Consider the following 71,699-nt stretch of genomic DNA (forward strand, 5'->3'; position numbering starts at 1 on the left):
GCAACTCCATTTCCTATCCCAGTGACACAACTCCCACCAGTGGGTGTGAGAGGAAGTCTGCTAAGACTCTTTTGGAAGAAGGGACATTCTCTCGTCAAGCCTTTGGACTTGTGTTAGAATGTGACACTTGGAACCAGTGAAGTCCTCTTGTGAACACCAGGAGGCAACACAGAGGACCAACAGCAGCGTGCTGAGAATGGCAGAGCAGAAAGGTGGGAGGGACCTGGGTCTTCGATGCCATCAATGAGCAGTGAATTAACCAGCCCCCAAAATGTCCTGCCCCTGGCCTTCTGGGTCACAGGAGATGATAATCTCCCTCTTGTCTCTGCCATTTTGAGTGAGCTTTTTGTAATTAGAACTGAATTGAATATAGCTGCAAACATTCTGCTCCATTGTATTGTAACCAACTCAAACTCAAACTCCCTCCAGAAACATGCCCATTCCAATAGATGGTAATGGCCCTGCTCTAGATATTGTATGTGGTTGTCCAACTTCAGACTCTCCCTAGACTCCAGTAGCCTTTGCTTTGTTGGGAAAGAACCAAAGGCTTCCCTGTGAACCACTTTCCCGACTGCCATCTTGCTATCACTGGTGGAAACCACCCTCCCCACCAAAAAATCAGGAAACTTTAGGTCAGGGTTTGCAAAGACAATACACACACACACACACACTCATCTCATACGTGGATGTCTTTGATGTGGATTGGCTTGTGTCCCTCCCAAAATTCATATATTGATGTCCTAATCCCCAGTACCTCATAATGAGACTGCATTTGGAAACAGAGTCATTGTAAATGTAATTAGTTAAGATGAGGTCATACTGGAGTGGGGTGGACCCTAATCCAATATGACTGGTGTCCCAGTAAAAAGGGGAAATTTGGACACAGACAAGTACACAGGGAAAATGCCATGTGAAGATTGGAATTATGCTGCCACAAGCCAAGGAACTACCAGAACCTGAGAGAGACCTGAAACAGATCCTTCCCTAGCACCTTCAGAGGGGATGTGGCCTTGCCGACACCTTGATCTCGGACTTCTAGCCTCCAGAGCTGTGAGACGATACATTTCTGTTGTTTAAGCCACCCAGTTTGTCGTGATCTGTTACAATAGCCTGAGGAAATTAGACCAGTCTCTTAGATGAATATCAGGGTTGGGGTGGTATCCAGAGGCAGAGTTCACCTACTGAGGACCATGAGGCCAAGGCCATACCTTTCAGACAGAGCCCAGGTCTTCTCTAAATTGCTAAGTGCCTCCTAGTGTCCTCAGACACCAAGCCAGCTGGGCAGCCGTCCAGAACACCAGTCTGTTAGAGGGTCCAAAATATCCCTGGAATAAATAGAAATACCTAGGCCTGTTGACGTAAGTTTCCACAAGTTCCTACCAAAGTAAACAGCAGCCTTATATGGAAAATTTTAAAACACCCCTAGCCGGCGCTGACCCCTCTCTTTGGGTATTTTTGTAATACACACATATAGCTGCGATCACTGAAATTCTGAAACCAAATAAAGCATGGCATAACTTTCTTACTTACCACAAACGATAATTCATTTTATCATGTAATTTGTAAACCCTTCAATATGCTTCCGCCACCAAATTGTCTGCCTTGAGAAATTGCCAAAGAAAACTGATGTGAGTCAAAGAAATACAAAAAGTGTAAGAGATTTTTGCCATATTTTTAGACCATTAATTTTTTCTACAGCCAGGGGAGGCAAATTAGTGAGTAAATCTGTCTGCATAAAATGTTTTAATTAATAAGTTTGGCAGAGTCTGCTTCTCAGCCCACAGTATCCTTTCTCTGTGCTAAGATTATCAGCTGGGCACACAGCCACCCTGAATAGACTCTATTTCCCAGCTCAACAGCGAGGAGTGACCATGTGGATAAGTTCTGGCCAATGAGATACGATCAGAAATATCATGTGACAGCTCTGGGAACACTCTGCTATTTCTTCTTGATCCTTTCAGATCCGAATGCAGCTGCAACAATCATCTTGGACTACGAGGTGACCTGAGCACTGGAGGCCATGCATGGCAGAGCAGCAAGATAGAGAAGTGTGGGTTCCTAAGGACATCATAAGGCAGAACTTCCATACCAGGCGTGGACCACTAGTGAGAGAGGAATACACCTCTACCTCATTTTACATCTCTCTGTGCCTTGTAGCCCATGCTGTTCTGACAGGAAATCCATTTTTTCCAGTGCGAAGGGGCACAAAATTCTTCCCCCATGCAGAGTGCTGTTGAGCCTTGGTGTGGCCTTGATCAGAGAGAGCATGCTCTCTCTCTTGGACTGGCTTCCATGAAGGCACTGCTGGGTGGTAGTTGGTATGATGGTGACCCTGTGAAGAAAGAGACCGGGCATTGGGAAGGGCAAGATCCCAAGTCCTGTGTGAACGGGAAGGAAGCTGTCAACCACTGTGGTGGTTTTCCAGCATGGCTGTAAATTCTGTAACCTTCCTCCCATCAAGAGGTAGAGTCTAAACAATAAACAAATCTTAAAAAAGAAAAAAAAAAAAAAAGAGGTAGAGTCCAGTCCCTTCTCCTTGAATGTGGGCCAACCTTAGTGATGGCTTCTAACAGATATAATCTGGTGGAAGTGACACTACGTGACTTCCAAGGCTGAGTTGTAAAAGGTGTAATGGCTTCCACATGGCTCTCTCCCGGGGCACTGGCCCTTGGAACCCAGCCGCCATGTTGTGAGGAAGCCAAGAGCCACTTGGAGAGGCCACATATCGGCATTCTGTTCGACAGTCCAATTGATGTCTCAGCCTGCAACCAGCATCGACACCAAACATATGAGTGAGCGAGCCTTCAGATAATCCAACCCCCAGCTTCAAGCCACCCCAGCTGACACCAAGTGGAGCAGAGATGAGCTGTCCCTGCTGAGCCCTGCCCAAATTGTGTATTCATGAGCAAAATTAATGTCATTATTTCAAGCCACTAAATTTTGGGAGGCTTTGTTATATAGCAAGAGATCATTGCAGCAGACACCTGCTCTGCCCCACAAGCCTGCATGCCAGCATATGTGAGTCCCCTGCAACCACAGAGGTTTCTGGAAAGTTCCAATTTTATTTTAGTAGGCTCCTGAGAAAAAAAGCCGGGGTCCTGGGCCACACCTAGGCTAGAGGGCTAAAGGGAGCACAGCTGGGTGGTGTCAAGTGTCCAAAGTGAGGGAGATCAGGGTAGACGGAGCCAGCAGCCCCTCCGTGCCTGGCAGCTCTAATCTAAGAACGCACGCTTCTGTGTGCACAGAAGTGCACTTACACATACAGAGACATGGGAGAAGATGAACCTCAGGCAGGAATCCCAGCCCCGGGGCCCACATGCAGCACTCCTCACCCCTCATCTTGCCAATCAAAGCTTCTCCTTCTAGGGCCACCTGAGAGGGCCTGGGTTTCATTTCATTAAGGTCAGCGGCATTACCTAGGTGGACCCTGACATTTCTGGGAGGATTTCTCAAAATTAATCCCTGAGCCCTAGCAGCATTAAGAGATGGATGAGATGCCTCCTGAGACACCTATCTGGTGGGAAAATCTCCGCAACTCTCTGCTGAGAGTCAAAGGTCCCTCCCCACTATGGACTGAATTTTGTCTCCCTGCCCCCCCCCCCAGATTCATATATTGAAGCTCTAACCCCTGTGTGACTATATTTGGAACTAGGGCCTTCAGAGAGGTAATTAAGGTTAAATGAGGTCATGAGGCTGGGGCCTTAATCCAATAGGATTAGTGTCCTTATAAGAAGAGATGCCAGAGAACTTGCTCTTTCTGTGTGTGCACAAAGGAAAGGCCATGTGAAGACACAGCATTCTTGGTGGCCATCTACAAGTCAAGGAGTAAGGCCTCAGGAGAAACCAACCCTACTCGATTTGGGATTTCCAGCCTGGAGAACTATGAGAAAATAAATGTCTGTTGGTGAAGCCACCCAGTCTGTGGCATTTTGTTATGGCAGCCCAAGCTGACTAAGACACTCTCTGAGAGAAACAAAGAGGGAAGGAGTGTGAGAGAGACGCTATCCCAGGTCCCTGTAGCTTGGCTGCTGGTGGCACAGGGAAGGGCTTTGTCCTGGCACATCTTCGGCGGCACAGTCCCATGCAGGCATCCCCGGCAGGCAGCATGACTGGGGGGACGTTTGCTAGGAAAGCCCCATCCTTACATCTCTCCCCTGAAATTGCCCCTTGTGTTAAATATTACTCTCTCTTCACAGTCTTGTGGTCAGACGCAAACTCTCCCAGAGGGGCACCACGCCCTCCCTGTGTGCATGTTTATCTGCCAGGCGGCAGGAGCTAGGGGTGGCTGGGTGAACCCTCTGGCCAGAACACAGGGGAGACGACATCTGAAGACACCTGCCTGACTTCCCCTGCTTCTTTCCCTGAAGCTGGTAACCTGGCAGCCTCTCCTCCACTCAGAACGAGCCAACCCACCTCTGTTCTAGTGGTCCGGCTGGCCTGGCAATTCCTGTTGCTCTGTAAGCCTTCCCTCTAGGCTGCCTTTGTGCTTTAAATGTACATGTATTTATGACTGATTCCCCAGCCTTTACTCCCCACTCTCAACACTTTACAGGGAAGGAAGGAAGGAAGGAAGGAAGGGTGGATCTGTACTGCAGGGCTGAAAGATCCCTCCATCCCCCTACCCCATCTCATTATTCCTTCTCGTTGTTTCCTCTAGTTCCCCCTTAAGGGTACCGTGCAGGGACCCCTAAGCCACGGGGCTGCCATCTGCCCTACTTGCGCACGAGCCCAGCAGAGCTGCACTGCGGCCAACGTAGACGATCTGGCAGAACTCCAAGACTTCCGGGTTAAGACCCCAGCTTGCAATCGTTACTAAGCAATCCTTCATCAGGAGTTCATTCAGCAAATTCTCAATCAATATTCCTCCCACAGCCGTGGGCCAGGCCCTGTGCTAGGTGCACAGGGCAAGGTACACGGGGTCCCTGCTTTCTTCTTATGGGGGAGACAGATGGCAAACAGATGAGCAAGTGGCAGATGGTAGTAAATCCTATGCTAAGAACCCAAACCAGGTGCTGTGGTGGGGCGACTGGGAGCTCCTTTAGGTGGGTGGGCAGGTAAGCCCTCCCTCAGGGGATCTGTAAGCCGAGATCTGAAAGACACAAAGAAGCCAGGCATGAAGAATATATATATTTTTTAATCCTTAAAAAAAAGAAGAAGAAGAAGCCAGGCATGTAATGACTGGATGGAAGAGCATTCCAGGAAGAGGGAACAGCTAGTACGAAGACCCTGAGGTGGAAACGAGCTTGATGTGTTCTAGGAAGAGCAGGAAGGCCAGTGTGCCTGCAATTCCCAGAAAGGTGATAGGAGATGATCGCACAGATCTCAACAGGGGCCAAGACCTAGGGCTGGGGACACCAAGGTAAGGAGTTGGGATTTCAACTGAGGTTAGAGGAGGGAGGTGATGTAATCAGATTTCTAGTTTTTAAAGGGTTGCTCTGCCCATAAGATACTTATTAATCATAAAGGGAAAACTAATAACAAAGTGGAGAAACCTGGCAGACAGCACCTTACCAAATGATCAAAGTGAACATGGCCAGTCAGGGATCAAATGGACATCACGTGAAGGACACATGTCACCTCAGTGGGGTTCCTGCCAAACATGCAGAACTTGCATCTAGTCAGGAAACATCAGAACCAAACTAAGGGACCGTCTACAAAATCACCAGTCTGTGCTCTTCAGAAGCGTTCACGTCTCAAAAGACAAAGACAGACTAAGGGACTGCGCCAGGTTAAAGGAGATTAAAGAGACATGACAACTGAATACAATGAATGATTCTAGATCGGCTCTTGGGCGAGAAAAAAATTTTATTTCTTTTGTTATAAAGAACAGGAGTGGGACAACTAATGAGATTTGAATAAGATCTGTCAATCAAGAAATAGTATTATATCAGTGCTCATCTCCTGATTTTGATAAACGATACTGTGGTCTTTTAAGAGAATATCACTGCTCTGCTTTTGCTTTTTTTACGGAATACACCCTGAAATATACAGGGGCAAAGGAGTATCACGTCTGTAAATTAATCTTAAAAGTTTCAGGGGAAAAAAGTGTGTGTGTGTGTGTGTGTGTGTGGAGAGAGCAAGAGCTCGAAAATTGGTAGATTCAGGGAGTCTAGGTGAAGGGGAGGCAGAAACTTTTGGCACTATTTTTGCAACTTTTCAAATCTGAAATTATTTCAGAATCGAAGGTTTATAAAATAAAAATTTAAAAGTTCACTCTGGCTGCTGGGTGGAGTATAAACTTTGGGGGCGGGAGCAGCATGAGGGGAAGCAGGGCCAAGGTTGAAAGCCCCCTCCCCCGACCTAGGAGGGAACAAGGACCAAGGCTTTCAGACCTGATTCAGAAATCAGGACCTAGGGAAAGCCACCCGGTCCCCCATCGGTCTGCTAACAAGGGGCCCAGCCTGTGCCCACCAAACAGCTCCTGCAATTTTCCTTTGCCGCCAACACTGAAAGACAATCAAATGTGAAAGCCCAGAGAGGCCGGAGCAATGTGGCCGGCACTCGGCTCCAGGAGGCCCGTCAGGGGAAGGAGGGACTGGCTGCAACCGCTGCTGCCGCATCCCCTATAACCCCGAGCATCCCCTGTAACCCCGAGCATCCCCTGTAACCCCGAGCATCCTCTGTAACCCTGAGCATCCCCTGTAACCCCGAGCATCCCCTGTAACCCCAAGCATCCCCTGTAACCCCGAGCATCCTCTGTAACCCCAAGCATCGCCTACAGCCCTAGCATCCCCTGTAACCCCGAGCATCCCCTGTAACCCCAAGCATCCCCTGTAACCCCGAGCATCCTCTGTAACCCCAAGCATCGCCTACAGCCCTAGCATCCTCTGTAACCCCGAGCATCCCCTGTAACCCCGAGCATCCTCTGTAACCCTAGCATCCTCTGTAACCCCGAGCATCCCCTGTAACCCCGAGCATCCCCTGTAATCCCGAGCATCCCCTGTAACCCCAAGCATCCCCTGTAACCCCGAGCATCCTCTGTAACCCCAAGCATCGCCTACAGCCCTAGCATCCTCTGTAACCCCGAGCATCCCCTGTAACCCCGAGCATCCTCTGTAACCCAAGCATCCCCTGTAACCCCGAGCATCCCCTGTAACCCCGAGCATCCCCTGTAACCCCAAGCATCGCCTACAGCCCTAGCATCCTCTGTAACCCCGAGCATCCCCTGTAACCCCAAGCATCGCCTACAACCCTAGCATCCCCTGTAACCCCGAGCATCCCCTGTAACCCCGAGCATCCCCTGTAACCCCGAGCATCCCCTGCGAACCCGAGCATCCCGCACTGCCTGTCACCCCCTTGGCCGGCCTCAGCCCCTCCGGAAATAAGGCTCTCTGGGCCCCAGCAGACCTTGGTCAAGATCCTTTTGACCCAAGCCGGGGCAGGTTCTGGAAGAATAAAGGATCAGGCTTCCTCAGGGGCCTGCCCCTCCTGGTCTGGTGCCGGGGACGCGTGTCGTGGCCAGTGAGGCTGCCTAAACAAGCAGGGGCTTCTCGGCACATCAGGCGCCGCGCCCATTAAACAGAGGCCAGCCGCGGGGCGCATCTGACAGGGCCGCCTCCAGACGCCGGCTTCCCGCAGGTGGACGGGTGCGCCTCGGCCCTGAGGGCTCCGGATGCCGGGTGGTCTGATGATTCCGGACAAATGTGCCGGTGCCTGCCGCCCTCCTTTACCGTGCACGGAAACAGACAACCCTGTCAGGAAGGACGAGAGAGGCTCACACATCCCACATTTGCTGGGCCTCCTTCCCCGGTTTAGCAGTTCACATTCTGACACCCATAACCCTCTTTGCTGGTTTGGCGGCATCCATGGCCTGCAGGGAAAGGAGGCCCAAGTGTGGACGCGGTGATAGATTGTAATCAGCAGGCCCCTAGGAGAGCCTGTTCCTTTATCCTTGTAAAGTCTTTCATGGACACGGCCGAGGCGGGGTGACTCAGACGCTCCAGAACTGGGAGCAGCTGGGCCGTGGGTCTGGATGGTGATGTTGGCCTGTGTGTCAGGCCCAGCCCCTGGCGCCGTGCCGGCTGGGAGGCTGGAGGTTTGCAGGCTCATAAAAAGAAAGCGCTTGTCCCTCTGCCAGACGAGAACGCGCCAGGTTCGGCGGGAAGAGGAGAGTGCTACTGATGCCGGGACATTTCTGCCCAAGGCAGTGTCATCCGTCAGATCGGGAGGCTGGTGAACATCTGCTGCTTCTTCAGGGCAGGTGGCAACAGCATCGGGGGAGGACGGCTCCACTGGTCCCCTTGCAGGTGACCCAGTAGCAGGTGAGGAAACTGGGACACAGGGAGATGGAATGACTTAACTTAAGGCTCCCACTAATACCTGCCCCCAACACCTCCACTTCCCTATGGTAGCCAGGCCTCTGGGAAACTTGGGGACACAGAGCTACAATGACCGTCACCTTCCAAGTTAGCCTACCCCCCCAGGCTGCAGCGCTCACAAGTTTTGCCCAGGCTGGGGCAAGCTTATGATGATTTTCTGTTTTCCAGAATCTCTCCCTTTGACTTGAAATGGCATTGCGTCAAGCAGGGTTTCTCAAACTATCTACGGATGTAGGACCCGTCTTGTTTGGGTTTGTGTGCTTGTTAATTAATTTCAATCCGCCACGGATGGATACATTTGTAAAGTACAATAAAAATGGTTTGCTAGAAAAAAATGAAATGAAAAGGAAATACAAGTTATAAAATACAAGCCCCGGCTTTTATTGTTCGCTTTAACAAACATAAACAGAGTGGGTCAAGCTGCTATCAAACTTTCTAAATGCTCACCCCCAATTTCTGTACTCAGTTCGCGGTGGACAGGTTCCAGTTTGTGGACGGGCACTGGCCTGTGGTAGTGGCCCACTTTGAGGGTCGGCGGTGAAAAGTCAAGGTCAAAGCGTGTGGGTTCTCATGCCATCTCCGCCATTAACTGGCTGCATGGCTTCCCCTTCTGAGCCGCCGCCTTCCCTTACACATAGCAGACCCACAAATCAACTCACACTATGGTCAGATGAGTGAAGAAAGATGCCAGTTTTTTTTCTTTGTCCATATCCCATCCAATCCTTCTCGGCATCACTGGACAGGACGGGGTGACGAGATTTCAGCTGGAGCCAGGAGACGGAGTGCAGTGCAATTGTGTAAATGGTCCTTTCAAGCAAATGCCGGGGCTCTCTCAGGTTTCTACCCTGCACTTCTCACACAAATGCCCTGGGGAGATTGTTAAAAGGCAGATGCTGATTCAGCAGGTCTGGGCTGGGACCTGAGACTCGGCATTCCTACCAAGCTCCCAGGTGACGCTGAGGATACTGGTCCTGAGACCACACTTTGAATAGCTTCTGGAGGGCGTAGGAGGCTCATGCAGGGGGAGGAATCAGGTCCTAGGACACTCCCTCCCACGTTCCCTGCCCCCACCCCACAAAGCTTCCAGGTCTCTGCAGTGGAGTGGCTGATCTTGGCTGCTTCTGGAATGGTGATTGCTGAGGCGCGGACAGCCCTGCCTCTCTGACTGAAGTCTGAGCCTGGAGAACCCCAAGTTCTATTCCCTGGGCGAAGTCACAGCCCCATCATTCCAGCCAGCTCTGCCTTCCCTCACCTCTCACTGGTACCGTGAAACCTTGAAAACTCTGTGATGTCCCCCACCTGGACTCTGGCTAAGGCCACTGGCCCTCAACACAGCTACCTTCCACTGAGAGAACTGCTGGGTCGGCCCCCAGGAACCAAGGGCAGCTCGGCTCACCACACCGTGCCACTCTCTGAGTTTTCTTTAACGTGGAGTCCACCAGATGAGTGTGGGGTGCAACCTCCAAACTGCCCTCCCAGAGCCCCCAATCCAACCAGGGGCAAACATGCCCCCCTCACTTCTCAAATGTACCTCTCGCCGGCCAGATTCCAGAGTGGGTGACTAGAACTCCCCCAGATTGCTACCCCAGCTCCAGGCCCCATCTTCCCACCATCCTCCCAAAGCAGAGGGGTCAGCCTCTGTGCATTCCTCTTGCTGTCTGGTCATGACTTCCCTCTTGACACAAAACAGGAACTACAGGAACAGTCTCTCCGGACAATGCCTGACTTCCACCCAATTTCTTCCCTGTGGATTCAGACACAGTCTAATTTGACCAAAGCTGAACAATAGCTTCCTGGGCGAGCAGTCACAGCCATCCCCTGATGCTCTGGAAACCTGAGACTCACTGAAAAGCCACATGAAAATATTGCTGCTTCATGGGAAATGGAGGCGTCCCTCTCATTAGACCCAAGAACCTACAAAAGGACCAGTCTCTTGGCAACTTGGAAATGGAGCACACTTCCTAGGGAGGCCTGCGGCTGGGGAGTCAGATGCCTCCACCATCCCGCAGGGAATTAGTGAGCACCTCCTGGGTGCCAGGTAACTTGGGCGGGAGGGGAGGGGGACTGGGGAGACAGGTCATCGAGGTCCTGCTTTCAAAGCACTCACAAGCTTAGGGTGACGACGTCATCATCATCCCCTGTGGCGGGTGTCCTGACACACTTCCCAGCCCTCAGCTCCAGCCCCTTCTGGGCAGGGTCTGCCTCAGCTGCTGAGAGCTGCCACGTTGAGGTAGCCCCCTCCCGGGGCAGCCCACACCCACTGACAGATGGCTGCAGGGTGTCACCTGGGGACCACTCTGATGGGCCATCAAGCTCCAGAGCTCTCTATGGGCTCGGCCAAGCTGTTGTTGGTCCAGATCTCAGCTCAGTTCTTCTCTCTGCCCTCACCCACTCCTGCTTCATTCCTCTCCCTTCCTCAGGTGTGGATCCCAAGGGCCCTCCTTAGTAAACACCTTGCGTGCTAAACTCCATCTCAGAGTCGGTTTCTCAGAGAACCCGACCCTCATCACCCTCAAGGCCTGGGAGATGGGAGAGCAAGACGTAGCTGTCCCTGGGCCCGTGCTGCGAAAGAGTGGGGTCACAAGGCTGGGCCTGGGCTCCATCCTGCCCCTTCTGAAACCGAGCAGGACCCTGTGGGGCTCCTGGACACAGAAGCCTTTCAGTGTCCACCCCCCCCCCCCATTTCTTGTTTGTAGGGAAGAGACTCCAGCCTCCATGACCTTCCCTGAGTCCCAAAGGGCAGATCCTAACAGTTGCTAATCAGGGAAGGGACGGGATGCAGAGACAAGGGAGAAGCAGTCAAGAAATAATAGTGCAGGGGCTTCCGTGGTGGCATAGTCATTGAGAATCCGCCTGCCGATGCAGGGGACACGGGTTCGAGCCCTGGTCCAGGAGGATCCCACATGCTGCGGAGCAACTGGGCCCGTGCACTACGGCTACTGAGCCTGCACTCTAGAGCCCACGAGCCACAACTACTGAGCCCGTGTGCCACAGCTACTGAGCCTGCGCGCCTGGAGCCCGTGCTCCGCAGCGGGAGAGGCCACTGCAGTGAGAAGCCTGTGCACCGCGGTGAGGAGTGGCCCCCCGCTCGCCGCAACTAGAGAAAAACAGCAACGAAGACCCAACGAAGCCAAAAATAAATAAATTTTAAAAAAAAAAGAAAGAAAGAAACAATAGTGCAGCCTTGGGGCAGGGTCCTGGTTCCCCGTCTAGGGATATACATAACAATATCTTTGAGCTCTTTACAGAACTAAAACCCCCAACAAATGGAAGATGTTAGCATTCTTCATTCTGGATAACCTCAAGAAGCTCATCAGGAGGCCACCTGAGGCCAGATTAAAGGAGTGCAGGCCCTACACACACCCTGATCCTTATCAGCAAACCTGCCCTTGAACCATTGCTATAAAACTCCTCATCAAATCCCGCCGGGTTGGGACACAGTTTTGAGAGGCACAAGACCGCTGTGTCCCCCTTTGCCTGGCAAAGCAATAAAGCTATTCTTTTCTACTCCACCCAAAACTCTGTCTCCGAGATTCGATTCAGCACTGGTGCACAGAGGCCAAGTTTTCGGTACCACTTCCACTGCCGTGGAAGGGGAAGCCACCCCCCCCCAGAAAGACAGGTCTCTGCTCCCCCGACTTTTCCTCGGAGGAAAAGCAGTGGGAGTAGCACCTGCTAGGTGGGAGGCTGGGGGAGCCCGACTGGAGAAGCTGCAGGAGAGGCAGGAAGCAGGGTGGGAAACAGACCCACAGGCCAGAGTGGGAAGAAGAGATCAGTGGGGAGAAGTGGTGCAGTGCAGGGAGTGGACCCTGGCCTGGCCATTGGGAGACACAAGTTCCCTCTCATCCGGGCTGGGCTGGGGGCCACTGAACAGATCCTCTCTCCAGGCCCGACCCCTCACCTGCCAGATAAGGAATGTGCACCTGTGGCTCAGGTGGCCTTTGAGGCCTTCTGGCTCTGACATTCCAGCCTCGTGTTAGGCTGCATTTGTGGCCCTGGGCCTCGTGCACGTGGCCCAGAGAGTTGAGCAAACAGAGCGGAATTTACCAGGGGAGGTGGCCCCTCTCTTTTTCAGAGAGGTCAGTGGCAGTCTGGTTGTTAAGGGCTGAATTGTTCCCCCTGCAAAAGAAAAAAGCATACATTGATGTCCTGCCCTCCCCACCTCCCAGGACTTCAGAATGTGACTGTATTTGAGATAAGGCCTTTACCGAGGTGACCCAGGTAAAATGAGGTCACAAGGGTGGGCCCCAATCCAATCTGACTGGAGTCTATTGACACAGGCACACATACAGGGAAGACCACTTGAAGACACAGGGAGGAGACGGCCGTCTGCAAGCCACGGAGAGAGGCCTCAGAAGAAACCAACCCTGCTGGGACTTTGATCTTGGACTTCCAGCCTCCAGAACTGGGAGGCAGTACATTTCTGTGGTTTAAGCCACTCAGTCTGTGGTCCTTGTTATGGCAGCCTGAGCAGAGCAGACTAATAACACTGGTTGATTAAATGTATAGACAATTCCAAACCTAGCCCTGGAGGGTTTTGTTCCATATGGGGAGGCCCAGGCACTGCTGAGGGACTCCTGGCTGATCATCTGCAGCTGATGTGCTCGGGCTCCGGGCTGGGCAAGCCTCCCGCTTACCACACGGCCGGGCTCTGGGAGGGCTGCACGGGAGGCGAAGGTACACGCTGATTGCAAAGCGAAGAGCTGTTAGCTGCGGCCCTGACGCTGTGGCTGGCAGCCCCATACCGTGTACGCTCCACACCATGAAGGGGCGAAGAGAGAATGTTCTGACCAGCTCTGGGCCACCACCACTGTCTGCATCTGTTTCCTTACCTCTGAGGAAAGGTTTCCCAGTTCCAATAGGCATATGGCTCGTCACTCACCGTGGAATAGAATCAGAGATATAACTAGCTGTCCTCCCAGCCCACAGACTCAGGGAGTATCCACGTGGCCTGCTTTGCCCACTCAAGGCACCCCAGGGTGTCTCAGGACAGAGGCCCGGGGCTACTCCCAATGACCCAAGGGCCGGCTCTGCTTAGGAAAGGCCCTTCTCTAAATATTTTCTCTCTGGGTTTGGCTGGAGACGGTCACAGCCAGTCAGGGGGCTTGGAGAGAGGACCAGGCCTGCCAAGAGCCTCCTGACGACTGTCTCTGTGAGGAAAACCCAGGGAGAAGGGCTGGCCTACTCCCAGGCAGCAAAGGGACAGGCCCACCCTCCCCTGCCTGGGTTCAGGCCAGGGCACCCACCGGGGCTGGGGAGTTCTGGACCCAGGCAGACCCCAGCAAACAGCCCGCAGCCCTCCAATCAGCTGCCGTGTGTTTATTTTCACAGCTGCTCCTCCCGCTCGGCTGTTCCAGGGAGCAAAGGAATCTGTTTGTCTGCGAAAAAGAATGTGGCAGAGGCAGAAAGCGGCCTCGGGCAGCCCAGGCAGCCTCAACAGCTACAGAGCCGGCCAAGACCAGCCAGACACCCAGGAGAGTCACCCAGAGGCCTAGAGGCCAAGGTCACAGACTCAGACACACCCTTCCCCCTCCCCTCCCCAGGCAGCCCTGCTCTTCCAGGTGCCAGGCTGGCGGCCTCAATGCACGGAACAGGGACCCACCCTCCCGAGGTATTTCATTTGCTTCTTTCTCATTTACAGACAAGCCCACACACCCCCACTACCCACCACACACACACACACACACACACACACACACACACACACACCCTCTGAGAAGGTCAGTCGGCTGTACAGACGAGGGACAAGCACATAGGACCGAAAGCGAACATGCTTACAGCCAGGCCTGCAGTAGGCCTGGAGACAAAGAAGGGGGGCGGGGGGAGGGGGACGAGAGGCGCCCCGGCCCCAAGGCCAGCTTAGTCCCAGCCCAGCCAAGGGAGGCCATCTGTCACACTGGAGGTCCAGCTGAAGCCCCCAGACCTGTCAGTCTTGCTCTGGAACATTCTGGGCAGGCCAGGGGTAGTTCAAGCAAGGCCAACCCAAAGTCACTGTCTTTTGGGTGGTCAGGGGCTCTGTCCCTCCAGGCACTCTTGATACCCACTCCCACTCAGATCCCTCCCCAACCTCCTGGGCTGACCAAGAAGTTGTCCTGGGGGCTGGGCGAGGGGTGGAAGGGACACATAGCCTCCAGCTACATTTTCTAGATTACAGCCCCCGAGTGGTCAGATTTAGGTTGGCAAATTCCCCCCTGCTGTTGTGATCTGGCTTATCTTGAACCCCTCAGAGGTATAGGAGTAGAATTGATCATAGTTAATCCTCCCTCTAGGTCTTCCCTGGTCAGATGAATAATCCAGACGTAATTGAGCTCGTCCCCCTGGGTCGGCCTCTTCACCCCTGAAAAGCTCTAGGAGACTGAGAGACTTGCCCAAGGACATACAGCAAGAGTAACCAAGGGAAAATGTCTTAGGCTGGGCTCTTCCGGACCTGAGACAAGGATTTGGGGCCAAGTGATTGATTTGGGAGAGGGGAAGTGAGGCAGAGAAGGGAAGTGGGCAGTAAGGAAGGTGTTGTCAAGCCAGTTCCCAGAATGAGACGTTGGTAGTCAACCCACTGGGCTTCTCTGAGAGACCCTGTATAAGATGCCTCAGCGCCACCCCACTTGGGCAATGGCAAAGCTGGAGTCTTCGTCCTCTCGTTCCCATGTATCAGTGCCTGGGAGATGCTCCCAGGGGCATTGCCTCAAAGCCCTCAGGTGGGGATCTCATGCCCTTTGAGAATGTTCTGGACTGATGAATGCCAAGGGACTTTGGGCCTGGCACCAAGACCGTCTGCTGCAGAAGTTGACCACAGTTCTCTGTGAATCCAGGGTCTTACTGGGTTCCCTGCACTAGCTGCCCCTCCTGGCACCTGAGACCAGAATATTCAAGGCCCTCCAGCTGCTCTGTGAGGAAGTCAGCCTGTAGGGAGTTGGAGCGGAGGGGATGGTGGGAGATGGGGTAGAAACAGCCACCCCACGCACACATACGCACAGGTACACACGCATGTATCAGTGTGTGTGCCACTAGAAAGGGGTTGGGCTTCTGTGCCAGCTTCAGAATGGGGGCACTCCTGAGAATCCCCGATGCCACACAGACTAAGTAGGTGGGGACCCTCTCAGAAGGGTCCCACACTTTGGGTGCAGATTCCCAAAGTGGATCCAGTTCGCAAATTTACCACCGTGTGACCTTGGGCCCGGGACAGGTTGCTGGACGCCTCAGTGCGTATAAAATGAGGATATTAATACCTGCCTCAATGCCCAAAGGCTTGGTCTAAGAGTTAGAAGTAACAGGGTGGTCTTCCTACCACAGTACCTGGTCCACAAAAGAAGTGGTAGGTCATATTTTGTCTTGTTAAGGTAAAATTCACATACCATAAAAATTCACTATTGTAGAGTGCGCATTTCAGTGGCTTTAAGTATATTTACAATGGTGTGCAACCATCACCACTATCTAATTCTAGAATATTTTATCACCCCAAAAGAAATTCTGTACCCATTCAGCAGCCTTTCCCTATTCTCTCCTCCTCCACCCCTGGCAACCCCTAACCTCCTTTCTGTCTCTGTAGATTTGCCTATTCTAGGCATTTCATATAAACGAAATCATACACTATGTGGCCTTTTGTGACTGGCTTATTTCACTTAGCACAATGTCCTCAAGGTTCATCCATGTGGTAGCATGTGTCAGTCCTTTATTCCTTTTTATGGTGGAAAGCTATTTCACTATGTGGAGAGACCACATTTTGTTTATCCATTCATCAGTTGATGGACATTGGGGCTGTTTCCACTTTTTGGCTATTATGAATAGTGTTGCTAAGAACATTCGTGTACAGTTTTCTGTGTGGACCTACATTTTGAACTCCTTTGGGTGTATGCCTAAGAGTGAAATTGCTGGTCATATGGTAACTCTGTGTTTAACTTTTTAAGGAACTGCCAAACTCTTTTCTGCGGTGGCTATACCTTTTACATTCCCACCAGCAATGTAGGAGTGCTCCAATTTCTCCACATCCTCATCAACACTTGTTATTTTCCATTTAAAAAAAAATATTATAGCCATCCTATGGATGTGAAGTGGTGTCTCATCATGGTTTTGATTTGCATTTCTCTAATGACTAATGATGTTGAGCATCTTTTCAGGTGCTCATTGGCCCATATATTTTTTTAAGATATCAAACATTCCCAGTAATAATTACCTTGGAATTAAACCAAAACACAAAAGTAGGCTGAGGCCAATAGGACTGGGGACTCCAGAATGCCCTGGGCCTCCATCCCTTGGTCAGACATCAGAGTCATTAGATGACTTCCAGGGCCTAGAATGTGGGGACAGTGCAGTGGCTAGGAGGAGTGGCTTCCGTTGGCAGCCCACAGACAGAAGAGGAGGGGCATATATCAGCTAATTTATCTACAGTAAGTCCCCTACATACGAACCTTCAAGTTGCGAACTTTCAAAGATGTGAACGTGCATGCCAGCCCCTGTATGCCAGCTGTTGTACTGGTACTACTGTACTTTTCAAGATACTATACTGTAAGATTTATAATGTTTTCTATATTTTTTGTGTTTGTTTTTTATGTACACATTATCTGTGTGAAAAGTATTACAAACCTATTACAGTACAGTACTATATAGTGGATTGTGTTAGTTGGGTACCTAGGCTACCTTTGTTGGACTTAGGAACAAATTGGACTTACGAACCCACTCTCGGAATGGGACTTGTTCATATGTAGGGGACTTACTGTAATTTTTTTCCTTCTTTTGAATAAATTCCCAGGAATCAGATCACTTGGACAAAGAGAACAGAAGTTCTTGTCGCTGCCCCTTTTTAAACCACCACAAGCTACATATGTATGCAGTTTTACCCTTCTGACCTCTTAAGTATTGCTATACCAATACTTATACACAGATAACTAAAAAGTTATCTGGTATTCTGCTCATTTCTTAATATTTCCACATCAATTCGGATGAGCTCTTTCCTAAAATAACTATATCAACCATATTTTTTGTCCTCAGTCTGCTTTTTCTTCATAAGCTGATTGGAATGTGGTTTGAGTTTTTTGTCTTTCTGTTAAGCATCTTTGATTATCTGTGTAGTTAACTTTTACTTTCTATTTTCTGATTCCCTCTGTCACATCCAAACTTAAAAAGTCCTTCCCTGGGGGCAGAACATGGTTTCAAGATGAGATCCTTCAGAGGAAAATGTTCCAGCGCCTAAGAAATTGCAAAATCCCTCTGACAGGTTAGATGACATTGGTTTCTTCCTGTCTGCAAGGTCCTTCTGGGGAGGGGGGATTGTTTAGCTTCACAGTTTAGAGCTTGGGCTGTGGAGCCAGGCTGCTGGGTTTGAATCCTAGCTCTGTCAAGTGGGCCAGTTACTTAATTCTCTGTGCCTCAACTTCTTCATCTGTAAAATGGGGATAATAATGGTACCCCCCCCCTTCATAGGGTTGTTGAGAAAATTAAATGGTACCCTAAGTATATCTAAGTTTATCTAAGTAAAGTTTTGGATCTCCAGGGCCTCAGATCTCCCATGGCAAGTAAAGTAGAAGGATGAGACTGGTATTCCTTCTGGTCCTGCCCAAAGAGCAGGCCACCGACAGGTCCCAGCCGGGTTCAGCAGGGAGCCAGGGAGGACAGCCCGCTGGGCCCACAGGACTTCTCTGCCAGCTTTTCTTTCTCCTGCCTTCTGTTTGGTTTGATCTGAGGTTGACAGACCACCTGGCCCGCTAAACTGGGGCAGTAAGCTCATCCCATCTGCTGGCTTACCTGACCAGAGCCTGTCATTTGTCTGTGTTTTTTCACCCTAAGGGGGTGGCCGCGGCTGCAAACAGCCCGGCTTGTTTTGTCACTTGGTCTCCACTGCCAAAGCTGCTGCCCTGTCATCTCCCTCCCCACCAGGCAGCTCAGACCCAGGAATTTTAATTGACCTGAATTAGAAACTGTGTGAACCAGAGTCACTGGAGAAAGATCTGAGGGGGATTCAAATGCCTGTGACTTTCAGGTGGGGAAGTCAAGTCCCCAGAGAGCCAGTCAATGGGGAGTAGTGACATGGCCTCAGCCAGGCAAGCCCTTGGGGCTGAGCCCCAGAGTATCCCAGCTGTGGAAAACAACGATCCCCGCATTCCTCCAACCGGGGTGGAGTTCAAGTCTCTCAGCTTAAAGTGAAATCTCCCCTAACTCTCCCCCATCACCCCCAAAATCCTGCAACAAAGTGCCTAACAATAATAATAGTTGGCCTTGCCTTGGCTTTGCAAACGGTTCTCACACTCACTGTTTGAGTCATTCCTCTCATGAGGTGAGGGAGGTGAGTGTTGTTGCTCCCATTTTACAGAGGAATCAACTGAGGCCAAAAAAGGTGATGGCAATGGACCTCAATCCAAGGGTTCTCCATCTTTAGCACATTAGAATTCCCTGGGGGCCTCAGGGGCTGGCCCCACCCCCAGAGATTCTGAGTAGTGGGTCTCTCCTGTGGACAAGAATTAGCTTTGCTTCTTTTTTCTCCCCACGCCCATCTTTATTTGAGGTATAATTGTCAAATAAAAAAGTGTACATATTTCAGGAGTCACACTTGATGTTTTGTTTTGTTTTGTTTTGTTTTTTATTTATTTTTGGCTGCATTGGGTCTTCGTTGCTGCACTCGGGCTTTTTCTAGTTGCATCGAGCAGGGGCTACTCTTGGTTGCGGTGCGCGGGCTTCTCATTGTGGTGGCTTCTCTTGTTGCGGAGCATGGGCTCTAGGTGTGCGGGCTTCAGTAGTTGTGGCACACGGGCTCAGTAGTTGTGGCTCGTGGGCTCTAGAGCACAGGCTATGTATACATTGTGAAATAATCACCACAGTCATCCAAAGGAAATGAAATCAGTATCCCGAAGAGAATTCACTTTTCTAACAAGCTTCCAGCCAATGCTGACGCTTCAGAGCTGGGGTCCACACTTGGAGAACCACTGGCTTAAAACTTTTGCCACTACGTTATACCTCCCCATCGGGTTAATAAAGAAATGCTTCCAGCAGCTATGGTTGGACAGATTTGAGTGTTTTCCAAAAAATCTGTTAATGGCAGCATATCTAAAACATAAGGCGGGAGCAGCAGCTCCCAGCTGCAGGGTATTTCATACATGAAGGGAAGGAGCGTGGATGAGAGAGGCTGGGGTGTCCCGGGTCTGGGGCTTGAGCACAGCGGGTTAATTCTGGGTTCCCTCCGGGGAGTCCACGTGACTGGGAAAGAGGAAGGTGGAATGATTGCTTATGTACGGAAGCATCAAGGTCTTGGCTGTGTAAAACCCAATCATTACTTCCAGGTAGTAATGTGTTTTAGGCAATGTCTTCAGCTTATGCTCAGCAATGCATGAGTCTCAGAGTGGTGGCCAGAGAAATGGCAAGTCATCGGGTATTGAGCGAGTGATAATGGAATCCAGGAGGTGGAAATTACAAGTCGAAAAGTAAAATCGATGCCCTGACTGTGAAATGACTGAATGCCTGGTGAGGAACTGTGTAGGGATGTCCTCCCCTCCTCGCTCCCCACCGACCTTTAAGATGCTCACTGGTTCAGAAGTTCCTTGAGGGCAGGGACCATATTTTAATCATGGGTAATCATATCATGTCAGGGCAGAAATGGGCCTTAGAGAGCTTCCAGCCCTGGAATGGCAAATCGGTTTCATTTTGGTGCCAGCTCCGATCGTTTAGCGATGGCTGCCTGAAGCGCTGGGCTGGGAAGCAGGCTGCCCATCTCTGGGCTCTGTGGGGAGCCGAGCCTCGATCAATTAGCGAGGCTTACCACGGGCAGGGGAGCGGGGAGGCAGCACTTCGCACCGATTAGCCAACCCCGATCTAGTCCTACCTGCCCTGCCTACAGATGAGAAAAGAACTGCTCCAGAGCCCTTTCTGTGTCCCCAGAGCACTCCCGTCCCCTAGCAGCCATTCCATACCAGGCAAAGGGGTCTGTGCGTAACATTCAAGGGTCCGTGAACTCGGATGGGAAAAAAAATTACATCTTCAGTTTTACTAACCTCTAACTGAAATCGAGCACTTCCTTCCATCATGAACGTAGGCAAGAAACCATAGTAGCATCAGCAGTCCCTGTGACTGTCACCAGTAGAAGCCACAGCTATCTTTACAGCACATCAGAGCTGTTGCAGATATCTTTAAAGATCGCTTACACTCCTCACTAGGGTGAAATGAGAGTAGTTATTAGATCTGCCACTAAATCTTGTTGTTGAATGCATTAATAAAGAAGCACATATATGACTCCCTCACAAACTTGTTTTTAAATATTTGGATAACTGCGTTTCAATAGAATTGGTTTCCTCGGTAATCCTATACGATGCATTTAAATCCATTATTCTGAGAAGAAGCGCACAGACTTCACCAGATGCCAAAGGGGTGCATGGTCCACAAAAGGTTAAAACCCCCCTGCCAAAGTTGGCTGCCTGCAAGTCCTGTGTGCCAGGGCCCCTCCCAGCCTCGGCTTCAGTCACAGGAGCGGATGTGGGCAACATGGGCTGTCTTTGGTACCTTGAATACTTTGCTGTGACTTGGCGGCAACTGGCAGCTGAGATAGTGCAAATTGGCCGCTCTCCACTCTGGGGAGACAGCTGACCTCGGGGGCTCCCTGGGCTCAGATGCCCAGACGGTGACAGCTCTGGCCCTGTGCCAGGCCTCCCCGGTTTGGCCTTCCACAGCGATGGCCAGTCTGGGTCACAGACACGGCAGCTCCGTGTTTGGCTCCAGCCTTCTTTCTCCTATAGCAACCCTGCCCTTCTGCCGTGCTGTTCCCCAGGAGCCTGAAAGGCCGGCTTCGTGGATATCTTACTGCTGCGTCTGGTTGCCTGTTTCTCAGCCTCAGCGTGGGGGAGAAAGACAGCCTGGAGATTTCAATCACGGAGCGCAGGCTACATCCCCAGTCCTCAGGCTCACCTTGCTGTTTTCCTTTCATTTTCAAAATGCATCTATTCTCCTTCCTTTGGGCATGCAGATGTTGAATTCTCAGCTATTTGTCCTGGAAGACATCTCCAAAAATTGTCTGTTCCACACATCCCGCCCCTCCCCACCCCACCCTTCGCTTTACAAACCAGGACACAGGCTGGGAGAGGCAGCATGACCTGCCCTTGTGACACAGACCTGAAACCACCCGGCCAGTCCTTTCCCCAATGTTGCACAGCCTCATAAATAATGTAAGATTTTGGCATCGTAACCATCTGTCTCAGGTCAGGGAAACAAATTGCAAATTCATCCCCGTACAAAATCACCATTTGATGAAGTCAGGGGAATTGGGGCTACTGCTGCTCCAGGGGGCTCTGTTCCCAGTAGATCCTCTGTACCTGGCACGACCGAAGGTTCTGTGCAGAATTCTTGTTTGTTTTTATTTTCAGAGACCCCTTGAGGAGTTCTAGAAGTGTGGGGTAAAGGGTGGATCCCTCCTATTTTCCATCAGCATCACAGACAATGCTTTCAGGATGCTTCTGGTGTGTAGCTGCTCCTTTGCCCAGGGAATCTTCCCCACTGCCTTTCAGTCAACAGTCACGCCTGAGCTACAAGGTCTTTCAGTTAGTGGAGACAGGCAAGGAGCTGTAACGAACATCCCCCAAATCTCTGTGGCTTAACAGAATGCGTGAAAGGCTTATTTCTTGTTCACATCACATTCCAATCAGGCGTTCCAGGGACGGCCTTGCACATGGTGATTCAGGGATCCAGGATCCCTTCATCTTGTGGAAAACAGCACTACGAACTTCAGTATGTGGCTTCCAAGGTCAAGGTAGAACAAGATGAGAAAATGGAGGCTCCTGAGTGACAGATTTTTATGGTTCAGATATACTACTTCTGCCTACTTTCCATAGGCTAGAACTCAGTCACATGGTCCCAACCTAACTGCAAGGAAGCCTGGGAAATGTAGTCTAGCTGTGGACTCAGGAAGATGAAGAAATGGATACGGTGGGAACAGTGTTGGCATGGCCATGGTCATTAATGTTATACTACTGTCCTAGTAAAGTTCTTTGGGTTGCACGTGACACTAGCTTAAGTGGGGCAGGAAAATATTGGATGGCGATGACCAAAAGGATGCTGGATACCTCACAGAGTCCAAAAGAAAGTTGACTGAGGAGATTCAGGAGGGGCTGGACGAGAGAGTAATGATCATCAATAGCTTCCCATTCTATGGGACCCCGTGGTTTTTTACTTTTTCTTTGCTTCATCTATTCATTCAACAAATACTATTGAGCACCTATTAGATGCCAGACCAGGCTTTATTGCAGTGAAGCAAACAGACCACATCCCGGTTCTCATGGAGCTGACGTTATGTTCAATTTTCTACGCAAACTGTTTTCTCTCTTCTTTGTGCCCATGTTCCTGAGGTCCACTGTGGTCCTTGTATGGGATGTGATAGTGCTGGCCTGCGGCCCTCCCAACTGCTATTTTGTCCTTTTCCCCAGCTAATGGCCCCCACATTCTACCTACAAGATATCTGGACAACTGGTTTGTGCCATCACTTGTGAGAGAGAGACTATTAAATGGGGGCTTCCTGCTTATCACATAGACCAGATGTCTTTTTTTTTTAACATCTTTATTGGAGTATAATTGCTTTACAATGGTGTGTTAGTTTCTGCTTTATAACAAAGTGAATCAGCTATACATATACATATATCCCCATATCTCCTCCCTCTTGCATCTCCCTCCCTCCCACCCTCCCCATCCCACCCCTCTAGGTGGTCACAAAGCACGGAGCTGATCTCCCTGTGCTATGCGGCTGCTCCCCACCAGCTATCGGATTTACATTTGGTAGTGTATATATGTCCATGCCACTCTCTCACTTTGTCCCAGATTACCCTTGCCCCTCCCCGTGTCCTCAAGTCCATTCTCTACGTCTGCGTCTTTATTCCTGTCCTGTCCCTAGGTTCTTCAGAACAATTTTTTTTTTTTTAGATTCCATATATATGTGTTAACATACGGTATTTGTTTTTCTCTTTCTGACTTACTTCACTCTGTAGGACAGACTCTAGGTCCATCCACCTCACTACAAGTAACTCAATTTTGTTTCTTTTTATGTCTGATTAACATTCCATTGTATATATGTGCCACATCTTCTTTATCCATTCATCTGTCGATGGACACTTAGGTTGCTTCCATGTCCTGGCTATTGTAAATAGAGCTGCAATGAACATTGTGGTCCATGACTCTGTTTGAATTATGGTTTTCTCAGGGTATATGCCCAGTAGTGGGATTGCTGGGTGGTATGGTAGTTCTATTTTTAGTTTTTTAAGGAACCTCCATACTGTTCTCCATAGTGGCTGTATCCATTTACATTCCCACCAGCAGTGCAAGAGGGTTCCCTTTTCTCCACACCCTCTCCAGCATTTATTGTTTGTAGATTTTTTGATGATGGCCATTCTGACTGGTGTGAGGTGATACCTCATTGTACTTTTGATTTGCATTTCTCTAATGATTAGTGATGTTGAGCATCCTTTCACGTGTTTGTTGGCAATCTGTATACCTTCTTTGGAGAAATGTCTCTTTAGGTCTCCTGCCCATTTTTGTATTGGGTTGTTTGTTTTTTTGATATTGAGCTGCATGTGCTGCTTGTAAATTTTGGAGATTAATCCTTTGTCAGTTGCTTCATTTGCAAATATTTTCTCCCATTCTGAGGGTTGTCTTTCCGTCTTGTTTATGGTTTCCTTTGCTTTGCAAAAGCTTTTAAGTTTCATTAGGTCCCATTTGTTTGTTTTTGTTTTTATTTTCGTTTCTCTAGGAGGTGGGTCAAAAAGGATCTTGCTGTGATTTATGTCATAGAGTGTTCTGCCTATGTTGTTTTTCTTTAAATAAGTTTTTGTTTTGTTTTGTTTATAAATTTATTTATTTATTTATTTTTGGCTGCTTTGGGTCTTCATTGCTGTGCACGGGCTTTCTCTAGTTGCAGTGAGCAGGGTCTACTCTTCGTGGCAGTGTGCGGGTTTCTCATTGCGGTGGCTTCTCTTGTTGCGGAGCACGGGCTCTAGGCACGTGGACTTCAGTAGTTGTGGCACGCAGGCTCAGTAGCTGTGGCTCACGGGCTCTAGAGCGCAGGCTCAGTAGTCATGATGCACAGGCTTAGTTGCTCTGCGGCATGTGGGATCTTCCCGGACCAGGGCTCAAACCTGTGTCCCCTGCACTGGCAGGCGGATTCTTAACCACTGCACCACCAGGGAAGTCCTGACCAGATGTCTTAATTTGGCTTCCCCCAAAAGCAGACCTGGAGACAAAGATTTGGGTGTCAGTGGTTTATTTGGGAGGTGAGCCCAGGGAGCATCAGCAGGGAAATGAGGAAGTGAGATGGAGAGAGGAGGAAAGGCAATACTGGGAGAGTTTATGAGCTAGTTCCCACTGTGGGCAACTGGGACTCAAAATCACTGGAGACCATGTGGAACACACCTCTGAATTGGCCCACCAAGGGGCAAGGAAGCAAAGTACCCATCCATCAACTCCTTGATGGTCATTGGTTGAGGGGATGGGTTAACTCCCACTGCAGGCAGCCAATCACAGCCCTCAAGAGAAAAGACTTGGGAAGCAATGGGCAGGGCACTAGCAGTGACTACTCCACCAGGGATCAGAGCTCAGAGCCCAGCTTCTCAAAGTGTGGTCCAGGACCCTCCACTTGGGAATCACCAGTGTGACTCGTTATGCTTTCCCCCAGTCGTGCAGACCTTAGGCTTGAGAACCTGAGGAGGGGCTGGAATGGACACTTTTTACCCACTCTCTAGCTAAGTGATGGCCACCAAAGGCCATCTTGACCTACTACTCAAGAAAAGCATCCCAACTCCTCACCATGGCCCGCAAGACCCTCCTGATCTGGTCCTGCCTACCAATCAGGCCCCAGCTCTCCCTGCCCCGACACTTGGCAGCCCCTGTTTAGGCTGTGCTGGCCTGTTTCCTGAACCCTACAAGCCTGGTCCTGCCTCTAGACACCTGCTTCTCCCACCAGCCAACTGCTCCCCCCTGCTCCCCGTCTGCCTCACCTTGTCTTGGTCTCTACTCCAAATCCCTTCCCTGACCAGCTTGCCTACAATAGCCCGCCCCCACCCTCTCCTTACCCAATGTGACTCCTTTCCATGTAAGTTACATGAGACATTCATTCATTTACTTGTTTGTTGCCCGGCTTCCCATTCAGTGGACGAATCCTGAGGACCGGGATGTGCTTTCCTGAGCACATAGCAGGCACTCAGGAAATAGTGGTTAAATGAACAGACCTGGGCACCTCTACCTCCTTCATGATCTGATTTTAGGAGTAGTTACCTCTTCATACAAAGCAGAGGAAATTGGACGTGGTGTGGGGGGCGGGGTGGGGGGTTGGTCCAAGGTTCTGAAAAACCTAGGGACAGGACAGGAATAAAGATGCAGACGTAGAGAATGGACTTGAGTTCCAGTGGTTAAGACATTACCTTCCAGTGCAGGGGGTGCGGGTTTGATCCTTCCTCGGGGAGCTAAGATCCCACATGCCTCGCGGCCAGAAGCAATATTGTAACAAATTCAATAAAGACTTTAAAAATGGTCCACATCCAGAAATAAAGAAGCAGACGTAGAGAATGGACTTGAGGACACGGGGAGGGGAAAGGGTAAGCTGGGACGAAGTGAGAGAGTGGCATGGACTTATATACACTACCAAATGTCAAATAGATAGCTAGTGTAATTACATTTTACTCTAAAAAGTAAAGCCTTTAAAACTGCTTCCCACCCCCTCCCACATACCTTGCCAATTCCCCATAAACCTCTGACCTACGCAGTCACTGACCTCTGGGATTCTCAGGCCAGGCCCCCAAAAAGAGGCAATCCGAAAACCAGGAACTCAGAATCTTGAGCTGGGAAACTGTGTGTGTGGGTGAGGGGAATACCTCTGTACCCCGAGTCCAAAGCTCACACAATCAGGAGTGCCAAAAATTAGAAGGAATCCATTCTAACCCCACCTGGGCCTCTGTTTCCTCCTCTGTAAAATGGGTGTAATACTTACCTGAGAGCACTGCTGTGAGAATTCAGGGAGCTAATTAAATTCACATAAAAACACTCAGCACTGTACATTATGCATGATAGCCTTCAATAAATGCTAGCTTAGGACTCTTTTCTTCTATTATCAGGATGCATGTGGCGCAGTGCCTAGCACACTGGAGGACCTGGGAAAGGTGGTCTTGAGCTGGTTTCTAAGAACTGACTGTCAAGTAATTACCACCTAAGGTGAGCACAGCAATGGAGCTGGGGGGACCTGGCCCCTGAACCCAGAGGAGGGAATCAAGACGAAATTTACTGGTGAGGCCTCTGGGAGGGTGAACAAGAGTCAGCCGAGTCGCTGTTCTGTCCCCAAGGGCGGGGCTTGGAAGGGCTCTGAGACAGTTGTCACGCAGCGAGGCTGTTTTTTCCATGTCCTTCACTGAGGCCCCACTTAGGAGCTCGAGGAAAATGAAAGACAATTCTCACGACCTCCATCATTTCCACCTCGTATTTACTTATTTTTATGAATGTTATTTTTTGACCCTGATCCCTTCACTCGGGATTTGGGGCTCAGACATGGCCGAACTCTGTCTTATTTCGTGCTGCCCCTTTTCTGCAAGCCGCCACCTCTGTCGGGGTGGCTGGCTAAACGGGGGATTGGGCAAGATCTCAAGGGGAACGATTAGGAGATTTCAGTTGCTTCTTGTGTTTCCACCTCCTTTCTGATCTGGGAGGGGGGAAGAGGCAGCCCACGTGGGTGACTCGGGAAACAAGCAGAGATAAGAGCTTCTCGACAGGCTGGGCTAGCGGGCCCCTCATTCACACCGCTTCAAAGACAAACACTTTCCGTTTGTCGATTTGTTTTAGGCCTTGCCGAATCTGCAACTCTGTGGCCTTGACTCTAAAAATAAATCTCCTGCAGTAATGACGAGGCTGTTGCAAAGAGGAAGGCTGTGCGGAGAAGGAAAGACCGAGGGAGGCGGGAGAGATACTGAATACCCAAACAGGAAGAAGGGATGTGGGGAAATTGTCCTGGCTCCTTCCTCCCGACCGATGCCCGGCCAGGCAGTCTGCAAAAGCCAACAGCACTGGGCAGGATGCTCTGCCAGTTCATTAGAACCTGAGCACAGAGGAGGGGACTGTCCTATCCAGCCATTGTGACCCAGCTGCTAACTGTGGTCCACGCACCGGCGGCTGCATCAGCATCACCTGCGAACCTTTTACAAATACAAATTCTCCGGCCCCACCCCAGCCCTGCTGAATCGGAATCTGCATTTTAACCAGCTCCCCGGGTGATTCATGGGCACACTAGAGTTTGAGAAGCCGGTAGAGTCCCTGATGTTGCACCGAATGCGCCAAACAGATGCTCAATTCTCCTCCCTTCCAACAGACCAGAGGCGTGCCCCTCCCCCGCTGGCGGGCTTCCTCCCAGGACTCTCCTTTGCAGAAAGGAACCTCTTAGCAGGATCCAGCTAGGTTCCTTGTGACCACAGTTCATTTTACTACAATGCTGCAGCTCGCCATTCACCCCCCAAGATAATTAGGAATATCTTTGGCCGGTCCTGTGCTCATCCAACATTCACATGGACGTAGGACGCAGGCTCATTACAGGCCGTTACTCCCCAGGGGCTCTCTGGGATTTGTCATTTGAATTCTTTTCCTCCATCCCTCGTTGCTTTGTTTCTCCTTCCCCAGCTCCTGGCCTGAAATGTTTCCCTATCTCCTCATCTTTATGAAACTCAATTTCACGGCCTCGGTGTGAGATTTTGGTACGTGCTGATATCCCCCTTCATTCTCCCCTCCTCTTAGGTCTCGCTGACATATTTCAGCCCTCCTTACTGTTCTCGTCAGTTTTGCGAAGAGACCATCCTCTCCTCCCTTCTGGCTCAGCGGTCATAAACTTGGTTCTTTAGCGTGGACTCCGGTTCCCTTCCCTCCGGCCCAGGCCAGGCAGGTGAGCAGTCAGGCCATTGTTTAGATGCTGAGTAGGTGACAAAGAGTTATGGTTGCTCTTTGCTGGAATTCTAAATAATGGCTGTCACTCCTCATTGACTATAAAGTGTACAAATGTGAATGATAAGAAAGAACATAACTGTGGCCCATCTTATCAAATTTATTTTAGCTGTGCTTTAAAATCAATTTAATTTGTAAATTATTCATGGCGTGTAGCAACTATTACAGAGTTGCACTCCTTTAAACCTATGCTTTAAAGATTGTACTAACTTTTTGGAGACATTTTGTGGATGTTTTTATTACAAAGGTAATGCCTATCTATCTTAGAAAATGTGGATACTACAGATAAGCAAAAATAACTATTATATTATTATCACCTCTAATCCTATGACCAAGAAATAATCACTGTTAACATTTTAGTATATATCCTTTCAGTCTTTTTTCTTTCTATACACACAGGTATGTATATGTATCTCTCTATCTTTATTTTTTTAGGGTCACTGTATATGTGCTAGCTTGTCTCCAAATATGGCTTCCATCATCAATGCCTTCCCCTCTGTTCTGGAAGCAGCTCATACCAACTCTCCAGAGCTGATAGTGGGCATTTCCTCCCAACTCTGTGTTAAGTGACATCATGTTGATAGCTTGAAATCAGCCATGGTGGTAAATACTATCAATCAGGGCTTTTCTTTCCCCAGATATCTGGTTATTCAACATTTACCAGCATACCGCTGTGTATATATACACCCACGGCCAACTTCATGGACGAGCAATCTTAATAATTTTATGTTTGAAATTGTGTTTTGTCAGTGAAGTCTGATGGGCCGATGGAACATCACGTGACGAGAGGAAATACATACAAGAAGTGTGTCCACCATTTCTTATTGCCCTGTTAGCCTTGGGGTTCATGATGCCCCATGAGCACAGAATTCTGGTGAACCCACAAGGCATGGGAGTTCAGTGAGACTCAAGGCAAATGCAAAGTGAGTATGTGATGTCTACAGCTGAGTAAGTGGGGGAGCTGACAGCCCTAAGAGGCCATGCTTTCCATTTGAAACAGTATTTGCTCCAGATGCAGAAAGAAAGTACTGGCGTTTGAAGAAACACAAACGACCAAGGAGCCCTATCATATTCCTTCTTGCATTACTTCCGTGTTAGCCAACCGCTCACACTGAAAATGGTGATGTACGTAGAAGAAAAGGGAAAGACAAGGCACCTTGGATTTCCTTTTCTTTCACTCCTTCCCCTTCCTTGTTTATCAGTGAGCAGAATGTAGAGTGCTGGCAAAATGCACGCATATCAAGTCAAGTAAAACAGTCGAGTTCGTTTTGTGCAGCGTTTCCTCTGTTCTGCTAAGAACGAAATACATATGGGTGTACAAGCTTCGAAACACAAATTGTGTAATTTCACCGATTCTGCGTGAGTTCAATGCTCTTACATTTGCATGTAAAACTGACATTGCACAAGATATAGATAAATGGTAAATTCATGTTAATAATTTCAATTTTTAATTTTTCTTTACTTAGAACTACATTAAATAGAAAACTTTAAAACACCATGACAGATCAAGAGAAAGACCCTGAGAGAAAGGAGAAAAGCTTTATATTTAAGTATCTGTAACAGCACTTTTTCCTGGTTTTTCGAACAAGGGGCCCTACATTTTTATTTTGCGCTCAGCTCCACAAATTATGGAGTGGAACCAGCCATGTCCATTCCATTCCCCACTGAGGGGTTGAGTCTATTCCTTCACCTCCTGAATCTAGGTGACCTGTGACTGCTTTGACCAGTAGAATTCCGTAGACATGAGTTTTGTTGGTTGTACACTTTACCTTTAACAGAACCGGAGGTTTCCACTTCCTGCCTCTTAGAGCCCTGAGCCACCGGGAAAGAAGTCCAGGCTACTCTGCTAGAGAGAGACGTCATGTGCAAGAGTACTGGGGCACCAGACACGTGAGTGCAGAAGCCACCTTGAAGGTCCAGTGCAGTCGAGCCTTCAGATGACTCCAGCCCCACCTGCATTCTAAATGCAACCTTGTGAGGGACCCCAGGCAAAAACCACCACAGAATCATGAGCGATAATAATAAACTGTTGTTTAATGCCACTAAGCTTTGGGATGGTTTGTTCAGCAGCAACAGATAACTACAACAGTATCCCTCCCCTTTCATAACGTGTGCTTTTAGATCTTAAAGAGAAAATTCTAGATTTTTCCCCCCAAGAATCAGAACACTAGGTGGACAATATTAGGGTGAGATTCAAGCTGCAATGAAGCAGGAGAGTATGACCTCAAAGTTTAGTGTGCTTGAGATTCACTGGGGCGGGGGTGGGGGGATTGGGGACACATTAAAAATGCAGCTCTTATGATTCCAGCCCCCCAGATTCGGATTCAGTAAATCTGGGGTATGGCCAAGGCATCTGTACTTTTCCAAGCCCTCCCCTCATGACTTGGAGGAGGCGTTTGGTAGGCTGCAATTTGCAGAATGCTGCTTCAGAGGGTATTAATCCACAGTGGCAACGGGCTGTTGATTTCAGAGTCAGAAGATTCCCATAACCCCTCCCCAGCCCCGAACTACAGAACTTGCTGATGGCCTGGGAGGGTTACCTGGAATAAAGATAGACTTGCCCATCACAGAACTTTCCTCATCTTCTATTTGAAAACCAACAGAGAAAACAAACAACAAACTATTCTTATTACAGGTTAAGCAGAATTTTCAGGAAAGGCATCCAACCATTACTGATTACTCAGAGGACCATGCATGGGAGCAGAGAGAGAGAAAACGCCCATCTTCTGTCTGCAGCAGACTTTCCCTTTGGGTTATCATTCCCAAAAGAGACATGGGTGGCCCCAAAATGCCACTTGGTCTTACTTCTTCAGAGGGAACTAAAAACCATACGAATATTTTAGGTAGCCATACCAAATGAAAAATGATATCCTTAAAATTCAAATTTCAGTTAGATTGTGACTTATGCATCTTTGCCTTCCCAGCTCCTCACATGGTGCCTGCCTCCAAGTGGGAGAGCAGTAATTATTTGCCAAGTGAATTAATTTGAGTTACCAATAAATTTGAAGCATCAAACAAAGCTACAGTCTTGGTGTCATGCAGACATCACTGGATGTGATTAGCATTCAACGGACCTAATCTCATCCTTGTAGGAAATGTCCTAAAAGAGAGAGATGATGAACACATCCTGGTGAAATAAATTCACTCAAAGGTTCCCAGAAATGGCTGAATCCCTGGGAAGCAGTTTTGATCTGGCAGCTCTCAGGGAGAGACTTAACGGAGCCATGTTTGCTGAGTATCCACCCACAGAGGGTGAGGGATGGCGGGTGGTTCCGGGGCGTGGCCACGAAAAATGGGCGTGGCCAGAGACCTGGACCAAAGAACGAATGGGCATCTGTGTGACAAGCAGGTGAGAGGTGATGAGAATGAATGGCGCTCAACCTCATCCTCCTCACTGTAAAACGCTGCAAACAGTATACATCTCAGAAAGTTTTCACGAGAATTGAAGAACACATAAACACACACAAAGTCGCTTGCACAGTGCCTGGCACATAATGGCTCCTCAACAAAATGTTATCTCATGTTCCCTGAACTCTCTAGCTACCCTGGATGATTCTCTCATGCTTCAGCTTTCCCTGACAATACAGTAGTGCTTGTTATAAAGGAAGCTGAGAATGGGTGGTGTTATCAGTCAGCGTTTGCTGCGTAACAAATCACCTCAAGCTTAGTAGTTTAAAACCACACTCATTTATGCTTGCTTTTACATCTTTAGGTCAGCTAATCTCAGCTGGGCTCGACTGGGCAGCTCTGCTTCTGGCTGCTAGTTTGCCCGGGTGTGGCTCCTCATCACAGATTGGGGTCAAGTCTGACTCTGGGTCCCAGGACGAGGGGCAGCTACAGGGGAAAATGCTTTCTCATGGCAATGACAGAGGTGCAAAAGGGCAAGCCCAACCATGCAACCACATTTCCAGCTAGAAAGTCAAAAGGAGAGGGTGGTAGAAATACAGCTTTCGAAGCTGGGGCCGCCTGGCAAAAGTTGCAGCCACAATCTATGAAAGAAACTGAAGCTGTGGCAGAGACCCAGCTGCTGCAGGGATGTGGGGAGAAATACCCTGGTGTCTTCCCTCTTCCTGCCCTGGGACTTCCATCAGTGTCTCCTGTTGGCCAAACATACCAGGAAGTCAGAAAGCAAAGGAGCAGGGAAATGCAGTTCCCCTTGAGACAGAGCAGGGTAGAAAAGGCAGGGATGGATCTGGAAACAAACTGGTGTATGTGATAACATTTACTTGGCCCAGACCTGTACGCACACCCAGGCAACACACTGCCCAAGCACAGTAGCAGTCACTCCCAGCACCCCATCCGTACCCCTTGGCCCTGACTGATCCCACACCACCAGTGTTTTACTGAAGACGCCTGCAGCTCTGCCCGAGGGCTTTTCCCGTGCACGGGAGCACGCTTGGGCTGCGTGCTAGGGAAATTGAAGGGCTGCAGTGTTGGCACTCCTGCTGCTGGACGGAATTGGTGGCTCATGCCCTTCACCCCGTGAGCAAGCTTTACGTTGTCTCTTAGAGGTCCTCAGTGGGGCTGAGCCCCGATGGCCCCCAACGCTCATCTGCTCGTTGTACCACATTCCGTGTCGACTTCCTTTCCTTCTCTCTCATACCTACCCCCATCACGAATCAACTCCTTCATCCAAGCTAAGACAGACCCCCCTGCCCAAAACCACTCACAGCTGGCGTGTGTGCCTTTGTGGCAAAGCAGGAACAGACCAGGGGTCAGGGCCAGGGGTCAGGCCCAGGACTGGGCACCCCTGTATCCATCCCTAGGACTCATATCCCCCTCACACACCAGGGCCCCATCTGGTTCCTCCCACCCACCGCAGAAGAGCTTCCTTTCCATTCCTTCCATGGGAGGAAGATCAGAGCGAAAGAGGCCCAGGGAACCCCTCCAGCAAAAGTCAGGGGCAGACTTGGGCGTGGAACGTTCTCCCAGAATCTCTACCTTGTTCCCACTCCTACGCCCCCGCCCCACCTGCCCCCAGCACCCCACGAAAGGCCGCCCCTCCTCAGAAGGGAGCGAGTTAAGTGCCGCGTTACCAAGGAACTGCCACACTAGCCACCAAAGTGACTGCTCGTTATTTGAACACTTTCTTCTATTTGACTGAATACAGGAAAAATGTCACAAATAGAATATTCATCATCCCCCTCATGTGCCTTTTCTTCCCTGCTTATCTCCCTGCTGTCATGTACGAATCCCAGCTTCAGGTTCATTTGGTATGTTGAGTGCATGCCCAGGGAGAAGATGCCGCCGAAAGCCTTGCCCACGTGCTCCGTGCAGCGACAGCCCTCCCTCCCCAGCGGTGACACCCCACCAGACGAACGCCACTCACACTGACCCCTCGAGAGTAGGACAACGTCTGCCTAAGCGGAGGGGCCTCCTGCTCTACGCAGAGGGAACATAAAGGACCTGAGGAGCCTTCACAGCCATTCAGTGATTCTCGGCATGTCACTTTTACAGACACCTCAGCTTCCAGAGCTTTTATCCTCAGGTGCTTCTCAGAAGACGCAGGATGGCATCCCCACCCCACTTCAAACACCGTCTGTTTCGAGATCCTCAGAGGGCCTAACGCCGCCTGCCAATTTCTCAGCTACGGAGTCATCCGCGTGGAGCGTCGCTCTCTGTCTCTTTTCCATCAGTGGCGGAGACACGGTTTCCCCAACCTGCTTCTCCTCCAGCCAGGCCCCACCTTACAGATTGCCCTGTCAAGCTGCAGGGAACACGTTTCTAGGACTGGAAAATGAAAGTACTTATTGCCCTGACAATTAGATATTATGTTCAACTGCAGTAACACAGGCCTGAAAACTGGTGGCTTAAAAAAGAGAGGGATTTCTTTTTCTCTCCTGTAATATCAGTCCAGAGATGGGCCATCCAGGGCTGGTACGGCTACTCCATACAGCCACCAAGGACCCAGCCCTTTTCTTTTTCATTCTGAGGGGGTTACCATCACCCCATGCTCTTAAGGTGGCCACTGGACCTCCAGCCATCACATCAGAATTTCAGGCAGGGTAAAGAGAAAGGGCAGGAGGGGGCTCCCAAGCTGATTCGGCCTCCCTTCTAAAGAGCTTTCCAGAAATCGCACCCAAGAACTCCAGCTTAACATTTCATTGACCGGTAGCTACAATCGAGCCTGGCAAATCTATGTTTTTAGCTGGGTACATTGCCATCATCCATAAAATCGGAGCTCTATGAATGTTATGGGCTTATTGTGTCTTCCTACAATTCATATGTTAAAGTCCTAACTCCCAGTGCTTCAGAGTATGACTGTATTTGGAGATAGGGTCTTTAAAGAAGTGATTAAGATAAATGGGGTCATTAGAGCTGGCCCTAATCCAATCTGACTGGTGTCCTTAGAAGAAGACGCCGTTAGGACACAGACAACATACAGAAGGAAGACCACGTGAAGACACAGAGAGAAGGTGACCATCTACAAGTCATGGAGAGAGATCTCAAAATGAAACCAGCCCTGCCAAGGTGCCGCCATCTTGACCTTGGACTTGGCAAACTGTAAGAAAATAAATTGTTGCTTGTTTAAGCCACCTGGTCTGTGGCACTTTGCTATGGCAGCCTGAGTAGACTAAGACAAGAAGTAAGGAAAAGAGAAGAATGGTCGGGGGTAGGCAATACCTGGCACATTTGGGAAATCCGTGTCTTTATTACCTGAGCTTCTTAAGATCCTTTTTAAGGTGGTTTTCATCAGGTGGCATCCAGAGGGCCTGCACCGTCCCCACCTTTCCCTAAACAGCTCTCCACCAAACTCCATTTCTCTCTTGTCTTTGCATGACTCTCCTCCCTGGAAATGCTTATATAAAACTGTGGCCTCTCTGGAACAATTTGCGAAGTCCCAAAATAGCCCTCCCTCCCTTCCACTGGCCATAAATAGCCTGAAAGTCTAAAGTCAGTGCTTCGTTCCTTTGGTTAATCTATTATTTCCTATGAAAGTGCAAATTAAATGGCAAATGATGTAGCTCTGGTCAGCCCAGAGCAGGTTGTGATGGGGAGAGCACAGGGCAGGGCCAGAGAGGCTGGCTGGGAAGTGGGCACCAAAGAGTCAGAGGCCAGAACGAGAGCACAGGAGGCCCAGGTGGGGTGCTACCAGGAGAGGGGTCCCGGAACACTGCTGGGCTCACCCTTCTTTGCTAAAAGGGGAAAGGCGCTGGGATCAGGGTCAAGTATTTCCCCAGGGAAGACCCGACACCTCCACCGCATCTCAACCTCTGATGAAACAACATTCAGAGGCCACCTTTCCGCACATTCACTCACCCGCTCTCCCTCCCTCGCCCGTCAAGCTTCTCCACAGGAAGTGAAAAGGCAGCCGAATTGGGATGTTCTGCACGACACTGGTTCCCTCACAGGGGACGCCACAGACACGGGACATTTGTCTTGGTCTTTGCTGTGTCCGACAGTTCTGTCTTCTTTCTTCCATTGGTTCACTGTATTGGTCTGATGGAGAACACCTCGAATGATTCATTCAGAAAGTGTTAAACTTCCCAAGTCCTTCTGTATCCGAAAACATCCTTCACATGCTCCCACACTTGAATACTTAACTTGTCTCAGCACTCTACCCGCCCTTTGAAACTCAGCTGTGTACTGCTGGGGCTGGGAGATAGCAAACGACGTTTCCCAGCTGCCTTTCTCGTAGGTTCTGCCAATAGGAGGCATTGGCAGGAGGTGAGAAGGCAGGAGAAAGGGAGAAACTTGACGTTCCTGCCTCCAAAGAGATGCAGCCCCTGGTCCCTCTTTCCCTGGTTGGACCCTGGCTGATGTTAAGTATGGAATTCAAATCTCAAAATAATCTTCCCTCAGAACTTTGAAGAAAATGCAACATTGTCTTCTAGCTTTCCAGCTGAGGTGTTTCACGCTAGGTTACTATTTTTTATCTTTCTGGAAAATGTGGATTTCTTTTGTAATTACCCTCGCAGTTCAAAATCGCCATGCCTTTAGGCACAGGTCTTTTATAAATCTTCCTGTCGGGCACTTGGTCTGCTCTCTAAATTTAAAGATTGAAGTTTTTCTCCAGCTCAGGGAAGCTGTTTATTCTAGTATTACTTTGATAATTTCCTCTCCCTCAAGCTCTCTGTTCTTTGCTTCTGAAAATTCCTATTAGATCGATATGTGAATTTCAGGTCTTGATCCATGTCTCTTAATTTTTCTCTGATACTTTTTTTTTTTTAATCTCCTTGTCTTTTTGTACTCGTTGAGAGACTCTTTCAGCCTAGGCATCGGTTCAGTCTCTGCCCATGGCCGATCAGCTACTGCATCCAATGAGTTTCTGATATTAGCAGTTTTTTTTCATTCCCAGAACTCTGATATATTCTTTTGACAGCAATCAGCTCTTTATTTATGGATAGCACTTTTACTTAATTGAAATCTCTCTCCATATCCTGGGAGAATTCTGTGGGGATTAGTTCTCTTGTTTGTTTAGTTTGGTCCCTCTCTTTCACAGTGTTGGTTTTCCTCGAGTACGTTTGATAATTCTGTACTGTCTGTTCCTATTATAGACGAAGCTCTAGGCTTATCTACGGTGGAGGCTGGTGGGCATTTTCTAAGCTCCAGTGAAAAATGCCCGCTCTCAAGACAGTGAAAGCCAGTTCTGGTTATGGAAGCCTGGACTCTCAGGATTGTTTCGGTGACGAAGGACTTGGATCAAGCCACCTTTCCTTGCTGACATTTGCTAGCATGTTCTCCGAGCGTAGGGACTGCCTTCCCTACTGTCCACCAACTGGGGCCATGCGTGCCCTTTTCTCCAGCCACTGGGGGAGGGGCTGGTTTCCTGGGTGACAACCCCCATATTGGAGAATTGTTCTCACGGCTTTAGCCCGGAGGCAAACAGCCTTTAACTCACAGCCTCACCAATAGTCCCACAGTTCATCCTCCCTCCTCCAGCCCTTGCTGCCTCTGATCTCCGGATTCTTCCAGAGTTTTCCAGAAAATTCACCTTTGAGAGGGAGAGCTTTCTTTCTCCTGTGTAGAATTCTGGGATCTTCAGCACCACTGTGAGGATCCTAACTCCTTTACATCTTCCCCAAATTTCTGAGCAACTGATAACACCTTTCCCAGCTTCCCAGCTAAGCTCCTGGTTTCATGTAACATTTCAGTATGAAAAACTTCATGTATGTACAAAAGTAGATAAAACGTATAGTGAACATTACGCTAAGTGAAATAAGCCAGTTACAAACAGACAAATACTGTAAGATTCCACTTATGTGAGGTGCCTAGTAATCAAAATCATAGATTCAGAAAGTGGAAAGAAGGTGGTTGCCAGGGGCTGGTTGGAGGGGAGAATGGGACGGGAGGCAGGGGGTGCAAGGGTTGGTGTTTAATGGGAATAGAGTTGCAAGATGAAAAGTTTTCAAGTTTGGCAAGATGAAAAAAGTTCTGGAGATTGGTTGCACAACAATGTGACTGTACTTACCACTGCTGAACCGGACACTTAAAGATGGTTAAGATGGTAAATTTTATGTTTTGTGTATCTTACTACAATTAAATATTGTTAATATTGTAAGGAATCCCCCATGGACCCATCACCCAGCTTTAATGACTACAAAATTGGTGCATCTGTAGTCACACTTCCCCTCAGGACCCCCCAACATTTTTTTTTTTTTTTTTTTTACTTTTTGACCATTTTGATGGAGTTTGAAGAGGGAAGACAAATGATAAATCGGCAATCTTGAAACGCAAGCTCGTTTCTTCATAAATGCTGGAGGAGGGAATTCCCTGGTGGTCCAGTGGTTAGGACTCCGTGCTTCCACTGCGGGGGCCAAGGGTTCAATCCTTGTTCAGGGAGCTAGGATCCCACCTGCCACGTGAGGTGGCCAGAAAAAAAAATTTTTTTGGAGGAGTTATTGAAGCTGGGTCATGGATTCATGATGGAGGTTCGTTACCCTCTTCTCTCTACTCTTGACTATGTTTGAAAATTTCCATAATTAAAAGTTTTTGAAGAAAGTAAAACTCAGTGTTTGAAGAATAAATGCTACTGAATAAAGTATTTTCTCCAAGCTGTTTCTGCGGCTGTCTTCTAGCCCAGTGATTCTCAGACAGCCGGGCAGGGAGAGCGGCGCCTTCCTTTCCCCTGTTTGAAAGAGTCTTTGACAATCACGGTGTGGCCTGAGACAATTTATGGAGCGGAGTGCTTTGTCAGGTGAAGACAGCGGAAGCTGGGATGTGGGGGTGAAGGGCTGGGACCAACACTCCAGCCTTCAGTGGCTGCCGTCAGCCCAGAGCCACACTCCTTACTTGATAGAAAACTCAGTGTCTACTTACAGGATGTACGCATATATATATATATATATATTTCATTTAAAAATTAAAAATCATAATCACACAGGAGAAGCACATGAATAGGGCAAAACTGGCCATGGATTGATGGTTATTGAGGCTGGGTGAGCAGTACATGGGGGCTCACTATTCTGTTTAATCTACTTCCAGGTATATTTGAAATTCTCCGTGATAAAATACCTTTTTTAAAATCACCTTATTTTTAAAATACATATCTTCCGGCATGGGGTGGGGGAGGGTTGTGATTATTGTTTTTAATGAAAGATAGGGGAAAAAACTCCAAATTCAATGACCTGTACTTCTTTCTAGTCCAGTAAGTGTAGATTTCCTAGCCATGCACACTTCTCCACTTAAAAACTCCTCAAGGCTCTCCTCATTTCTTCTCTCACCTCCCTCCTCAACTGCCCTCCACATCCCCATGAAACAGACCTCTATATTCAGGGACAATTGTTTTCACAAAGAGAAAGCTGTCCAGAGCTTCCATTAGCCACTATGCATTTTTATTGATTTATATCTGCCTTGTTCCAAAGATGTATTTAAGGTTTGCAAAGATGCATACACTAGAACAGCATAAAATAAATTACAAGTAAATAAGAGACAAATAAGAACAAAGGAGATAAAGGGAAAACAAGGATAGGAAAGTAAGATGGAGCCAAGAGTGAGGAGACTATACAAAAATACTGGAAGCAGAACACAAGTTTGAGGCTGAGTTCCCTAGCAACCCATGTGAAAAAGGAAGCCGGGTCACACTGTGATTTACAGAGCTGGTGATGTAAAAACAAAGCCAACAATCAGGAGAAGCACAAGTATTCTTAACATGCAGATCAAGGAGGAGGCAAGTTTCCACCGTGGATTATCATAAATATAATATCATAACAATATTCTCATGTTACACACAGCAACAGAACACAAGGCTTTCTACCCACACGCGCACTGCTATACGGCAATGAGGGCGAGCAAGGTACACCTCTGCACACCATAGAGACTTTCTCAACTTCTTTCGAAATAGGCTGATGGAGAACTTCTAGATGCCGTTCAAGGAAAATCACTCTGTGGGGACCAAAAGCGGTCTCCGCAATGGGGTGGCTTCCCATGGGACAGACTTCAGAATATCCAAAGCAAAGATTTGTAGCCTAGAAGCCATGCACCAGGATTCAAGGGGTTCAGGATTCCTTGGCACTATCAGCAAAAGTGCATGCATGTGTGCATTTTTTCCAGGGAATGGGTCCATAGCTTTCATTAGATTCGCAAAGGTGTCAGTGAATCCAAAGAAAGTGAAGAACACCCCCAAAAAGAGGCAGCACAGGTTTCAAAACTTCTGTCAAGGGTGTGGAAAAAAGGTTACCCTCCTACACTGTTGGTGGGAATGTAAATTGGTGCAGCCACTATGGAGAACAGCATGGAGGTTCTTTAAAAAACTAAAAATAGAGCTACCATATGATCCAGCTGTCGAATGAAAAAAAATGCACAACATGAGAATTGTGAGTTAAGTCTTATTGGGGGCAAAATGAGGACAATAGCCCAGGAGACGGCATTTCAGAGAGCTCTGAGGAACTGCTCCAGAGAGGCAGGCGGAAGGTCAGTGTTACATATGATTTTAGTGAAAGGGGGACGTGCAGTGAAGCACACATGTTGGCAGAGGCTGGCCGCTAGTCACGAGGAGCAGACGTCACCATTAATGATTTTAATGCTTTTCTAGATACAAAGAGATGCAAGAATTAGGCTCATAAAATCTTCTCCTGAAAATATCTAACTATCTAAAGACCTGTTCTGCCAGTTTTTCCCAGAGCACAGAGGGCCTCATTCCTGATCTCCACCCTGAAATCCTTTCAGGGGGTGTTGAAGGTCAGCAGCTGCAGTGGCTCATGATTTAATCCTTGTAGAGTAGATGGCACGTGCCAATTTGTAGTTGGCACAGCAATCCCACTCCTGGGCATATATCCGAACAAAACTATAATTCGAAAAGATACATGCACCCCAGTGTTCACTGCAGCACTATTTACAATAGCTGAGACATAGAAGCAACGTAAGTGTCCATCGACAGGCAAATGAATAAAGAAGATGTGGTACACATATACAATGGAATATTACTCGGCCATGAAAAAGAACAAAATAATGCCATTTGCAGCAACACGGATGGACCTAGAGATTATCATACTAAGTGAAGTAAGTCAGGCAGAGAAAGACAAATATATGATATCCCTCATATGTGGAATCTAAAATATGATACAAATGAACTTACAAAACAAAAACAGACTCACAGACATAGAAAACAAACTTACAGTTATCAAAGGGGAAAGGGGGGCGTAAATTAGGAGTCTGGGATTAGCAGATACAAACTAGTATATATAAAATAAACAACAAGGTCCTACTGTATAGCACAGGGAACTATATTCAATATCTTGTAATAACCTATATGGGAAAAGAATATATATACATATGTATATATGTATAATGGAATCACTTTGCTGTACACCAGAAACATCATTATAAAACAACTATACTTCAATCTAAAAAAAACTTCTCCATCGACACTACTTCTCCCGGGCTCCTGGCGTGTAACTTCTCGGGTTGCTGGTGAGGGGTGGAAGTGTAGCTTTAACATTGAATGGAACTGGGGATAGAAGGGATCCTCCTGTGAAACTGAGCTGATCAGAACAATTTCCAACTAGAAGACCCCCCACTCCCACCCCTGCTCAGAGACTTGCTCGGGGATCCCTCAGGGACAGGGTAACTTTGAGATGACAGAGTGACCAAGGTGCCACCATGGTTCCAGGCCATCAAGCAGGGCTACAATAATCTCTACCAGGAGAATTTTTTTCTACTTTGAGACAATTATAACTAAACACCCACCTAAATCATTAAAAAAAGAAAGTCATTCATCTTTGATAGTGTGACTTCCTAATGAATCCTCCAAACTCAACTAGTGCCAAATGTGCTCCAAGGTGACCCAGGTAATGAGCGCCGGGGGTTACAAACCAAGCACCAGGTACAAGCTGGGAAATCGCTGCCGCAAACAATGGCTTCGGATACATGACAATTAAACTAGAGTTCTTCCTGCCAATAATTAGATAGAAGTTTTTACGAAAATCATTGCTGGAGGTCATTAGTCATAATAACAATATCTAACACTTATTAATCATTTATTATATGCCAGGCACTCTATGTTCTCATGGGAGCCTCACAACCGTGCTGTAATTGGGGGAAGCAGCCCATCATTCCCATTTTACAGATGGGTGATCCAAGGCTGAAAGAGGTGAAGTAATTTGCAGAAAGTCAAATAGAAGCCAAGATTTGTCTGACTGATCTGCCTTTGCCCTCAGCGGCTACGCTGCCACATTTGTGAATGTGAAAAGTTCAGCTCACCAGCAGTGGTATGGAATGGTTAAGGAATGAGTTTCAAGGTGGGGAGAGAGCAGTGGTAAGGGGAAGAAAGTCCTGCTTATCCCCCTGAAAATAATTGTCATATCCATGAAGAGAACATTCTCCCTGTTTCAATGATCTATTATTGTATAACAAACCACCCCACAATGTGGTGACATAAACCAACCATTTATGATGGCAATCAGGTGCTCCCTGGAGGTGGAGTCCTCTGGAGGGTCAACTGGGCTGCACATCCAAGACGGCACATGCACAGGCCTGGCGGTGGATGCTGGCTGTCATCTAGGAGGTCAGCTGTCGACCATAGCGCCTATATGTGGACTTGGGCTGTGAAACTTGAATTTCAATTGTTTTTTTCAATTAATTGTTTAATTTTTCAATTGTTTAATGAATCAGTTTTTAGTATAAGTATATCCCAAATATTGCACAGGATGTACTTACACTAAAAAAAAAATCGTTGTTTATCTGAAATTCAAAATGGAGACGTACTTATACTTAAAAATATATTAGTAATCTCGTAATAACCTATAATGGAAAAGAATTTTTAAAAGAATGTATATATTATATATGCGTATATATTCAGTATATATATATATATATATACACATATATATTCAGCATAACTGAATCACTTTGCTGTATACCTGAAACTAACACAACATTGTAAATTTATCTGATGTTCAAATTTAACTGAGAGTCTTGTATTTTTATTTATCTGGCAACCCTACCCAGGAGACCACTCTGCCTCCATTCTCAACTACGTGTCTGGCATGGAGTTGGCTTTAACCCCGTATTAGTTTTCTTTTGCTGCATCACAAATTATTATAAACTTAGCAGCTTAAAACACCAACCATTTATTAGCTCACAGTTTCCATGGGTCAGAAATCCCGGCATAGAGTCATTCAGCCGGATTCTCTGCTTAGAAGCTCACAAGGCTAAAATCAAGGTGTCGGTGGGACTGCGTTCCTTTCTGGAAACTCTGGGAAAGAGTCCACTCCAAGCTCTCTCAGGTTGTTGGCCGAACCTAGTTCCTCCTCACATTTTCCACCTGGCCCCCTCCATCTTCAAGCCAGCCAGGGTACGTCAAGTTGTTCTCCTGTTTTGAATCTCTAGGATTTTTCCTTCTTCTTCGGCTTCTGCCACCAGCCGGAGAAAGTTCTCTGCTTTTAAAGGATCATGTGATTCGATTAGGCCCATCATCTCCCTTTTTAAAGGTCAACTGGGCCACATAACATAACACAATCATAGGAGTGAAATCTCATTAAATGTACAGCTTGTGAGGGGGCATGGGATCTTAAAGGGCCATTCCTAGAAATTCAATTCACAACATCCCCAGACCTGGGGGTAGGCCCTGAGGGTCTTAGGTCAATGAATGTTTCTGATGTCCAGCTGCAGCCCAGAGCCAGTGAGATGGAAGGAAATGTTTGTCCAGGATTTGGGGAAAGATCTTTTCTCTTCTACAGGATTGGGTGCTACCTGGGGAGAGGTCTGGAGGTACCACCATCAGAAAACCACCAGGGGTGGGCTGGAAGCCAGCAAGGGCAACCACAGAGATCTAGAGATTGAGCCTGCCCAAGGGAGCAAAGCCAAGAACTGGGGTGGTGGTAAACATCACAGCCCTGAATCTGGCTGCTCTGGAACCCCACTCTCCTTGTTGACTTTTTGCTCATGGGGGCCCAAGAAGTCTGGGTAGCTTTTTCTCATCAATGTCTATTGAAGCCTTCTTCGTTGATGCAGGAGATGATGTCACTAACCCAGCTGGACTGTTTCTAGCTGCTGGTAAACTGTGTCAAACAAGCTCCAGATAAGTCCCTCATTTATAAAAAACAGGGCCCTGAACCCATGCTTGGCTACCAGCAATCCAACGGAGGAAAAATTCTCTCTCTCAAAGTAGGAAGAGAAGGAAATAACTCTCAGAGAGCAGCGGGTCTCCTGTAGATGCCAGAAGCCTGCTCCCCTAACTTTTCCAATTCTTTCAGGGGGCAGTCAGGCTGACCCAAGGGTTATCATGCAGAAGAAAATCAGTGTGCTTGGCCTGGCTCACTGTCGCTGGTCCTTTCTAGAACTTCCTCTGGTGTGTTACGCTGTGAGAGAGGCTCATATCACTGGTCTTTGCCCTCAAGAAATTTACAATCTATTAAGGAAGATGATTTGTTTGTGTGCCGAAAAGGAGTTGGAAAGGGTTGGAAAGGACAGATAGGATTTCTACAAGTGAGAAAGGAGTCTGGGGGTATGTGAGAAACTGAGGGCAGAACGTTCTAACAGGGCAGGAGGCAGGGGAGGGATGGCAGGGGCAGAATGCAGAGGCAGGGAGATGACAGAGTTCGCAGCAGGGAATACAAGCTACAGAGAATGAGGTGCTAACCACATCGTTGGAAGGCTCCTACAAGCCTGATCTGTGTGGCCTGTAGTCCTGCAAGAGGGAAGGAACCCAGCCAGTGAAATTAGAGCTTCCCCACAGATGGCGGACCGTCTCCATGGCCCAGGCAGATGAAGTTTCCTCATTCTCCATTTTTTTTTAACCAATATAAAACACTATATGCGGGGCTTCCCTGGTGGCGCAGTGGTTGAGAATCTGCCTGCTAATGCAGGGGACACGGGTTCGAGCCCTGGTCTGGGAAGATCCCACATGCCACGGAGCAGCTGGGCCCGTGAGCCACAGTTGCTGAGCCTGCGCGTCTGGAGCCTGTGCCCCGCAACGGGAGGGGCCGCGATAGAGAAAGGCCCGCGCACCGCGATGAAGAACGGTCCCCGCACCGCGATGAAGAGTGGCCCCCGCTTGCCGCAACTGGAGAAAGCCCTCGCACGAACCGAAGACCCAACACAGCCAAAAATAAATAAATAAATAAATAAATAAATAAATAAATAAGAAAATCCTTTAAAAAAAAAAAAGTTACGGGACGGTTCATCTACCTCAAGTGTCTTACAGCGCACACCTCTTGAATTTTAACGACCAGAGTTACGACTGGGCAATTAACCCCATGTGCAGTAGCCCTCCACCCAAGACAGCTAAAGACAAAAGGCAGAGATGGGGGCCATTCAGTCAACAAGCAGGGCTCCACCCTCCTCCGCCTGGGCAGAAGTGAATGGCTTTTCTTTTCACACCAGGATCTCCAAAAAAGTAAGCACACAAGCAAGGGAATTACCCTATAACCTACTGTCTTAAAAAAAAAATAATTGTTGCCTTCAAATGTACTGTAATTCGAAATCTTTAGAGGCCAAATGGTAAAAATCCCTTTAAAAATCCGAAAGGCCCAAAGCAGGTTTGAAGCTGTTGGCTACTTAACGATCATAATTAGCTATTCGATGCAAAAATCACTTTTCTATCCAGGCTGGCACAACAGTGGGGAAGGTCGCTTTCTGGAGGGTTTATGCAACATTTTGGAAAAGGGTGGCATTTTACCAGTTGTGCTTCACCGGTCCCAGCCTCCCCGCTCTTCTGACCAAGGCAGAAAAAAGAGAGTGGGGACGGCCCACAACTGACAAAGCGCCTAGGAGCGCTTTGCTCTTTTAAAACAGGGGTGATAAGGGTAGGATGGATTTGAAGGTGGTCTCATTTCAAAAAGAGTGGCTGCTGATACCCAAGCTGCCATGAAAGCAGTTCCAGAGATGGAAGGGATAGGACCATGTGTGATCCCAATGCTCTAGAGAAAAAAAAACAAAAACAGATTTATTAAGTCATGACCCCAACCCCCTCAAGTCATGGACCACATGCTCTGGAGTCTTTATTCAAGGCCCTGCCTGATCTCGTCCCTCTTGGTTATATACACTACCGGAGACCGCTATGTGGGGGTGCGTTAAATAATTTAGGTGATTGTTCTAATGAAAAGTTCACTCTCTATAGGAAAATCAGTCATGGCTACATCATGTCCTACTTTGGTCCAGGCGTGGGCTGAATCTACTCTCTTGGACTCCCGCAGCCCAGGGTGGGTGTCCAGCTGGCCGGGTTGTACTCTGACTTAGAGGCCAAATACTGAGGACATATAGGCAACCCCTCTAGTAGCAAGTCTTGTCAAACTAAGCCTTTTGAGCGTTAGTCGTACCATCAGGCAGGGCCGGCTCCATGGCTGATCACACAGGGCCCTGGGTTCAGAAGGGTCCTGTGCTGGGGGTTTAATGCTCTGCGGTGGCCATCTTGAAATGCCGAACAATTTTATCTTTGGATTGTTGTTTGGTAAGTGAAGTCTAATAGGATAATAAAGGGGACTTGGAGGCTCAGCTCATGACAGTCTCCCCCATTCCTTGCCCATCCACCCAGCAACCACCCAGGCTCTCCATCCCTGGTAGGAGGGCTGAGGTGGGATGGGCTCTCCCAGGACAGTAGGGAGGGGCACGGTGGAGGCCACGCCCACCCCAGGCTGGTAGCACCACCCACATCTGGTACCAAGCACATCTCAGCAGGGAGGCAGCTTAGGGTATTCCTGTGTGAAAAGGAGAATGACTCCCCTGCCTGAAGACCCCCCATAGGTCTGGCTGAAGAAAGGGGGAACCTGGCAGCTGGTGGGCCAAGGGTGCAGAACGGGGAGGCGGGACCCCCAAGCCCCTGTGACGGTGTACACTTGCCCCAGAAGTATCCCTGTACCCAAGGGGATACGACATGAAGTAGCAAATTAAAAACATGATTGGTTGAAAGAGAGACTGCAGAAGAAAGGGAAAAGTTTTATATGTTAGTATCTTTCATGACACATTTTTTCCTGCTTTTTGAATAAGGAACCTTGAATTTTCATTTTGTTCCAGGTCCCCCAAATTATGTAGCTCGTCCTGTCCCCATGTTTTACCCATATTTTGATCCTGAATGCTGACACAGATTCTACATTGCCCCTCACTGATTTCAATCCGTATTGGGCCCTCTGGCCTGGGTCCTGACCCTCCCCGTCTGCAGCCATGCCTGGGTTCTCCAATCAGGGTACCGGCCCAGTGGTGACCTGCTGATGATGAACAAAGTTTCCCCAGGGATGACAGCCCTGATTTGTAGCATGTGCCCATTTCGGTGATGTAAACACTCCCACCACAGGCAATTTCAAGAAGAGAAGCCCACTATCTGCTGTGTGTGCAGGTGAGCGCTGCCTGTGCAATGCCACTTGGCCTCTGAATCCTCGAGGCATTAAGCCAGGGCCCCAGGAAGCCCAGGGAGATAATAGAACAAAAGAGCTTTCTCCTAGATGCAAGGTTTTCCATTTGGCTGCACATTGGAATCACCCAGGGAGCTTTAAAAATGCGTAGACCCAGACTACACATCCCAGACCAATTACATCTGCATCCCTGGGGGTGGACCAGGCTGCAGTATTTTTAAATCCCCAAGTGATTCCAATGTGAGGCCAAGGTTGTAAACCTCAATGGATCAGTGGTTCTCAAACCTTAGTGTGCATCAGAACCCCCTGGAGTGCTTGTCAAGACAGCCATTCCTGGGCCCTGTGCCTCGACCTTCTGATCCTGAGGCCTGGGGTAGGGCCCAGGAATCGGCATTTCTCTCACCAGTTCCCAGGCGATGCTGAGGCCGCTCCAGCGACCACACTTTGAGATCCAGCGTTTTCGAAAAACCTACCTGGCGTCAACCACCTGGGGTTCACCCTAATTAAGAAGGTGCAAGGTATAAAGCTGTTACTTAATTGGAAGCCCTGGAGTTGGGGTTTACAGAAAGCCTCCCTCCAGTGAAGAAGCTATTTGTTAAGAGGAAGAAGCAGGAGCCTGCTAGTGAAAGGCGACTGAGCTGTGACATGCCACCTGCTTAATTAAAAATGCATACCCGGAGACAGAGGTCAGGTTGGTCAGCCCTAGTTGGTCACCTTGAGGGATTTGCTGCGGGGTGGGCGGGGAAGCAGAGGAAGAAGCAGAGACAGGGGGACCTGGGCTGTCTCCCTCTGGAGAGTCCTAACCACTGGACCGCCAGGGAACTCCCCCCACCCCACCTTTTAAACCACCATCCCAAGTTCAACCACCATTGATTAATTTTGCCTGGTCTGGAACTTCACGTAAATTGAATCAGAATGTAGGTGCTCTTTCATGCCTGGCTTTGTTCAGTCCGAACGTCTGTGAGGGTCATCTGTGTTGTTACATGTGTCGCTAGCTCTTTCTCCTGCATTGCTAGGTGGTCTTCCATTGTATGAATACACAAGCTGGCTGCTCTGGCTTGCTCTAATCCCCTCCAAGGGCATGTCAGGCCCCTGGACCTGGCTTCTCAACTCCCTTTGGGAGTTCTTTCCCGCGTGTCTATCTCGAATTCACCCTCACCTGCTTCTGCACTGCAGCCCCTTTCTTGGACTAAAATAGGGAGCCATGCTTGGCAAACAAAGGCTAATTATTAATGACAATAATATCAACTTTTTAAAAAAACTTCAGGACTGGAATTCCTGTTGCCTTGTGTCTGGAGAATCACCAGGTGAGACTGGGGAGGCAGGTATGGGGAAACCCCTGGTTCATAAGCAGCTGTCTCACCTAACGCACTATCTAAGCCTCGTTCTTGATAAAATCCATCTTTTTAAAGGTAACTGGAACTCAACAGAAACACACACAAATATTCTGACCCAGGAATCCCACCCCTAGGAATACCCAAGAGAAAAGAGTACACACACCCTCACAAAGTCACGGATAAAAATATTTGTGGCAACTTTCTTCATAAGAGCCAAGAAATGGAAACAACCCAAATTGCCATCAACAGGAGAATGGATACATAAATTATAGTGTATTCATACAATGGAATACCACCTAGCAATGAAGGAGAAAGAGCTAGTGACACATGTAACAACAGAGATGAACCTCACAGACACTCAGACTGAAAAAAAGCCAGGCATGAAAGAGTATCTACATTCTGATTCAATTTACGTGAAGTTCCAGACCAGGCAAAATGAATCAATGGTGGTAGAACTCGGGATGGTGATTTAAAAAGTGGGGTAGGGGGAGTTCCCTGGCGGTCCAGTGGTTAGGACTCGGCACTTTCACTGCCGTGGCCCAGGTTCAGTCCCTGGTCCGGGAGCTAAGATCCTGTAAGCCACGTGGCGCAGCCAAAAGTAAATAAATAAATAAAATAAAATAAAATAATAAGTTTGTGTTGGGACTTCCCTGGTGGTCCAGTGGTTAAGAATCTGCTTTCCAATGCAGGGGACACGGGTTCAATCCCTGATCGGGAAACTAAGATCCCACATGCCGCAGGGCAACTAAGCCCGAGCGCCACAACTACTGAGCCCAAGCTCTCTGGAGCTCGTGCACCACAACTAGAGAGCCCGCACGCCACAACGAAGAGTCCACGTGTCACAACACATGCCCGCAACGAACACCCGACACAGCCAAATAAATAAATAAATAAATAAATAAATAAATAAAATAATTTTAAAAAGAGGTTTGTGTTAAAAATAAATAAAAGGTGGGGTAGCATTGACTGAGAAGGGGCAAGAGGGAACCTTCTGGAATGCTGGAAATATTCTATATCTTGATCTGGGTAGTGAGGACACGAATCTAGACATAGGTAAAAATGTATTGAGTTGTACACTTAAGATAAGTGCACTTTCTGATATATAAGTTACAGTTTCAGTTAAAAAAAGTATTTTAGTCCATGTGACCTCAGACGATAGTTTTTGATACCTGGGAACTGAGGTTTGAAAAAGTTGGACAAATTAGCAAAGATGTTCTTCTTCTCCTTCTCCTTCTTCTTCTTGAATCAGCCAAGATAAAGAAATGATTCTCGCCAGCCCAAGACCCCACAGGGCAGCACACTGGGGTTTGGCAACTACCACTAGTATGTATTGAACGCTTACCCTGGACCAAGCCTCTACCAACACTGCATGTGTGCCCTCACCTCGTAACAGCCTGGAAATATGGGGACAATTATTATCCTATTTCATGGACAAGGAAGCTGAGGTTCAGAAAGCTTGAGTAGCAGCTAACAATGGAACCCAGCCCTCTTGTCACCAAGGCTGAGTGCTAACCCTCCCATCAAACTGAGTCTACCACAAAAGGTGTCCTCTGTGCTTTATGGACGGCGGTCCTTAAGAAGGGGTCGGACTCTCTTACACCATGGACCCCTGTGGCATCCACAGGCTGGCAAAGCCTATGGACCCCTTCTCAGAATAATGCTTTAAACGCATACAATAAAACACCATGGATTGCAAAGCAAGCCAATTATACTGAAAGAGGCATCCAAATATCTTGTGATATAGCCATATATGTGCTTATTTAATGCATTAAATAGAGAGGCAAAATAACTGCTAGAATTTCAAAATAATGATGAGTGTAAATGATATTTGCAACTATCTGCAATAATGGTAATGTGATATGAAAATATCTGTGATTTCTGTTGGTGACAAAGTTACAGCGGCTGCCAATCTCACTGTGGTTTCTTTCCTACGTCCGTTAAAGGCAACGCTAGATTTTGCTTAGAGGTTAGTGAAAAGAAAGATGTAAATTTTCTTCTCATCCAAGTTCACGGACCTTCTGGCGTCTATCAGTTTAATAATCCTGCCTTCCAGGAAGCAGCCGGAGGCCCTGGAAGGAGAAGGGGCAGCTGGGCTGGATTTGGGGCCTGGCTCTATCAGGAGCTCACTGGGTGGCCTTCCAGAGCTTACTTCCTCCCTCTGGCCCTGGTCCACTCTGGGGAAGAAAGGAGGTCGCACTTAGGCACTCTTTACAGCCTCTGGCTGTGTGCTTGTCCCCAGAAGCTCCACGGCTGCCTCTGGAGCTGTCTTCAACCCATCAATACATGTTTAATGTGGGCTCACCCTGTGCTAAGAGGCTGGAAACCCCTGAGGGGCGCCCCTCTGCTTCCCAAATGTAATCGGGCCTCCCCTCCCGAACCTGAAAGCTAGCGTAAAGCCCCAAATGCAGACTTCCTTCCTGGCCAGCTCCCCTCCAGGAGTTTGGTGCAACTCCAAAAACCCTTATTGCTGCCTGCCTTGCAATCGAATGATCTATGGGCGGCTCTCGCCCTCCCCAGCCGACCTGAGAGGACCAGGACTGTCCTCCTCATCTCTCAACGCCCTTCATTCCCAAGCGGGAGCGTTTGCGGCTCAAAATTCTTTGTCGCATTGATTCTGCACCCAACGGAAGTGGGGTTAAGTGAGAGGAGAGAGTACATAACCCGGCTTCGAGTCAAAGTAGTAAACACCGGGGAAAATAAATAATAACACAAGGGTCAGATCAGGCCCAGGAAGGAGTGATTAATTACCCAACACCCACATCCGAAAGCAAGCACGTGGCGAGAGGGAGCATTCGGTGCGATCAGACCCTGTGTCCAGAAGCCTTTTGCAAACGCAAGGGCCAGAGATGGGCCTTGAGAGCCGGCAAGATGTAAACTGGCCAAGGGGAGGGGGCCCAATGGCAAAGATCAGTAGGTCCGGATCCAGGGCCCAAGGGTACATCTCTCCACCGGTTACACTGGTTCCCTCCTGGGCCTCAGACCTGGTCGCACCGCAGGATCACCTGGGGTGATTTTTTTGTTTTGTTTTGTTTTTATTAAGTCAGTGCTGCCTGGGTCCCATCCTCAGAGATTAGGATTTAATTTGAGTGAGGTCAGGTCCAGGCATAGGGATTTTTTTGTTTGTTTTCTCCCCCGATGATTGGAAAACAGGACCAGGACTGAGGACCCCAGCTGGCAGTGATACCCCACAGCAGCAGACTGGGAAAACAATTTTCCTCTTCCACCTGCGGGCGTGGGCAGGGCACTGCCAGGGCAAGAAGGGTCTCCAAAAGAAGAAAGCTGCAGGCAGGCCAGCGGCGGGCTAGAGACATGAGACACGAATTCTAGGAGCTCTCTGAAGTAAGACTGCCCGTCCTGCTTTCACAGGAATCGGCCAGTGTAGACACCTGCTGTTGTGTCTTTTTCCCTTTCACTCAACAAAAACAGAGCTAAAACATCTGCAAGAGCCCAAGCAGCTGGTCTAGGGGTTGCGGTAGATATAAAAGGGTCTGCCTATGTCTAGCCTTACCTGCCAGTGTGCATAAAGAAAACAGCCTTAGCAGCAACAGCAAGATGCCCCCGAGTCATTCCTCCACGCTACCCCTCAGCTGAGTACTAGCCAAAGTTCCCCTGGGTATTTCCTGAAACCCCAAGAGGGCCTCCCAGGTGCCCGGCATTGAGCTGTCTGCTCTGCTCAGGGGCCCTCCAGCCATGGTGGGAAGCGGGGAGGCCTTCCTGACAGCACTGCATACAGGACTCCCGGGGCCATCAGGGTGGCCAGGCAAGGCCTCGGTCAAAGACATGGGAGTTGGGGGTGAGGGAGTTGAGGGGCTGGGTGTGGGGAGAGAATAGTTCTTTCTCACACTCCAGCCCCACTTTATTACCAACGCACGAGTCCAGTATTTGCCCCCAGCCCCACTCATTCACATATTCAACAAATATTGAGAGCCTACTGTGTGCCAGGCACTGAACTAGATGCTGAAAATACAGCAAGAAACCACAAAACAGCTTTTTTCATTTAAAAAAAAAAAAATCCTTGTCGGCATGGAGGCTGCCATTCTGGTAAAAGTAAGGCCAGAGACAAGATAACCAAGTAAACAAAATAACCGAGTAGGGACTTCCCTGGCAGTCCAGTGGTTAAGACATTACCTTCCAATGCAGGGGGTGCGGGTTCGGTCCTTCCTCGGGGAGCTAAGATCCCGCATGCCTCGCAGCCAAAAACCCCAAACATAAAACAGAAACAGTATTGTAACAAATTCAATAAAGATTTTAAAAATGGTCCACATCCAGGAATAAAGAAGCAGACGTAGAGAATGGACTTGAGGACACGGGGAGGGGGAAGGGTAAGCTGGGACGCAGTGAGAGAGTGGCGTGGACATATATACACTACCAAATGTCAAATAGCTAGCTAGTGGGAAGCAGCCGCATAGTGCAGGGAGATCAGCTCGGTGCTCTGTGACCACCTAGAGGGGTGGGATACGGAGGGTGGGAGGGAGATGCAAGAGGGAGGGAATATGGGGATATGTGTATATGTATAGCTGATTCACTTTGTTATACAGCAGAAGCACAACATTGTAAAGCAATTATACTCCAATAAAGATGTTTTTTTAAAAAAAATGGTCCACATCCAAATAAATAAATAAATAAATAAATAAATAAATAACCGAATAAACTATATTGTGGTTCAGCTGGTAATAAATGCCAAGAGGTACAAGAAACAGGGAGGGGGGCAGGGTGTGAGGGAGTCAACAGCCAAGGAAATCCTCCCTGAGAAGCTGACATCTGCATAAAGACCTGAAGGGAGGAAGGGATCAGCCAGTGTCAGGGGGCAGAAGATTCCGGGCAGAGGGAAGAGGAAGTGCAAAGGCTCTGAGGCAGAAGCAGCCTGCTGTGTTCTGGGCAGTGTGGCCAGAGCAGAGACATCAAGGAAGAGAGACTAGAAGATGAGGTCAGACAGGTGGCAGCCTGGGGTGGTGCGGGCTTTATAAGACACCACCAAGAGACAATAGAATTGCCATCAGCGAGGCTCTCACTCTGGGTGAGCTGGGAAACTCTGGACGGCTTTGAGCAGAGGAATGATATGACCTGACAGGGGCCCGCTTCTTCTTCATTGAAACTCGGACTGCAGGGGACGGGGGTGAAGCTGAGAGGCAAGCGGGGAGTCACAGCAGAGGGAAAATCAGGGCTCAGCCCAGGCTCCTGGCAGGCACCCATGAAAACAGTCTGGGGGTGTTTTGAAAGTGAGGCCAACGGGGTTTACTAACCAAGCAGATGTGGAGTAGGAAAGAAAGAGAGGCAAGGGGGACTCGAAGGGTTTGGGCCTTTGATGCAGGACGAAGGGGTAGCTGTTTACTGAGATGGAGGGAGATTGGAGATCAGAGGCGCTGGAGAGGGGGGTACCAGGCCACGCTGGAGGGGCCTTTCTGACATCCCATTGGTGATGTCAAGGAAGTTGGTAGATGATTGGGCTTCCATGCCCTGTTGCTGAGCTTTGGACCCTAAAATGGGGAAGTGCAAAGGCCCTGAGGCAGGAACAGCCTGCTGTGTTCCCTGGGCTGGGGCATAGGCAGCCCACATCCCTCCATCCTCCTGAGTCTTTGCCCTCTCCCCCCACCAAAGAACAACAACAAAGCTCCCAGGCTCATCAGCTCCTGGAAATACTGGAGACCTTTGTCACCTGAGGTCAGCCAACATGGGGAAAGCCCACTTACCTTGAAACCACTCAAATAGAGATCAACATTCCCAAGTACATATGGGAAAATTTTTTTAACTGGGACTCGATCTCAAAAATGACACTTGAATCATAAAAATAAGTCATTTCATCTTTAACAAAATAGAGCTTCTAAGTGCAACTGTGCACTAATTCTTAACAGTAGCAAAGTACTAACAAGTTTGGTTGGGAGTTCAAAGCTTTTCCCTCCCCCCGCCCCACCAAAGCATCTAGTGGCACAACGGCCTCTAAGTCACCCTTAAATTTCACATGTCATCATAAAGAGGGTCATTTGGCAAAATGGTTCAAGGCCTCCATGAGTTAGCCCAAGTCTCTCTTGAGTCTTTGTTCTTCAAAGGGTCTTCTTTTGGAAACTCCCATCATGCTCCCTGTTTGTGAATAGTCTCTCCAGTTGAGAATCTGGTCAACTTGACCAGACCCCAATTAGAGGCTTCTTGTGTGATGGGAGCAACTCTCGGGCATCGTTTTCATTGACTTCAAGAAATCCAGCAGCTATTGACTTCACTTTGCAATTGCACTGCACTGTATTGGGCTGTAGCCCGCATCCTGGAGATTCAGGGACTCGGGAGGGATTTGGCTGCTAAGCAGGGAGGGATGCTTGAGTAGGGACCGACTTCATGTGGTCAGTTCATTACTGACTGTTTATCTAATACAACAACTTCTGCTTTCCTGCCCAATCACACAGCTGCAGCGACCCAGAGAGCAAATGCCTGTAGAATGAGGAGCCCCTGCACGTGGCCAAGGCCATCCTAAAATACCCGCATCTGGGGACTTCCCTGGAGGTCCAGTGGTTAGGACTCCGTGCTTCCACTGCAGGGGGCATGGGTGGAGCTAAGATCCTGCATGCCGCGTGGCGTGGCCAAAAACAAAAAATAAAATAAAATACCCGCATCTATGTCCCAGTTCCAACTGCGCTAAGGCACCTCAAAGAGTTACCATCTCAGACGCAGAAAAACGCACGGAAGTTTCCCATCCGGCAGCTACGATTCTGCAACCCCAGTCTTTCAAAACCACAAGGCTGCATTTTCTCCTTTGTTTTGCTGTGTTTTTCTTCGCAACTCCAAGGGTATTACCCGTGCAGAGCTCTGCGCCCACAAAGCCACGTTTATGTAATCATTCCAAAACTCACAACTCCTAAAAACTTTGAGGAATGTTATTAGGCCCTGTAGGCCAGAAGGGCCGTTTCCAGGGTAACAGCAGCTCCACACTAAGGAAGCAAGGCCTTTCCTGTCCTGCACGTCTCTCAGAGTCCAGGCCACTGGGGAGAGACACAGGCCTGGAGCCTGAGGGACACTTCCCCTGGTCCCTGCCCAACGAGCCAGCACCCACGGTGAGGACACACCACCAGTCCCGGTGCACTTAAGGCCATACCTCCTGCTTCCCATACCTCTTCCTGTTGTCTTGCCATAAATCCACCCATTCTTGTTCGTCAGCACGTCCCCATTTGTGGTCTGGAAAAGTCGGCAGAGATGTGAGAGGGACTCCTGCTCAGAGTTTGTTTTTCCACTGTGGAGCTCGAGGCCAGCTGCCTGGCTTTTGTTTGGAGCAAGGTGGAAATGAAAACTGTGTCTCGAAGGGGAAAGAATGCTCTTTCCAGGTGCTTGAGTGACTCCAGGCCCGGAGAGCTTGACTGTGCCCCTTTGACCTTGGTGCAAAGATAAAACATCAGTGTCCTTCTTGCCTGAACAAGATACATTTCCCCCATCTGATAAGGAAACTTGGAAATGAAGAGGGAGGCCCGCAGGCGAGCATTGGGAACCGCTGTCCGTGTAAGGCTTTCTCCCCTGTGATTGTCAGCTTTCTGCGCTGCCTAATCCAGCCCAGCTCTGGCCCGACAGCTGAAGGGGGGTGCGTTCAGCCGGGTGATAGACGCCCCCTGTGGGACTCATGACTTCTCACTGAAGTCCAAGAACAGGGTGATAAAGCTCATGGGGCCAAGGCAGGTCATAGCCACCGGCTGCTCTACCCTTTCTTCCTTCCCGTCTCTCTGCATCCCACCTCCCCTGCCCCCGTGGACACCAAAATCGGCCTTGGCCTTGCCTTGGCTTGTAAGTTTCTTACTCAGGAAAAGTCTGAGCTATGGCTGGAAAAACAGATGTTTCTGCCGATGACACTGAACTTCTCTGAATCATATGGAGTCAGACCTTCTGATTCCTCACGGGTGCAGAAGAAGTGACAAACAGGAAACCCTTGGGATTGTGGGCCTTCACCCTTGAGAATGGGAGAGCCCAGAGGAGAGAGAAAATTAACACGTGTGACAAATAAGGGGCAAGGGCAAAGCGCAATGGCTCTATTTAAATTCAATAGCAATTCAAGAGCTTTTGGGGTGGGCCCACTTGAGAGGGGAGGGCCAGGCAGAGGGGGGAATGCCCCTGGCCCGTGCGAGCAGAGAGAACCATCCACAGAAAAAGAGAGGATTTTCTGATACAGATTGGAGCCACTCAGCATTTACCAGGCACCCACTACAGGGTACCTGCTGTGGGGTCAGGCAGGGGATCTGAGGTTGGTTCAGCAGGACCAGGACCGAACAAACAAGGACAAAGGATCGGAACAAAGTGACATGTCATCTGAACTTGGGTCCCCCAGTAGCCACCACTGAGACAAAAAGACAAGTGGTTTATCTGGTAGGAGGCCAGGAAGTGAAGGCAGCCAGTGAGCAGGTTACCCTGTGGACAATCGAGGGTCAGTCGCACTGGGGACCTCTGAAAGCCGGCGCAGGACAATCACTCCAGAATGTTCCACCACGGGGTGAGGGAGCTGGGGTGTTTATCCACCAGCTCCCAGAAGTCATTGGTTGAGGGCTGCTCCCAGGCAGCCTTAATCCCCTGGCACTTCCTGGCTCCTGGGTGGCTAGACACAGGTGCTGGCAGCTGAGAACAGAAATGGTGAGCACAGGGAATTCCCTGGCGGTCCAGTGGTTAAGACTCTATGCTTCCAATGCAGGAGGGTGCGGGTTCGATCCCTGGTCGGAAAACTAAGATCCCACATACCTCGGTGCTGCCAAAAAAGAAAGAAAGAAATGTGAGCCCAAGGGGATGGGGGTGAGGCATGCATAACATCTGCTGCACATGTGGTTGAAATGGGGCGGGGGGGAGAAGAGGACATGGACTTGTGACCTCAGTAAAGACACCAGGACAGAGATGGGTTCCCAAAATAGTCCTCGAAAGATCGTCTGGAATCCAATATGTTGATTGAGGGGGGGGTGGGGAAGAGGTGCATCATTTCACATAGCTGGAGCAGCAAGAACAGTGACAGCCAAGCAAGGGTCATGTCTGCGGGAGGCTGAAAGGGGCAACCTGGCTGAAGCGCAGTGGCTGGGAAGGTCGGAGGGGGAGCTGGGGGACCCCGTGGAGAAGGCAAAGCCTTTGTCCCAGGCAACAGCTTTACTCCTCATCCATAAGCAGTGGGGAGCCACCGAAGGTGCTGGAGCAGGGGTGGCACTGAGCTGTGTTTGGGGAACATTAACCTGGCCAGAAAGCAAGGGAATAACTCCGAGGTGGGGCGACAAGGGAAAAAGTCCCCAAATGAACCATTTGTCAGCCACAGCGGTGATGATATTGCCGGGGAGAGAGATGAAGGGGGCTCCCTGTGGAGCTCTGGCCCCAAAAGAAAGGCCCTGAAAAGAACCGCGTGGGAGTTGCTAAAAAGGGGGACCAGCCCCTCAGCTGGCCGGCCCGATTGTTCCTTCTGGCGGAGATGTGGGCCCACTCGTTTCTCTCCTATTTTCTTTCCTCCCCAAAACGCTTTTGGCCTCTGGTTGGTGAAAGCTTTGCTCCATGAGTTTAAACAGCATCTCACAGCATGGCCGAGCAATAACAAATGGCGCCTGGTGGCTCGCCTGCTGCCGGCTTAAAAAACAATTGATGACTTTTAATCAGCTGAATGAGCATGGGACAAATGACAGCATGGCCTGAATGCGCCCAGACGTCATCGGCTGACATCAGTGGGGAGGAAGGAGGTGTCCTTCTGGCGAGCTCGGGAACAAACAAGAGCAGTTCCTGGCCCGGGTCCTGGCTCCATGGGGAGCCCCGCCCACGCCCCAAAGCTGCAGCTTCTTTCACAGCTTTTGGGGAGACCGGGAGAACCAGCTGTAGAAACAGCAAGGGTAAGCCTCTGGGAATTACAGAAACCTGCACATGGTGTCACAAGACCTGATGGGCAAAGGGCTGGGGCCCTGGAAGCCCAGGACCCAGGTCCTTTGAAACCTGCCCAAGTCAGTTTCCCTCCAGACCTCAGTCTTCCCCTCTGGAAAATGGAGGTGATAGAGACAAGCCCGCTTCCACTGTCAGGTTGCCCCACACGTCGGATGGCTTTGGGAGAGGGCCGGATCTCTAAAGGACTTATTTAGGGGTCTGTCTGTGTATTCTGCCCCTCCCACTCCTGCCAACACCACGCGCCCGCAATGACTCCCCCTACCCATACACCAAACAGTTCTGATAAAGGGGTACAAAGTAGAGCAAATGAATCCAAAATGGCAGGACTGAAAATGAAGGTAACTATTGAGTGTTTACCATGTGCCAGGCCTCGCGCTAAGCGTTTATAGGCATTATCTCCATTTTGCAGGAAACAGACTCTAAAGGGTCAAGGCATTTGCCCCTAGTTCCACAACGGCTACTATGTTGTAGTGGGAGGGATCTGGACCCACACCCACCTGCTTTCAAAGCCTCACTTTTCCAGATCAAACGGGGCACAGCACCCACCTAAGAAAGTAAGAGGCCAGGGGACACGTGGCTCATTGCAGGAACACATAAATTATATTAAGAAGAGCCCAAAGTCTGACTAGGCAGCTGAAAGTAACGCTTACGGGCTACACCTCGGTCAGAAGCACAGGAATGCAAGATCTTTGGGCCATGAATCCTCGCTGACCATCACAAATTAGGGATCAAGAATCTGCTTCCCAGGATTATCTTTTTTTCCTTCTGACTATGTGCACTGCAGACTTTCCTGATACCTTCTGTGCCCACAGCCCCTTCTCAATCTTCCTTACACCCATCCTAACACTTCCTCCCTCCTCTGACCTTCCTAGGACTTACTGTCCGTCTCTGTCACCAGCCCATCACAGACCCGGTCCCCATGCACAGGAGGAAATCCGGACTCCCCTGCATTGCCCCAGGTAACGCCTGCTCTCCATGCGCCGTGCCCCTCTGCACACTGTTTCTCTCCCTCAGAAGGACTGTCCATCCCTCCCTCCTCCCCTCCCTCCTTCCCTTCGTCCCTCCCTCCCAGGCTTGTGTCAGGTTGCCTGGGAGATGAGCCCCCAGATGGAGACCAGTATTTAGGAGGTTGGCTGGAAGGTGCTCTCGGGAACAACGCCCGAGAGGGAGTGAAGGCCACAGGATGGGGCAGAGAAGTTGAACTACCGTGCAGCTGCAACAAAGATCTCAGCCAACCAAAAGTTCTGGAGCTGGGATGGCCCTTCAGAGGTGTCTCGAACTGAGGCAAGGGGGTGTGCCCTAGTACTCCCCGCCAAGACCAGTCATTGAATACAAGTTGGCCCCCCCGGGGTAGGGGGGCATTACGTTGGGTAAGGCAGCTCAGCACCCCTCAGCTAAGGCAATTCTAAGTGGACAGCAGTCCCCCCCTAACCCCTGAAGGGGGGAACTGGGTGGTACACCACCGCATCGAGTACCCCATCCCTACAAAACTCCTGCTCAGCCTTCCATTAACAGCCTGCCCCATCCTTGCCAGACTCTAGCCACTCCCTAGGTGCCTGGGACTCGCCACTATTTCAGTACTGATCACCGGGCTTCAGAAAAGTCAGACAACTCCTTACTCTCCGTGTCTACACAGTGAGAAGCAGGGATCTCCTTTACTTCCCAAGGACCCCCTGAGCCTGGAACACTGTTCTTGCCACACGCAAGTCTCTCCCTAAGTGCTGAGTAGATGGATATTGCATGGGAGGTGCTGGCAGGTCCATGGGAATGTTCCAGCTTCCACGATTTCTACTCTGTCAGTGCCTCAAAGTGTCGACGTGGCTTCTGCCCATGACAGGCAAGCACAGAGAAAGCTTGTTTCCACAGCCAACCTGGCAATCTCTCTTGGGCTCAAGCCAAGAAAGTCCTGTCCTTGTTTCCTTCCCTGTCCAGCGTTCTGCTGCAAGTCTATTTCCTAGCTAAGAGGACCAAGTGCACAAGTGCATTTAGAGACCTCCGTGCCAGGGAAAGCCCAGTACCATTGCCAACCGCGCTACATCGCCGTTCTTCTGAAGGAAATTACTATTGATCCCACAGCTCGCCTCCCCATGCTGTTTGCCGGGGACAGCCAAGGATTCCCGTGCCAGCTGGGCTCCCACACGGCTCCACTGTTCCTGCACCAGATGGCCAGACCAACACCCTCTGGCTGCCACACGCCCCTGGGAGACGAGGCTCTGACGTCTATCCGCCTGGCTTTTTATGTGCGGAGGGCTGCAGGGTCAGAGATTACAGGGCCAACCACATTACAATAAAAATCTCTGCAAAACGAAAAGATGTCCAAATCCCAGTCGCTATCAATGGAACCAAAGAACCAAGTTTTTCTGTAGCCCTGACTTTCACTGCTCATTCAACAGATCCCAAAGACTTATTCGGCCAGAGGGATGCAGTGGCAAACAAGACAACCCCTACCCTCAAGGAAGTTACAGTCTAGCGGGACACAGGGACGGTGACGACATCATTTATTGTTCAAGCCAGGACACTTTTGAGAACAAAAGGGTGTGCGATTAATAGTTAAACCAAGGTTGTAGGCATAAGGCAGGACTTGTCCCAGGCAAACCAGGACCCTTGGTCACCCCAGATATAGATCCAACATGTCCTAAGTGGGGGAGTTCAGACAAGGGGGTGTGGTAGTGTTAGGTTGTGCCACAAGGTGGCGCAATTGAAATACTCGTAGCTTTTCTTTGTTTTTGTTTTCTATCTTGATGAAAATTAATTTTTCTTTCCATTGCCACAGAGCAAATAGAAGCCTTCCATGGTGTGCTGGAGCTGGATAGTACCAGTTTGTGAGAGCTGATCATTAAATTTTCAGGAGTTTTGTAAGCCAATTGTTAAACGCAACCCCCAATACAAATGAAATTAAAATCACTAAAATTAAATTACAATTAAAGTAATTAAAAACTGAACATTGAATAAACCATATTTAAAACAACGGTGATAAATACTCAAAACTCACGCCTTCCTGATGACTTTGCTGCCGTTTCTATTATCTGTGCTTCTGAGATTAGCTAATCTGTGTATCCGTGTGGTGGAAATGCTACTTAATGGTGTGCTATTGTACGTCGCTCCCCAGCTCCACAGTCAGAGCCAGCGCCTGAGTAGCTTGAGACTGGCCGGGGTTGGAGTATTTCCATCATGGAAATCAACAGATGCTACAGCTCCGGAAGGGAGGTGGGTGGGGCAGCCAGTCGTTAAGCATTTACCAGCACACTGCTGAAACCAGAATTTAAGCTCATAATTTAGGTGGCCAATTTTCATGTACTTTGGACAGTTTTATCGCATTCCCCCAAAAGGACGATGTCCTCCCCCACCTCAAAAAAACAGAGAGTTGGGAGAGAAAGGGCTCATGTTCCTCCCATAACCTCATCTAGACAAGCAAGAGTGGGGACCCTGCACAGATAAGCCAGTTCCGTGCTAAATGTCACGACAGGGGTGAGTCAGGGGGTCCACAGCCAGGCTCTAGACTGTTACGGAAAGCTTACCCCAAGTAATTGATGCCTAGCATTTGCATATTCAAATTGACCAATGGGGAACTCAAGCTATCTTGTCTGTGATTGGTGAGATGACTTTGAGGCCGCCCACAGCACAGCTCACGCTGTCCTGAGTCAGGGCCCCAGCAGGAACGGATGGCGCACTCAACAAGACGGTAAATTGGAAAGAGTTTAGCGAAGGGGCTATTTACAGAGACGTGGGCAGATTACAGAAACCACAAGGGATAGGGAAGTGCCCTGCGACTAGCAACAGTGGGAAGCTACTACCAGGCCCTGGGCTGAAGAAGCGAGGGCTGAGGGCTGTTAGCAGAACAGGAGAGAGCTATAGGTGAAGGCTGCTGTGGGCATAGAAATGTAGCCCGCACCAAACTGCAGCCCAGCCAGGGAAATAAATACTCCCACCTCTTGACTCTTCCTGCCAGCCAGGTTGCCCGTTGGTGCATCTCACTGGCCAAACCTTAACCCAACCGGGAGTCAGTGGTCAAGGGCACTCAACTGATCTGGTCCACGACGAGCAGCCTCCTGGGATCCACAGACAGCAGATCTGGGGTGGGGGGGGCGGCAAACGGATCTGCCCAACCAATGTGGTGCTGCCCTCACCGGGCTGCAGGCCCCAAAAGGACGCGCCAGAGACCACTCACCTGCTTGAGGCCTGGCCAAGCAGAACAAACGCCAGGCTGGCCGTGGCCTGGCAGAGCTATACCAAAGAGCCAAAGAAGAGCTGTCCCAGACCATGCACTTGACCCACGCTTAACATATGAACGTGTCTTAGCTACACGTATGCCTATAATTAAGCATCTGCACAGGTGTGGATTTTACGTTGACGCTAATAAAGCTTAATGTTCAGGCCACGGTACAGGGACTCTATTCCCACCATCCCGCGTCTTGAGGGGAAAGAGGGGTTTCTGGGCTGCTACCTAAGAAGTAGGACCTAGCAGAGAAACGCACGGCTCTCCCTGGCCCCAGCTTCTCTCAGAGGACCCTTTCCCAATCTCTTCCTTCTCAGGGAGAGGGTTAATAGATATGAGGGGGGTCGGCGGAGGCCTTTTGTGGCCAAACACTCTGGAAAAGATTGGCGCTCCCCCCGCCCCCCGAAGATTCACAATGTACATTAGCATAGTAAAGGCTCCAGATAAAGAAAACGTTTGGCTTTGTTTACAGTGGAGGTTACCCGTACTTCCTGGAGCTTAAGCTGAAAGCGAAAGGAAGGGTAGGAGTTAGATAAGAGTGTTTGAGGCTGAGGGCACGGCCCAAGCTAAGGCCCGGAAAAGCCTGGAGAAGTGGATGAACTTTGAGTGCAGCTGGAGGAGCCGGCCTTTGATCCACAGGGCCCCGGGCGACGATGCGCTCGGAGCTAGCGCGCCGCAATCCGAGGCAGCTCGCCCAGCTCTCCGCAGGCTTGGCTGGCTGCCCCCTTGCATCCTTCCATCTGTAACCGACGTCTGGGGCACGGGCAGGAGTGGATGAGGACCGCGGGTGAGCACGTCCTCTACGAGTTTCTCCCCCGTAGCCTCCGGCTCCCTTCACCCCAGAACTGGGAAGAACCACAGTGCCCAGGGGTTCCCGGCAGCAGATAACACCCCCCCCTCAGAGGGGATGCGCACTTCAGGCTGGTTTCCCAGGAACCGAGGAGGGTTTGGAGATCTCCCTTGAGCCCCACCCCCGCTACGACCAAAAGTACTGTCCCCACAACCCTTGGCCATGGGGCTGCAGCCTGGCACCACCAAGTAAAGTCTGGCTCCGGGGACAAAAAAACAAAACAAACAGCCTGCAGGGGTGGCACTGGCTGTCTTGGAAGCTCTACAACCCAGGTCACTGGGTGCCGGTCTCAGTCCCGTGAGACTTCACAGCTGCCAGGGATGGCAGAAGTGAGAGTTCACAGATGGATCCCCTTCAGAAAGGTGGGGGGATGGACAGAGGTGCTGTGAATGGCTGGCAGAACAGGAGACCTCCGCAACGCACCCCTCTCTGCCACTCTCCTAGTTGAGGGCCTGTCCGTTCTCCCCAGCGAATAGTATCTGCGGACTGCATCTCCCGGACCAGAGTGCACTTTCCAGCCTCAAATTACCACCCTCCTTATGTCAAATATAACACATTCTCCGAGCTAATGACCTCTGCCCCCGCCTTTAAAAAAAAAACAAAAAAAACAGCCCTCCGCTTCATCTGTCTTTAGGCTGTGACTGCCTTTCCAGGAGCAGGCGGAGAGTCTAGCAGTTCTTTTGTTTTCCAATGATGTTTTTTCTCCTTGATTCCCTTCCTTTCAATCTGATTTTAGTCCATGTCTCTAAAAAGCAGGGCTGCCCAGGCTACTGGCTCGCCCTGGCATCAGGCGGAAGGCGGTCAGGGGAGCCTCTGATTCGATGTACAGATTTGCAGGGTTGGCATTCAGCTCTCAGATTCATGCTCGGAGTGGCCATTCGGAAGGAGTTCTGGGCCTCAGAGTGCAGCCTGGCCTGAGGACTGACTTTCCAAGAGCAGCCGGGCAAGTTGGTGGGTAGAGCCAGCCTTTTTGGCAGCAGGGGCCCTGGGCAGAGATGAGTCCGACTGTACCCAGGAGCAACTGGAAGAATAAATACAAGTCACAAGCATCATGACCACCCAAGTGTGGCAGCGCGCCACCTAGCCTTAGAGGCACGTGGGAGAGCGTCTGGTGCCTACAACCTTCTGGAACAGGGGCAAAGGAGTAGCCGAGAGCGCCGAGCTTCACCCTTGGCTCTACATAACCCTGCACACACAAGGGTTCCACCTAAAATGATGGAGAGCACAGGAGTCTGAGTGTTGGTCCCTGTGGCTGTCCGGGTCCTCCAGGTAGCAGACACCAACATGGAATCAGAAGTTCAGGAGATGTATTGGGGGTAATGCGCCTGAAGGATCAAGGGGGAGGGAGAAGAAGTAGGTGGGAGAGCCTTCAGGCCAAGATACAGGTCTGATCCCTGAGAAAGGAGGGGAAAGGAAAGAGCATGGGTTGGGAAGAGCCTCAGACACAGCGCAGCTCTGAGAAAGGCTGCGCCAGGCCGATGGGGAGCCCCGGAGCAAAGACCGCCCATCAGAGACGTCCCATGTCCGGCAGAATGGCCCAGCTCTGGTTCCCCCATCTTGCGGTCACTGGGTGGGACAGCCTGGGGAGCCTGTGGTCTCAGCTGCTGTGACTCCTGAGGGTACAGCAGCTGGGGGCTGTCAGCTAAGAGTGCTCCTTCCAGAACCTTCTCCACCGAAGGGAAGCCTGGGCAGTGCCCCCCCATGGCTGCCACAGTGCTTTTGTGCCAAAGCAAGAGGCTGTATGGGAGGGTGCGGTGCACTGGCTCTAACCCTGGTCTCCTGACCGCAGACAAACTTTCTCCCCTTTTTGTCTCGGTGTGTGGATGAAGAGAATTAGCTGTCACCTCATCTGTCCTCGTCTCTATGGGATGCTGAACACCCTTGGATTCTGGTTATTTTCATCTTTGAGCTCCTAGAAGGTAGATAAGGAATCAGAAAGGATTTGGGGACTGAGGGGCCTCTACTCCAGAGGGTCCAGAGTCGTATCTGCAAGTCCACAAGGGAGGTGGGGCGGGCCAAGACCACTCAGCTACCCGTTGGTTTGATTATTCCTCAAAGGTGTACTAAGCACCTGCTCTGTGCCCAAGAGAGGCCACGAGTCTCCCGAGGACCAGAGCAGCTGTAGCAGGAAGACCCTGCCGTCCACTCCCCCCATCCCCCACCCCTGAGGAAGAGAGATGAGGGGTTCAGAAGTTCCCTAAAATGGAGAACGTAATCCCAACGACCCCCTCACACAAACACTCCCCCTGCACTGCCCATTCACAGATGAATGCGCGTGCGCGCACAAAACACACATACACACGCACGCGCGCGCGTACAGAGCCATCTTTGGCATCATTAATAATTTATCTTTGTAGAACTCTGTACAGTTGACAAATATTAAAGCATTATCTCATTGTTTTGATCACAACAACTGCTTTGGAGCAGCCTCATTCTTCCTGATAATGAAGCTGGGCTCAGAGATAAGATCTGAGCAAGGTGAAACGGCTGCTAGGTGGTTCTTAACCTTTGGGGCGATCTCAGATCCCTTTAAGAACCCTCCTCTCAGAAAAATGCTTACCAACTCAAATTCTTCCCCAAGCTTTCAAGGCATGACAATTCCCTCCTCCAAACCCTCCAAAACCAGGGTTAACACCCCACCCACCAACCCCTAGTGGTAGCAGGCCAGACTGAAGTTTCGACCTGCTGGGGCTGAGGTCCATGAGGCAGCCCCTGGATGCAGTCCCGAGAGGACTCTGCGTGCCACCACAGCAGGACGAGGAAATCTCTCAGCCAGGTTGGGCATGGAAGGGTTAAGCGGGTGTAGGGTTTTGTTTTTCACACACAAGGCCGAGTGAGCATTCCACTCTCCGGGCCTGCCTCTAGCTCACAGCTCTGCTTCCCAACAAGATAAGTCCTGTGCAGAAGACAATCCTGCTTCCCCGAGAGGCAGACGGGAAATCGCCCCAGATAAGGGCCGTCCAGTGCCTGAGTCACACGGGGCCTTTCTGCTGCAAGAATGGCCAAGCCGGAGGCTGCATTTCTTGCAGGCTAAGGCTGGGGAAGCCTTTCTGAGGGGCCCCCTAACACAATGCCGTTCCGGGCCGCTGTGGAGGAAGAATCCTGCCCGGGGTGCAGCACGGTACGGGGCAAAAGAGGGGCTGCCTCCAGGTTGTGGAGACGGGGCCTCGGTGTCGGTTTGGGGCATGGCTGGGTTCCAGCGATGCCTCAGCCGCCTCCTGCTGGGCTCACATGCCGCTTACCCACCCTACCCGGGCCTTGGAGCACCCCCCAACCCCCATCCACCATCCAGGTAGTACCTGGGCCCTCACAGGTAAGGAGAAAGGCCTGTGGAAAACACCATTACAGATAAGTAACAGCCCTTTTCAGGTTTAATGACACGTTGCATCCATCCTAAAGCTCTCAAAAAAAAAAAAAAAGGCCCTCTCGAGGGACAGCGCCTCGCGCCTGTAAGTAGGAACGACATGCCGGGGCGCGCGCGGGGGGAGGGCGCACGGCGCGGCGCGGGTGTGTAAATTAACTGGGGGCAGCAGAGTAAATACATTACACACGGTATTTATTATGCGTCCGGGCCTCGGAGGGTTTCTCCGGCTCCCGGACGTGGCAAATCTTGTCCTGAGCGCCGCAGGCCGCGCTGCCGAGGCCGATGGGGAGCCGGTCGGGGCCCGGGAGGTGGCGGGGGGAGCGGGGGGACTTTTGATCCCGCCCCCAGGAGCCCCCCCCCCGGCAACCCCCTTCCCACGGCTGGCGGTGGGGGGAAGGGCAGGGGCGGGGGAGACGTGGCCCCGGGCGCCAATCGGGCGAGGGGCCGGGCAGGGAGGGCGGCGGGGTGGGACCGGGCGGCGCGCCCGGCCCCTTAGCATTCTGCCGGCGCGCCCGCCATCGCCGCGTGCGCCCCCGCGCCCCGCTGTAATTACCCCGATTACCAAATGAATCTCGCGCTTTTGTGCTCGCCGGGCGGTGGGTGCGGGGAGGCAGTTCTAATAGTTGTCATTAGGGCCGGGGGAGGCGGGGCGCCGGGGGCTGGGGGTGGGGAGCACGAGGGGTGGGGGGAGGCCCGCCGTTCCCTAGCTCGCTCGCTCGCTCGCAGGCGGTCCCGGGCGGCGCGCAGGCCGCTGCTGGCTGCTGAGTAATGATTTTTTTTCTAATTGGAGGCGAACAGCGGCCCTAATGGATGGAGCCGCTCTCGGCGCGCTCGCTGCGCCCGCCCCTCGATCAATACTGCTTGCAGAGACCGCGGGGCCGAGCTCCCCCGCCCTTTGTGTCGGAGATGCCGCGGGGGCCCCCAATCTCCCCCACCACCGCGCCCCCCACGCAGCTTCTGCCCCTCCCGGGGAGGCCCCTGCCTCCCCGGACACCCTCCCACCCCTCCCGGACTCTCCGTCCCCTCCTGTCCTCACACCACGCCAGCAGCCTAGTCCTGGTGGCCTTCCAGCCAGGGCAGGTTGTCGGGGAGGCGCAAGGATGTAGGAGGAGGACGGATCCTGGATTGCGCCCCGCCCCCCTCCGCAACCACGCTTCCGCCGAGCACCCCAGGCCCGGAGAAGAGCCAGGCACTGGCGGCCGCCTCTGAGGGTTTGCGCCGGCTGGTCCGGGAAGGGTTCGCTGAGTCCAATGAAATCCCCACGTTTTTTCCTCCCTGAGCCCTTTCCAGCTCACACTCGCTCTTCCTCGGCCCCTTCAGCTTTCTGTACGAGTAGAACCACGGCGGCTAGACACACACCCCGGGGTACCGTTCTCCAAGAAGCCCCCGGTCTGTTTAGCTCCGAAACTGGATAGGGGGAAGAGTTCTCCGGGATGACGGATCAAACGTGCTCCCTGTTTCGCCAGCCCGGTTCCTGCACTGCTTCTAACTAGCTGGTGACCTTGGGCAAAGACTCAGCGCCTGGGAACCCTTTTGGTTACACCCTGCCAAGTTTATCCAGCCCTACCAGCTAGGTGCCTGGGATACAGCGTTCAAAGGCATGGCCAAACTCTCCCGATCCTCCCTGTGGTTTGCAGACCCTCCTCCCTCTGGAGAAAATCCGAAAATCCGGGCTTCTGGGAGGCCCTAGCAGCTCCAACTTCTACCCTCCTTCCATTCTGCACCTTCTGTTGCTGACCATCAGTCATGCTTATAGCATTGAACATCACCCAATATAATAAGCTCTTGTTTGTTTATGATCAATCTTCCCCACTACCATGTAATCTCCATAAGGACTGGGATTTTTGTCCATCTTGTATCCCCAGCACCTGAAATTAAGCTTGGAACATAGGAGGTGCTCAATAAATATTAGTTGTATGAATGAATTGAAGAAATTTGAACTTGGCCCAACTTCTTCATCTCCTCTCCCAGAAGCAGATAAGACCTTGGCTTCCCACTCCTTGAGTTCTGTGGCACATCGTATTTTCCAGAAATGGCCACAGCAATATTTCTGGTCTCACATGCTCTTCTGTATTTTATTTATTTATTTATTTAGGCTGTGTTGGGTCTTTGTTGCTGCACGCGAGCGTTCTCTAGTTGCGGCAAGTGGGGGCTACTCTTCGTTGCGGTGCGCAGGCTTCTCATTGCAGTGGCTTCTCTTGTTGCGGAGCACGGGCTCTAGGCGCACAGGCTTCAGTAGCTGCAGCACGCAGGCTCAGTAGTTGTGGCTCGCGGGCTCTAGAGCGCAGGTTCAGTAGTTGTGGCGCACGGGCTTAGTTGCTCCGCGGCATGTGGGATCTTCCCGGACCAGGGCACGAACCCGTGTCCCTTGCATTGGCAGGCAGATTCTTAACCACTGCGCCACCAGGGAAGCCCTCACATGCTCTTCTAGAACCTTGCCACTAGCCCCCTTTAGGAGGAGGAGTTTCCCCTCCACTTGAACCACGTCTGGCCTTTGTGACTACCTCCACGAAGAGAATGTGGCCCAAGTGATACTGCAGACTTCCTAGTCTAGGTCATAGAAGGTGATATGGCATCCATCTGACTCTCTTTCTCTCCCGGGATGGTCACCCTTGGAATCCAGCCACCATGTTGTAAGGAAGCCCAGGCCACATGGAGAGGCCAAGATAGGTGTCCCAGCCAACAGCCTGATGTTCCCGCTAATGTCCTAGCTGACAGCCAGCACCAGCCACCAGATAGGTGAAAGAGGGAGCCTTCAAATGACTCCTTTGATCCACCCTAGTCAATGCCAAGTGGCGTCACCCTTTAAGCTACCCAGCTGACACTGAGTGAAGCAGACAAGCTGCCCCTGCCAAGCACTGCCCAAGCAGCAGATTCGTGAGCAAACTAAATGCTGGTGTTGTAAGTCACTAAATTTGGGGATAGTTTGCTACCCAGTAGTAGATAGCTGGATCTCCCACTCAAGTGACTTCTCTTCAGCCCCCTACTTCCTTCCAAGCACACCACGGACCTGCTTGCCACGGTACACAGAGCCACCCCTCTTCCGAGGCGCTCAGCTCTGGGCTCCGTCCCTTCAGCCCAACACTTTTCTGAGGGTCCTCAGTTCCCCTAGCCAGCTCTCTCCCACCTGACATACACCTACTCCTCACTCTCCACTCAGCTCCAACTTCACAGAGACCACGGGAGTCACAGATTAACCCCATCCCATCCCCCACCCCAGCATCTGTCCACACCACCCTGTCTGCCTGCCCTCCAGTGCCAAGGGAAGTGTATCCTCTCACTCATCTCATGGCCAAGCCCATTGAACTCTGAGTCCCAGGAGCTCAAACTCTAGGACAGAGATCTACAGTAGATCTTTTTTGCAATGATGGAATTGTTCTACACTTTCCTAGCCACTAGCCATGTGTGGCTCTTGAGCACTTAAAATGTGGCTAGTCTGACCAAAGAACTGAATAGTTTTATTTTGTTTATTTTAATTAATTGAGAGAATTGAGCATGGCTAGTAGCTACTGTACTGTACAGTGCAACTCTAGACATTAGTCTTTTTCCTCCCGTGTCCCCAGCCTCGCCCTCCCCATCAGCAATTAACGTGTCCTTCTCTCTCTCATCCCCTTCTGGCTGCATGCCCCTCATCTTTCCCTGGTCCTTCGCAGCCAGACTTCTTGATGGATTTGTCTCCACAGCCTTTTCTCCTACTTACATCTCAGGCCACAAACACCTAGCACCCACACCTGCACCCTCTCCGTGCCCCAGGTCTGCACACGCTGTCAACTCTGTGAACTCTGATTCTCTTGGAAGCCTCCACTAAAAAAGTCTGGAAGAAAGAAAAGGCTTTCTTCCAGGAAGACTTACCTGACACCCCCATCCCCGAATAGGTTGGGGGTCCCTGCTGTGTGCTGCCATGGTTCCCAGTTCCCCAGGACTGCACGTGTCACCGGGTATTGCTACTGTCTGTGTAATCTTCCCTGCAGACTGTTTGCCCCACAAGGGTAGAGGCCAAACTCCCTCACTCATCTTCACCGCCCCCCCGTGCCTGGACCAAGCACATTATGGGGACTCAGGACATATCTGTGGAAGAAATACCCTGGGAAGAGGGGGACAAAAGTCACAGCCTAATGGGGGAGACTATAGCTCTACAAGCGAGTGACAGCTGCTTCAGTGGAGGACCCACCAGGTGGGTGGGAGTATTCTGGGGGTGGGGAGAAGGGGGAGAGCTGGGGGCTGGCAAAGGTTTCACAAGAAGGTGACATCTCCAGCAGAACTGAAAGGACAGAGTGCATTTACTGGGTGGGTAGGGTGGGTGATTATTCCAGGGAGAGGAATGTCCTGAGCAAAATCCCAGACGGGAAATGGCAAGGAGCAGAGAGAAATGGAGTGTTGGCGTGATGGGTCAGAGAAGGGAGCTTCTGGTGCCCTCGATGTTTGGTGTCCCCCTCTACCTCCGGCTAACTTCCTGTCCCAGGACTGCCCACCCAAGACGCCCATGGACAAAGGTGGGGTTTTTCTCCTGGCTTTCAAGGTGATCTGCACTCTTGGCTCAAGAGTCTGAAAGATGATGTTTGCAACCAGGGGGGCAGAATACCTGAGAACGGCTTAGGGAAACAGCCAGGCCAGGCTGCCTGGGGAGAAGGCTTCTGGGTGGAGAGGGGAGGACGGAGAGAGAGGAGCCCACCCCAGGCCTGCTTGAGCCGGAGCCTGGCCCTGCCCACGTTCCCAGCGAAGAGCTTCTCCAGGAGAGGCTGCAGTGGTCGGCAGTGACCCACTCAGCTGCCCGCTCTGGGGGTCTAACCAGTGGTGTGCTGGTGAAGGTTTAACAACCGGCTCTGAGGAGTCTCAATTTCTAGCATTTGCCAATTTCCATAGAAGAAATCCTCCTACCCTAGCCAGTTCCAAGCTACCTACTTGTCCCTGAACACAGAGGTGGGAAGGGATACGCACAGCGGGCTCGGCTCTTGTGAGCTGCAGGCGACTCCAACACACCACTGGGTCCAGCCGCTTGGCTAAAGGGGCCGTGGCTCCCTGGGTACAGCCAGGGGCTCCTGAGTACAGAGGGCAGGGCTGGGGAGCGGAAGAATCAACGAGAAGGGACAGGGGTT

At 50.1% G+C, this 71,699-nt stretch overlaps 1 long non-coding RNA gene across 1 annotated transcript; it reads left to right on the forward strand.

Moving 5' to 3' along the window:
* The first annotated feature begins 8,109 nt into the window (after nucleotides 1-8,109).
* On the forward strand, nucleotides 8,110-30,189 carry LOC130706514 (uncharacterized). The gene is made up of 6 exons (XR_009006743.1): nucleotides 8,110-8,261; nucleotides 13,650-13,929; nucleotides 26,381-26,477; nucleotides 28,041-28,185; nucleotides 28,995-29,167; nucleotides 30,023-30,189. It is a non-coding gene; the product is annotated as an uncharacterized LOC130706514 (long non-coding RNA).
* The last annotated feature ends 41,510 nt before the right edge of the window (nucleotides 30,190-71,699 follow it).

The sequence above is a fragment of the Balaenoptera acutorostrata genome, chromosome X (genome assembly GCF_949987535.1).
Source record: "Balaenoptera acutorostrata chromosome X, mBalAcu1.1, whole genome shotgun sequence".
Taxonomy (NCBI): domain Eukaryota; kingdom Metazoa; phylum Chordata; class Mammalia; order Artiodactyla; family Balaenopteridae; genus Balaenoptera; species Balaenoptera acutorostrata.